This window comes from Silene latifolia, chromosome 1 (assembly GCF_048544455.1).
Source record: "Silene latifolia isolate original U9 population chromosome 1, ASM4854445v1, whole genome shotgun sequence".
Taxonomy (NCBI): Eukaryota; Viridiplantae; Streptophyta; class Magnoliopsida; order Caryophyllales; family Caryophyllaceae; genus Silene; species Silene latifolia.
In genome coordinates, this window is record NC_133526.1 from 183,312,199 (window position 1) to 183,384,287 (window position 72,089).

Genomic DNA, 72,089 nt, shown 5'->3' on the forward strand with positions numbered 1-72,089 from the left:
ATATACAATTCCATGTCTAATTCCTCTTTTAATGGTAACATATTGACAAAAGATATGAGCATAATATGTAAAATACACTAGCATAAGTAATACACAAAGAATAACAATTTGTTTGCATATTTATCAATTATGTTACCAATTTTAATATGGTAACAGTTTGTGCAAAAATGATAACATATACAATGTCATAGGTAAAATACTGATTTAAATGGTAAAATAATGAAAACAAGTTCCCTAAACATGAAACACATGTCATAGTTTTACATTAATACAACTTAATTAACAACTGTTTTAACACAACCATTAAGCATGTCAAATTAAGTGCCCAAAAACACATGTTTCTTGGCACGACCTCCACCTTTTGCAGCATCACCCACGGTCTTTTGACCTTTTTTATCGTCATGCGTGTGTAGCGTTGGTTGTACTTGGGGTCCTCAGTGGCAGGTTCAGGTTCAGCCGTGGACTTATTTGCACAAAAAATATCGAAACATACATAATGTCACCATGTCAAGAGAATAATATTACCATAATACAACTGGAAGAAATGATCACAAACATTTGATAAATGGTTACATTTTATATTACTTCACAAATTTAATAAACAGTTCATTATGTAACACCCGCGAATTTCCCATTTTGACATTTAAAATTTATTAAGCCATTTGAATTACTTTATTAAATATTTTTGAATTGTTCAATTTAATTAATTTTATGTCAAACAAGATTTTTATAAACGTATTATATAAAAGCTCATTTTTATAAAAATACGTACGATTAAATTATATTTTTAAGGCACAATTTATATAATAATATATGTATACGTATTTTTGGTCGGATAATAATAATGACTGTAATAATCTTAATCTCCGTCTTAATTTCCGTCTAAACTTTAGACCGTCACATTTCATGTTATACCTACTTTAATCTGGACCAATTAAAAACCAACAACACATTCAAAATATCTTTATTATTCTTATTATTATTAATATTATATATTATTACTAATACTATTGTATGGCTGTTGTTTATAAAGGACCCGTCCCCTGTCCCCACTCTCCCTCAATTCTTCTCCTCCTTCCTCTCGAAAGAACAGAACAACAACAGCAACAATACAGCTTCCGTACCGCCATTCCTACGCACCTCCCACCTTAGATCCCTTCTCCATTTCTCAACCAAACTTCACCATTTTTATACCTTTGGCTTCCTCTCTTCTTCCTCCTCATTTCTAGGTAAGAAAGTCTTAATTTTGTCAATCTTTCGAAATGGGCATCTTTTATAAACTCGGTTTTGTGACCCTTTCTACTCGTTTTTTTCTTCCCTTTTAGTTGAAGACTGAGGTTAGGCTCGTGTTTTGGACGTTCTTACTCTGGAATTCGCGAGGATAAGGTAACGGTGATAGGTTACTCGACAATTAGTCGATATTTCGCCCCTTTTTCTCAGTTTTCATTCTTATTTGTTGAAAAGTCTGGTTCTTTATGTCTCTAATTTACGTGGTTGTTCTTTGGTCATTGTTACATGGTCATCCGAGTGTTTTCGTAGTCGAGTTTACCGTGATGAAATCGGGTATGGGGTGGTTGTTTTGGGTATAATTTCCGTCTCAAAGGGCGGGTATGTTTAGTTTCTCATTCTGGTTTTTGGTCGAGTATGATGGTGATAAGTTTCAGTGGTCATTCAAGTTTTAATCCTGTTTATTGTCGTCTCAACCTTGCTTTAATTTCCGTCGTAATTTCGAGTCGAATAGATGGTTGTGAGACTCGGATTTTGTAGCCGAAAAAGAGACTGGTTGGGCTCTGTTTTGGGGTTACATTTTGGATTCTTTGTTGGTGGCGTTTGGGCTTTGAGTTGGGGTTTCTTGGTGGCCATTGTGGTTTGTGTTGGTGGTGTTTTAAGTAGAAGTGTCGACGTAAATCTCCGTCTCAAGTTACCCATGAACTCGTCTTGTGGTCCTCTTGGTTTGGGTATTTGGGTGAGTGTTTGTGGTTGGGTGTCGACCACGACCGGTGGCCGTCTGTGGGGATAGGTGGTGGATAAGGTCGACCGTGGACTGGTGGCTGGTGACGTGACCCCGTCCTGGCCGTGTGTATGTCGGGATGGTTATGGGATAGTATTTGCCTCATACTCCTTTTTCCCCTTGAGTCGTTGCATTAGTTTGCCATTGGCGCAAAGTTTGGCCTTTTGAAATTATTTGATTTCCGTCTCGTATTTTACATATATAGTAACCCGTTAATATCGCCTCACATCTAATTTGTGGGCTCACTTGATTTAGTTGATGGGTTCATTTAGTTTGGTTACTTGGACTCGTTTGGCTCTAATTGTTGGATACATTAAGTTTTGTTTGTTGGGCTTCTATGGCCTCTCTTATTGGGCTTGCGGTATTTACCCAATTGGGTTGTCATGTTAAATTAGTCGTGCTAGCTATGTTGAATAAATTGGGTTCGTGTGGTTATTTGTTTAGGTTTGGCATGTTTGAACTGGTTAATTTCCGTCTCATATTTTATATAACGTAATTAGTTAATATCGTTCATTTACTTATTTATTCTGTTGGACTTGTCACATGATTTATTTATTGGGCTTATCCTAGTTCATTCATTGGATTTCACATGATTTAATTATTGGGCTCATAAATGGGTCACTTGGACTTGGTCACATTTTATCCCGTATATTTCATATAACGTAAATTATTCATTGTCACTCATTATATTTTATTTAACCGGCATGATAAATTATAAAATGAAATATTTATTTGCATAAGACAAGTATGAGACATTTATTGTTAATGAGTTATTTGTGACTCAAGTGTGACATTTTACATTGTGTGACTACTTGACATTCCTCATTTATTTGCCCTCGGACATTGGGTCACGGTTAGGTGCCATTGTTTCCGAGTTGGGCTATTTTTCCTTCCGCCTCTTCGGACCGGGGGTCACGGTTAGGTGACAAGGTTCCGCTTGAGGTTACTCGACTGTCGGACACGGTTAGGTGTACCACATTTCGAGTCTTGGATACGATTTGGTATCGTTTGTCGAATCGGGTGTCGTCCATCCCGAGAGTCTGGCCAGGTTTAGACTAGGACCGTATTATGATCGTCGTCCTACCAAGAGGTTGGAGTCTAGGGGGTTGTCTTGTTTGAGTTCATACTAAGTATATGTCTTACACTTGTTGAGTCGTGTCCACATGAGTGGGTTGACTTGGTGATTCTATTCCTTGATTGTACATTCATCCTCATATACCATGCCTATTCTATTAAGAAAGTATTATGCCTGTTTCACCATGATTGTTCATCATATCTCCTTATTCTTTATTGATCGTATATGTTGCATGATTAACATGTTTGATTATATGTTGTTTGTTACCTGCATTTCGACATATTGTGGCTGGGAGAACCTTGAGTTACTCCCCACTGACTGTGGCGTTCATGTTTACATGAATGACAGGTTTGAAGATGCTTACGTGGGGAAGACGTGTGGGCTAGCGAGAACTAAACCCTTGGACCTTAGTTTCTAATTTAGAAACCCTTTATTTGTTTATTCGTGGGATATCTTTTCCCCGCTTTCTAGACTTGGGTTGTAATAACCTAATTTTGTCTATTTTAGTTTTTGTTTCTTTTAGTTTTCGGCACCCGCGTTTTAATCTTTAACTAGTAACTTAAAAGTTTTTAAAATCTCACAAAATTCCGCTTTAATTTATTAGTTATATTTCCGCGTTATCGCGGGGTGTCACAGTTGGTATCAGAGCATATGTTGCTCCCGACGCACACACGTGTACCCCAAACTTAAATTGAACTTGACCTTGAATAATGAATGAGAGATGGGTAGACTTAAGGACCTAAGGTGATAGTCTGTGGTGTGTTTGCTCTTTGTTAGGTTCTAACATGTTTGTTGATTGTCATTTAATAATTGTTGTGCCTTTGGATCAATTACCGTGAGCTTACCTACATGAAGATCAAGATTTAGTGCCTATTGCCGAGGATTGAAGATTCGTTCAACCTTTGAAGAGTGCTTCTACTTCCTTGAAGATGTTTCTCGTTCTTTGTGTATCTTGCCTTATTCTTTATCTCTTGGTGCTTATCCTTCTTCTAAACTCTCTTTTCTTATTCCTTTGGAATTACTCGTGTACCCTCTTAACTTGTGTCTTGTTCCTTGCTTATCCTCCCTTAACACCTTTTTAAAGTACTCTTTCCTTTGTGGAATGTTAACCATAGTGGGATAATTTGACTTTTGTGGAGTTTGTTTGTGTTTGACCCTTAACCCTGGTTTTGAGAGGTCGTGATGTTAGAAAGACTTAGGTAATGTGATGAGACATACTTAGTGATTCTTATACCTAGTTCCTTGACAAAGTGAGTATAATTGATTGGTGGATTCTTTGTGTTAGGAATGAGTTGCCTATGTGATTAAAGTTATAGAACTTGGCTTTGTTGTTTATGTTTGGGATATGAAAGCTTAGTAGGTTGAGCGTCGTCACCTTAGGAGTAAACATGAGATAAGGTTAGAATATGAATTTGGAAGAAAACCCATTTTTAGATGTTAATGATCCCGCATAGATTGGTGATGTGATTTGATGTTAGTTGTTCCTTGAGAACTTTGTTGAGAAGTCTTTGTCAATTCATTCTTTGGTTTTTAAAAAAACATTGAGGTTGTGTCGAGTGCTTGAGATAAAGAGATGCTTTTATACTTGAGTGGTAGATTTGCTTTAGGGAAATCCTAATATGTGATGAGATAGGTGGAAGAGGTATCTAACCAATTTATCAACCCTTAAGCGAGCGTTTATTTTACCTTGACCCTTGTTTTGGGATTTGGTCGTTTTGTCATGATGGTACAATATCCTAATAGGCGTGACCTCGTTAGAGAGAACCTTAAGTCTTAGAAAGCATTTGGTTTAAGCCTTAAAATCCTCTTTCGTACCATTAATCGTTTTCCTTCCCTTCGTTCATATCTTAGTTGGATTTAATTCTTAAGTATAAAAGTTTACTTGTCATTTTCTTGTCTTGAATACCTCCCCAATTCTAATATCTCTTACCGGTGTTAACTAGTTATCTTTATTATTTGACTCCTTCAATCTCACATCTCGTCATGTTCATGTACCCTTTGAAATTTCCTATCATTTCCGGACCTGGTTATTACTCTTTGTTTCCTTAGTGGAGTGATGGCATTGTTGGCTACGTTGTAGAGCGAGTGAGATGCTCTTTGAGAATTCTTTGTGAGCCTTGCTTTCGTCGAAATTGGATTAATGGAACTTGAGTTAAGTTGAGTAGGAAAAGTAGTATGAAATACCTATTTATCTTTTTGGTTGGTGGTCTTTATAATTTGGGGAATGTAATCATCTATGCTTGTGAATTCGGGTGTGAATAAGATTTTGTTTGGGATGTTAGAAAGTATAAGGAACTTGGGATTATGATCTTTGATTAAGGATTTTACCATAGTGAGAACTCATAGTGGTCGATAGTTGATTATGAGTGTAACTCTTTTAGTAGTTTGGATCTTGATCTTGTGGAAGTCGTTTGTAGATGTTTGAGGGTTTGGAGTGATGAGATCACACTTATAGTGGAGTACCTTGTTTCAGGGAATAGCTTAGGATGAAGTAACATAGGAGTTTTGAGGAAATCCTTGGGAGTGATGTAGTTATGAGTTTTGTTGTTAGGAAGTTTTCGGAACCGTTCAGGATGATGTTGTTATTTGAGGTTTGAATATCTGGCATTTCCTTGTTGTCTAATTTCCCTTTCTCCTTGATCATAAGCGTTACCATCAATACCTCCTTTCCTCGCTTCATCTTGCTCCTCCCTTAAGTTGGATGCTAGTGGCCTATAAACACTCTGTCTTTGACATCCTTGTTAAATTGACTTCAATTCTTGCTCTATGAAAATTCGTCGTAGCTCTTTTGATTAGTTAAGTTTGAGTCCCGTTAGCATACTTGTATCTATGATATCTAAGTTACTTTTCTTTTGTCCAATTTCTAAACCTTCAAGTTACCAGTTTTGATTCGTTGTTAAAAGTTGATATTACTTTAGAAAAAAACCTTACCTATTTTAAGGATTTGAAAATGAAAATTTGATTTAATCCCATAACTGTCCCTTGAGCGTGGACTTCTTTAACATGATTTTAATTGCTGAACCCGAGATTTCTTTAAATTTTATCCAATTTCTGTTAACTTTGACCTATTTATGATTTCTTTGTCAAAGTATAATGTTATATTTCAGGAACTTGATTCCTTTTTGAGTTTATAAGTGAAATTTTCATTTCTACTTGGACTTTTGCAAAGGAAAATTTGAGTGGATTGCCATTCTCTTTTGATTTTGACGTTGATCGGATGATAGAACTTGTTATTGGAGACGTTTGATAACTTGTTCTACGCTTGTCGGCGAGTGGTTCTTGGTTTAAAACTGTCTTTGACTTGGAAAGTTGGCATTCTTGTGTGCACGACAAGAGCAATTTCGTTCCATGAATGAGACTTATACTTTTGAAAACTCTTCATTAATGTTTTGAAAGTATTTTGATTTTCAATTTATACAAATGATTTGCCTTTTTACCTTATCTTTGATCTGGAATGTGATGTTCTTGAATACGTAACGAGAACACTTTCGTTCCTTTGATGAGAATATGGTTCTGTCGAAAATTTTATTTGAAACTTTTGGAAGAATTATAATTCTTACGATAAGTAACCTTTTAATGTTTTGGTTACCAACTTTAAAAGTCCAATTTTATTTTATATAACCTTTCATTTCTACTTTCAAGTTTCGAGGACGAAACTTTTTAAAAGGTGGGGTGATTGTAACACCCATGAATTTCCCATTTTGACATTTAAAATTTATTAAGCCATTTGAATTACTTTATTAAATATTTTTGAATTGTTCAATTTAATTAATTTTATGTCAAACAAGATTTTTATAAACGTATTATATAAAAGCTCATTTTTATAAAAATACGTACGATTAAATTATATTTTTAAGGCACAATTTATATAATAATATATGTATACGTATTTTTGGTCGGATAATAATAATGACTGTAATAATCTTAATCTCCGTCTTAATTTCCGTCTAAACTTTAGACCGTCACATTTCATGTTATACCTACTTTAATCTGGACCAATTAAAAACCAACAACACATTCAAAATATCTTTATTATTCTTATTATTATTAATATTATATATTATTACTAATACTATTGTATGGTCATTGTTTATAAAGGACTGATCCCTGTCCCCACTCTCCCTCAATTCTTCTCCTCCTTCCTCTCGAAAGAACAGAACAACAACAGCAACAATACAGCTTCCGTACCGCCATTCCTACGCACCTCCCACCTTAGATCCCTTCTCCATTTCTCAACCAAACTTCACCATTTTTATACCTTTGGCTTCCTCTCTTCTTCCTCCTCATTTCTAGGTAAGAAAGTCTTAATTTTGTCAATCTTTCGAAATGGGCATCTTTTATAAACTCGGTTTTGTGACCCTTTCTACTCGTTTTTTTCTTCCCTTTTAGTTGAAGACTGAGGTTAGGCTCGTGTTTTGGACGTTCTTACTCTGGAATTCGCGAGGATAAGGTAACGGTGATAGGTTACTCGACAATTAGTCGATATTTCGCCCCTTTTTCTCAGTTTTCATTCTTATTTGTTGAAAAGTCTGGTTCTTTATGTCTCTAATTTACGTGGTTGTTCTTTGGTCATTGTTACATGGTCATCCGAGTGTTTTCGTAGTCGAGTTTACCGTGATGAAATCGGGTATGGGGTGGTTGTTTTGGGTATAATTTCCGTCTCAAAGGGCGGGTATGTTTAGTTTCTCATTCTGGTTTTTGGTCGAGTATGATGGTGATAAGTTTCAGTGGTCATTCAAGTTTTAATCCTGTTTATTGTCGTCTCAACCTTGCTTTAATTTCCGTCGTAATTTCGAGTCGAATAGATGGTTGTGAGACTCAGTTTGTAGCCGAAAAAGAGACTGGTTGGGCTCTGTTTTGGGGTTCTGTTTTGGATTGCTGTTGGTGGCGTTTGGGCGGCTGAGTTGGGGGTTACTGGTGGCCATTGTGGTTTGTGTTGGTGGCTGTTTTAAGTAGAAGTGTCGACGTAAATCTCCCGTCTCAAGTTACCCATGAACTCGTCTTGTGGTCCTCTTGGTTTGGGTATTTGGGTGAGTGTTTGTGGTTGGGTGTCGACCACGACCGGTGGCCGTCTGTGGGGATAGGTGGTGGATAAGGTCGACCGTGGACTGGTGGCTGGTGACGTGACCCCGTCCTGGCCGTGTGTATGTCGGGATGGTTATGGGATAGTATTTGCCTCATACTCCTTTTTCCCCTTGAGTCGTTGCATTAGTTTGCCATTGGCGCAAAGTTTGGCCTTTTGAAATTATTTGATTTCCGTCTCGTATTTTACATATATAGTAACCCGTTAATATCGCCTCACATCTAATTTGTGGGCTCACTTGATTTAGTTGATGGGTTCATTTAGTTTGGTTACTTGGACTCGTTTGGCTCTAATTGTTGGATACATTAAGTTTTGTTTGTTGGGCTTCTATGGCCTCTCTTATTGGGCTTGCGGTATTTACCCAATTGGGTTGTCATGTTAAATTAGTCGTGCTAGCTATGTTGAATAAATTGGGTTCGTGTGGTTATTTGTTTAGGTTTGGCATGTTTGAACTGGTTAATTTCCGTCTCATATTTTATATAACGTAATTAGTTAATATCGTTCATTTACTTATTTATTCTGTTGGACTTGTCACATGATTTATTTATTGGGCTTATCCTAGTTCATTCATTGGATTTCACATGATTTAATTATTGGGCTCATAAATGGGTCACTTGGACTTGGTCACATTTTATCCCGTATATTTCATATAACGTAAATTATTCATTGTCACTCATTATATTTTATTTAACCGGCATGATAAATTATAAAATGAAATATTTATTTGCATAAGACAAGTATGAGACATTTATTGTTAATGAGTTATTTGTGACTCAAGTGTGACATTTTACATTGTGTGACTACTTGACATTCCTCATTTATTTGCCCTCGGACATTGGGTCACGGTTAGGTGCCATTGTTTCCGAGTTGGGCTATTTTTCCTTCCGCCTCTTCGGACCGGGGGTCACGGTTAGGTGACAAGGTTCCGCTTGAGGTTACTCGACTGTCGGACACGGTTAGGTGTACCACATTTCGAGTCTTGGATACGATTTGGTATCGTTTGTCGAATCGGGTGTCGTCCATCCCGAGAGTCCGGATCCAGGTTTAGACTAGGACCGTATTATGATCGTCGTCCTACCAAGAGGTTGGAGTCTAGGGGGTTGTCTTGTTTGAGTTCATACTAAGTATATGTCTTACACTTGTTGAGTCGTGTCCACATGAGTGGGTTGACTTGGTGATTCTATTCCTTGATTGTACATTCATCCTCATATACCATGCCTATTCTATTAAGAAAGTATTATGCCTGTTTCACCATGATTGTTCATCATATCTCCTTATTCTTTATTGATCGTATATGTTGCATGATTAACATGTTTGATTATATGTTGTTTGCTACCTGCATTTCGACATATTGTGGCTGGGAGAACCTTGAGTTACTCCCCACTGACTGTGGCGTTCATGTTTACATGAATGACAGGTTTGAAGATGCTTACGTGGGGAAGACGTGTGGGCTAGCGAGAACTAAACCCTTGGACCTTAGTTTCTAATTTAGAAACCCTTTATTTGTTTATTCGTGGGATATCTTTTCCCCGCTTTCTAGACTTGGGTTGTAATAACCTAATTTTGTCTATTTTAGTTTTTGTTTCTTTTAGTTTTCGGCACCCGCGTTTTAATCTTTAACTAGTAACTTAAAAGTTTTTAAAATCTCACAAAATTCCGCTTTAATTTATTAGTTATATTTCCGCGTTATCGCGGGGTGTCACACATTATGTTGACAGTTTAACTGTATATGTCACCATACTCAGTAATATGTTCATTAATAACAATCAATAAAACTAAGTTATATCCACAAGTAATAATAAATGTACCCTTTGTAACAAAATATGGAACCATCTCAGTTTAACAACATTTTCAACGAAATTGGTTACAATATATCCTTCACAAATACACTTCACAGGTATAGATTGTCACCACATCGATATAACATGTTACCATATATGTATAAGTAAAAAACGGTCACAAATAGTTGATAATTGGTTACATTTTATATTACTCAAGAACTTCTCTAAGTTGGTCACCATGTTGACAGTTTAATTCTATATGTTATCATTCTCGGTTATATGTTCATTAATCATGATCAACTAAACTAAGTTATATCCACAAGTAGTAACATAGTGTCCAAGTTTATAAACATGTTGAACCATATTAAGCTAAGTAAAAATGTAATAGGATATGGAACAAACCAAAATTAAAACACCAAAAAATCCGTAAAAATGAAAAAACCAAAATTAAAACACCAAAATATTAACAAAAATTAACAAATACTATTATGGCTCCTATGCACATTCAAGCAAAATTTTCAATTATAATCAACAAAAATTGAACAACCACCCTAAAATAGCCCCTAAACAACAACACATAAAATAGCCCTAAAACAACAATCATCAACCTAAAATAATTCCAGTGGTATATATTATCATTTTTCAATCACTACTCATCAACCTAAAACAATGTAGAAATATGTTACCATACAATCAAACAGTGTTACCATTAACAAAACAAATAAGAATTCAGATTTGATGGAACGAAGACGCCCACAAAACGGATATTTTCATACCTTTAACAAGAGTAACATTTTTGTGTATTAATCTCAATAATAATGTATGAATTTCCATAACATTTGATGAATCAAATAAATTAGGGTTTTTCATTTATAGTGTGATTTTTTTCATACTTTTAACAAATGTGATACTTTTATGTATGAATATGAATAATAATGATAATAAGTTGAAGATGAAAAGGAAGTTTGTTGTGTTATGGGAAGATTTTTTGTGTTTTTAGAGAGAAAAAGTTAAAAAAGGGAATTAGGAAGGATGATGAAGTAGGAAATTGAATATGAAAATGAGTAGAAGGAAAAAGACGGGTTGGGAAATCAAATGGGAATTTGTGTAGTTGTGTTTATTGTATTAATTTAATGGGTTGAAAAATTAAGGAAGATTAAAATAATATAAGTAAAGTACATCCTACTATAAACCATAAATCACTCAATAAATGCGCACAGTCAATTGTCCCCAGCTTGTTTCCCCGACCCGCCATTAATATGGTATGTAATTGACCCGTCGCAAGTTTGCGACGGGTATCTCCGTCATAAGCAAGAATTTGTCAATTTCAATTCAGTTCAACTCACCTCAATTCAATTAAGCATCATTCAACCCAAAACAACATAACCTTATTCTTAAGCTACGACAATTGCACAAATATAAAATGATATCGTTATACTTTAAATGCGGTTTTTCTTTATTTTATAAGTGATTGGTGTGTTTTATTTTTTTTATTAATAAGAACTGATGAACTCAGAGACCTACAATGAGTAGGGTTTCACACAAGTTTACAATGAAAGAAAGGAAAAAAAACAAACAAGCCAAGGTATCCATCATAGTAATCGTGCAACACACTAAGGGGTCGTATGGTTCACTGCTTCGTAATGGAATGGATTGAAATAAGAAACATACAAGTATGGGGTTCCAATTCTACACCTTTCAAAACATGTTTGGTTCATTATAAAAATAAATATAAAGGGATGAAGTTAGAATCCATGGAAAGGAGGTGGATATGAGATTCTAAGGGGTTGAGGACTGAGGTGGAATGAGAATCCGGATGGATTCTAACTTCATTCCAAAATGCCCCGACCAAACACTTGAATGATTAGAATCCATTCCACTTACAAAAAAATCAGACCATCGCTCTCTCTCTAAAAAAACTCTCTAAAAACCATAACCTCCAATTATATGCGGGGCTCCCATCGATTATCAATCGATCGATGGTAAGCCCCAAAATTGTTTCAAATTTCATTCAATAGTATACATATCTATCTTCTATTCAATAAAAGTCTCCCTTTTGGTGAGAATCGTTTTTCCGTCCCTTATTTTGGGGGTTTTTCATTCATTCGTGGGTTTAGTCTTATCAGTAATATAGTCAAGAGTAATTCATTGATGGTTCGTAGCGTATTCTTTCAAAGGGTACAAGTGATCTGTCAACGATCTTTGGAACGAGTCAGAGGTAAATTTTATCTCATAATAACGAAAAATCCCCTCAAAAGCTAAATGAAGCTAGCGAAAATAGGACGAGCTGAATTGTCAGATTATGTTTGAGATCCCTAGTTTATAAGAAAGTTATTTTTCTTTGGTTATCGATTATAAGTATCATTTTTAAGTGTCATATAACGTTCTATTAATTGGTTTAATTACTTTCATAAAAAAAAATCCATTGCAAATTTCCCAACCAAACACTCCCTAACAACACTAGGTTTGGAAGCCTCATTTGCCACTATCATTTTCTCCTCCCATGATTGCAATGTTGCCCAATTATTTATCCACTCTTCAAAAATGTAAATTACATTATCCTTCCATGCTTTGGACCAAAGGCCAAATAGGTACCTTGTTCTCAAATGTTAGAGTCATTTCTCAATTCAAAATAACATCGACAATCACAACGAAAAATGTTTGGAACTCGTGCAAATTTGAACGGGTATGGAAATTGAATCACTAATATAAAAAGATTAGAAAAACATGACAAATACAAGTTACAAGCACTATAAAATAGGAGGTGGCTTAACTACTTAATGAATGATTCAAATATTGACTATACAACATAACACGATTTTTAAAATCTCAAATACGCAGGTGTTCTTAGATATGAAACATGACAACAAACTCTTTATGAGCAGGTAATGCAAAACATTTACGCGGCAGTTGGCCGACTGACTACTGCATCTAAAATTCATCAAGAAAAATCGTAAAAGCTTTGGAAAAAAATATAAAACGATAGCTTGATAATTGATAAATAAATTTACAATAAATTCAAAGTATCTGGATTGAGCTGTATTGAGGTGTATCTAGGAACCTGAAACCTACAAGATAGATAGAGATTATCAATAGACAGTAATTAAAAAAATATATTTTGAGCAAATCGCAAATAATTTAGAATATTGGGTATTTATTACCTTGAGCATCTTCATCCGCTATTATAATACCAACGATTTATGAATTGGTTCTATTTTTCAAAACTCAAACTTTGGGGACGAAGTTCCTTTTAAGAGAGGAAGATTGTAATACCCAAATATTTGTATATTTTAAACTAATACTCCTTAAATATTATTTACAAATCAAACTCAACTTATTTATTCTCGTAAAGAATTTCTTGGGGATTTTAGTTTGTCTTACCTTTATTTGCTTTGACCGACTTCCTTACCTAATTATATATGATTCCTATGTTACCAATCCTTATTTAGGTCAAACCCTACTATATCTCATCTTATTCTTATACCGTCTTTACTTGTCTCATCTGGTTGGTATGTCTGCCTCAATATTAATGCCCAATTCTTAGCACGCAAATTTATCGTACACCAAATCCTTATAAATTGACTATTTGAGCTATGGAATTGATTCTTGTTCTCATATGTCGCTAACTCTCCGTATTTTCTAAAAGTATAAAAACTCAAGAAATAGTTAAGCAGTTATTTATTGGTGATTCTTGGAAGTTACAACATGTTTCTAACTTTTGTAAATGCAAGTTTTTACGACAAAGTTTTTAATAATTGTTTTATCATTGCTTAGACTTTGTATATTAATTATAATATCTCTATATTTCGGTGCGTTTTATATGTAAAAGTTAGTTCTAATTTAGTCGAAAATCAGGGGTGTTACAGCTATCCTAGTCGAAAAACAACATGCAGAATCATCATTTTTTTCAATTGTTAAAAGATCTGTCATGGCGGCCATATATGTAGATGGAAAAGAAGTAAGGATATTTGAGTCTATTTCTACAAACCCATATGTTGAAAACCTATGACTAGAACCATAATTTGAAATGTCGTTGATGATGACGACACGAAATGCGGTTCCAAAATCGGATAAAAGATACAGAATATAACTAGAATTTAGGCGTAAAACATTAGGAATAACAAAGAATAATAAATAGGTTTTTCAGGTACTTTCATTACAAAAATAAATTTGTTATGAAACGAATGTAGATGAGGAGAAGTTTTTCTTATTGATATTCTGTGTATATTGTACATGAGATAAACATACTATTTATAGGTACATGTGAAGAGTAACCTATACAATATTTAGAGTACTTATTCAATGTGTAACGTAGAATGTTTATGGCAAATGTGGTAACGGACATTCATAAATACTATATGTTATAACACTCCTCCTTGAATGTTCGTTAGGAGTAATATTGTCTTATAATGCGCATATGAAGCTGCCCCATTAAAACCTTACCAGGAAAACCCAGTGGGAAAAACCATGGTTAAGGATAAAAGAGTACAGCGCACATTACCCACTCATTAATACATCACTCAAGATATTTAAAACGGCGTAGGCCAACATGATGAACTAGCTTCTTAAAAGTAGCCGTCGGAAGTTCTTTAGTAAATATATCTGCTAAATTTTCACTTGAGCGAATTTGCATAACTTTGATATCACCTTTCTTCTGAAGTTCGTGAGTGAAAAAGAATTTTAGCGAGATGTGCTTTGTTTTGTCGCCTTTGATATACCCTTCTTTTAACTATGCAATACAAGCTCTATTATCTTCATATAAAATTGTAGGTGCATCTTTCTTGGAAGATAAACCACTATCTTGTCGTATATGTTGAATTACAGATCTTAGCCACACACATTCACGACTAGCTTCATGAATTGCTAAAATTTCCGAATGATTAAAAGATGTAGCTGTAATAGTTTGTTTCATCGAACGCCAAGAAGTAGCGGCACCATCACATGTAAAAACATATCCAGTTTGTGATCGAGCACTATGAGGATCTGATAAATAACTTGCATCTACAAAACCAATTAAACCATCTTTGTTTAGCTTAGAAAAGAACAAACTCATATCTTTCGTACCTTGAAGGTAATGAAGGACATGTTTCATCCCATTCCAATGCCTTCAAGTTGGACATGAACTAAACCTTGCTAATAAATTAATGGAAAATGATATATGTCAGGTCGTGTACGACTAGCAAGGTACATCAATGCCCCTATTGCACTTAAGTACGGTACTTCAGGACCAAGAATTTCTTCTTCATTTCCCCGAGGACGAAAAGGATCCTTATATTTATCGAGTGACCTTACCACCATTGGGCTACTCAAAGGATGTGCTTTATCCATACAAAACTTATTTAATACCTTTTCCGTGTATGTTGTTTGATGCACAAAAATTTCACTATTTAAATGTTCAATTTGTAAACCCAAACAAAATTTTGTCTTTCCAAGATCCTTCATTTCGAACTCTTTCTTTAAATATTCAACTGTTACCGGAATCTCTGCCGGAGTCCCGATTATATTTAAATCATCAAAATACACTGCAATTATAACAAATCCCAATCCAAATCTCTTAATAAAAATGCATGGGCTAATAGGATCATTCTTCTAGCCTTCTTTCAATAGTTACTCACTGAGGTGATTATATACCACATGCGTCCGGATTGTTTCAATCCATATAGAGATCTATTCAATTTGATAGAGAACTGTTCTCGAGAACCAGGCTTTGTTGCTTCGGGCAACTTAAATCCTGCTGGTAATCTCATATAATATCAGTATCCAGTGGCCCATATAAGTAAGCAGTGACTACGTCCATCAAACGTAAGTCAAGACGTTCTCTTATTGCCAGACTAATAAGAAATCTAAAAGTAGTTGCATCCACCACATGAGAATATGTCTCCTCATAATCAATACGAAGTCTTTGTGAAAATCCTTGTGCAGCTAATCGAGCTTTATATCTCAAAATTTTTCCATTTTCATTTCTTTTCCGCACAAAGACCGATTTGTATCCCACTGGCTTTACACCTTCAGGTGTTCGGACTACTTGTCGAAATACCTTTCTCTTTTCAAGAGATTTCAATTCTGATTCAATTATTTCTTTCCATTTTGGCCAAACATCTCTTTGTCTACAAATTTCAATAGACTTTGGTTCATGATCCTCTTCATTTTTCATAACATCTAGTGCAACGTTGCATGCGAAAATATCATTGACGTCGATTTCATTTCGGTTCCAAGTAATTCCAGAAATGATATAATTTATTGAGATCTTTTCATTTTCAGGTACCTGAGTTTCTTCTGAAACAATATTTCCAGTCATGTCTAAAGTCTCTTCTAGAGACTTGTATATATATATTTCATCCTCGATATGACCATCGTCATTCGTTGCGGCTTTTCTTTTTCGAGTATTTTTATCCTTGGAACCAGTTGGTCTTCCACGCTTCTGGCGTGTACTAGACTCATTAGCAATTTTGTGTGTCCTTTCGGGACCTCAATTTTAAATAGAGCATTTACAGCTGGTATACGTGGCTTAGTCACTCTTTTTGGGTCAGTAAAAGTATCTGGCAATTGATTTGATAATCTTTGTAAATGAATTATTTTTTGAACTTCTGATTCACATTGTTTTGTACGAGGATCAAGATGAGATAATGATAATTCATGCCATTTTATTTCTTTTTTCAGCTGTTTATTTTCTCCCCCGTAAGGATAGAAAAACTGACTCGTTAAATTGACAATCTGCAAAACGAGCTGTAAATAAATCACCCGTGGTTGGCTCAAGATATTTTATTATTAATGGGGATTCAAATCCTACATATATTCCCAATATTCTTTGAGGACCCATTTTGGTCCGTTGTGGTGGAGCGATAAGGACATACACTGCACATCCAAAAATTCTAAGATGTGAAATATTTGGTTCTTGACCAAAAACCAATTGAAAAGGGGGGGAACTTATGATAACTTGTTGGCCTGATGCGAATTAGTGCTGTTGCATTTAATATTGCATGTCCCCAAGCAGAGATAGGGAGTTTAGATTTCATAAGTAATAGTCTAGCAATTAGCTGAAGTCGGTTTAATTAACGATTCTGCAAGCTTTTGTGTGTGAACATGTGCTACGGGATGTTCAACATTTATTCCAATTGACATGCAGTAATCATTGAAAGCTTAAGATGTAGACTCACCAACATTATCAAGACGAATAGTCTTAATTGGATTATCTGGAAAATGTGCTCGTAATTTTATTAACTGAGCAAGTAATCTCGCAAATGCCAGGTTGCGAGTTGATAACAAAGATATGTGTGACCATCTAGGCGATGCATCGATAGAAACCATAAAATATCTAAATGGTCCACATGGGGTGTATTGGTCCACATATATCCCATTGTATACATTCTAGAAAATTGATAGATTCATAATTTATCTTAACTGGTGATGGACGAAGTATCAACTTGCCTTATGAGCAAGCAGCACAAGGAAAATTATTATATTAGGAAGAGACTGCTGGCTCTTTAGTGGATTTCCACAAGAATTTTTCATAATTCTTCGCATCATTATTGAGCCGGGATGGCCTAACCGGTCATGCCAAATTATTAAGTTATCACTAAACTTCTGGTTTAGTGTAGCACGTGTTTCAATTGTATTAATTTTCGTATAGTATAAGCCACTAGAGAATGTAGGCAATTTCTCCCGTATATGTTCCCCATTTTGGGCTTTACTTTTAATTTGAAGGAATTAAGTATCTCCTTCAGTACTTGTCTCAATATGATAGCCATTATTGCCTATATCTTTAAAACTTAATAAATTCCTTTGAGACATTGGAGAATATAATGCGTCAATAATTTCAATTTTCATTCCCCAGCGCAATAATATATTGGCTCTTCCGGAGCCTTCAATAATATTTGTACCGCCAGATATAGTACTCACGCTAGTCCTTCTCATCATTAAATGAGAAAAAAATTTCTTCTTCTTAAGTATAGGGTGAGTTGTTGCACTGTCGGCAAGACATATTTCTTCCCCATTAATTCCCAACTGAACTTGGAGGGTATTCATATTCTTCACGAAAATAAAATAAATGTCACAATATTAAAACATATTGCATAAAATAATGATATATAAATTTGATAGAAGAAAAAAAAAAACATATAACATAATGTCTTTGATAACATGTGAAATTTTATTATGCGATCATAATTATTACTCCCTCCATACCAATCCAAAGGTAACATTGATTTTTTCACACTTGCCGAGACACGTTTTGTAACGTGAATATATTTAGTTACACATTATTAAAAATTATAAAAAATTGATATTCGTGTAGCATTAATGACGATAAATCAAACAAGATCTCACAGACTATATTTTGTCTTATAGATTAAGAATAATATCGAAAATTCCCTACGACCATGAATAGTGCCATTTTAGTCAATGTTACCTTTGGATTGTTATGGAGGGAGTATAAGATAGAAAGTTTATTGGAAAAACAACCCCTATTATTTAGAGCTATTATTTTATTTGATATTAAAAGTTATTATCGCAACTTAATTACTCCCTTCAGGAATAGTGAGGAAATCATCAACTTCTAGGTGTGTCGCACTACCAAAATCAAAATCAAAATCACCATCAACATCTTCAAATAGAAGATTTGTCTCAACATTCTTTCCTTTCTGTTTCAATGATAGTTGATAAAGATCAACAAGATGTTTTGGTGTGCGACATAAGCGAGTCTAGTGACCTTTTCCTCCACAACGATTGCATATATTGATCATATTTTCATTTTTATCTTTTTCGCTTTTGCTATCTTTACGATCCCACTTCTGGTGGGAATGCGTTTTATTAAAAGAGCCTCCACGACCTTTGCCATATTTACCAATTCCACGTCCACGTCCACGGCATTGTCCACGTCCACCGTTGCTCGTATAACTTTTATCATTGGATTTATTTTCATTAAGAGATGTAACATTCGCTTTAGAACAGAGCGAGTAGGACGTGATTCATGATTTTTCATCAAAAACTCGTTGTTTTGCTCAGCCACCAAAAGACAAGATATAAGTTCAGAATACTTTTTAAAACCTTTTTCTCGGTATTGTGTCTGCAAGACAATATTATTTGCATGAAAAGCGGAGTATGTTTTTTTCTAACATGTTTTCGTCAGTTATTTTCTCTCCACATAATCTAAGTTGAGAAATGATTCTGAACATGGCCGAATTGTATTCGCTGACAGATTTAAAATCTTGCAGTCGCAAATGCAGCCAATCATATAGAGCTTTTGGTAGTATTACATTTTTCTGGTGGTCGTACCTTTCCTTTAAATCGTTCCAAAGAATTTGTGGATCTTTAACTGTTAAATACTCAGTTTTAAGTCCATCATGGAGGTGATGGTGAAGAAATATCATAGCCTTAGCTTTGTCTTAACTTGTGGACTTGTTTCCGTCCTTAAACGTTTCACCTAGATCTTTTGCATCTAGGTGGATTTCAGCATCTAAAACTCATGATAAATATTTTTTTTCCAGCAATATCAAGGGCCTCAAACTCAAGTTTTGCAATGTTCGACATAATTCACTATGGAAGATAACAAAATTATAAATTAGGTATCATATATCATCTAAAAATTAAAAATGACAATACAAAAAATAAGGGGTGTAAAACTAAATTGGATGGGAAATATAGTTATCAAGTTTCTACTTAAGAATTATAATTTGTTAGATTCATTAATCTCATTAATTTACATATTCATATATGAAAAGATTTATTTAGTCATAAAATAAAAGCTAGATCTTATGCATGCAAACATAAATAAGATAAGAGAAGAAATCATCAATCTGACTATATGATTTCGGATTAATGGGCGCCAACAAATTCACCTATTTGTTAGTTCTTGAGCTTTCCTTAAAATGGATGAACAAAGGTCCAAATTAGAACCTCTCCCAAAAGTGAATACCCAAGGAAATCTCTTAATAACTAATATTATTTTGTACTAGAAATAATATAAGTCTTACTATAAAATTGACACAAAAATAATATTTTATACTCTTGTATATTTCGGCCAAGAGAGGAGAGATTAGTGAGGTTTTTATTTCTCTAAAAATTTCTTCACAAGATAGAGAATTGATTTTCTTACTCTAGAAAATATTAGATCAAGTAATGAATAAAATGATAGAGGAAAAACTATATCATTTCACTTGGAAATACCGGTTGGAGGAGGGAAGGAGAGACCAATGCATGGTCTTGTGTTCTTCTCAAGACAAGACTAGGCATGCATGGCTAGTCATTAGGCTTTAATCATCATGTTTTCCCCTTAAATAAAAACACAATATATATTCCTTAAACTCCCTCCATTTTCGGCACATATAAATAAAATGGGTAGTCCATTTTATTTTGTCATTTGTCAATTGTGACATATGTGACATGTAACTTGACATGTGAAATTGTAATGTATTTTTAATATATTAAAAATCAACATACTCATAAAATATGTCATATACAAAATCGACTAGTAATTCGTAATTACTTGTACCAAAACAGTTTATCAATTATAAATCACAACGTCTTGTATTTATATTAAATTATTCATTCTGTTTCAATTGTTTCGTAAACAACAATTTTATCTAAGTAATAAAACAATTCGATTACTTAGAGCGTATCTAATTAAATTGAATTATAATAAGACACGTTAACTTTACTCACAAATCATCCATCAATTTTAAGCAATTTAATTAACTCGTATCGGCATACGATTAATTAAACAATCAATTAAGAGTATTTCCCTATAGGTATGACCTAAGGGGATCAACTGATCACCACCGTCGCACGATAATAATGTCAAACTCTAGTCAGCCAATCATTACCGATATGTGTGGACAAGTTGACTGTTAAATATTATATCCCATATGTATTCTTAAAATGAGATTTAAACATGTGATCATCATGATCGACAGTTGTGATCGCATTATTGTCGGAGGACACATATTCCAACAATCTCCCACTTGTCCTCGACAAGTGTGCGTCACCAATTCTCTTGTCCTATTACTATCTCCCACTCAATGCAAGGTGTCTTTCAGGTCGTACTTGCAAGTGATCATATCGAGAGTGGTTTCCTCGATCTGGAGAATAACTGATTGACCGGAGTTATCTACCATAGATATCTTCCGAGCGTGGCCACGCATTTCCAGTTCATTACTCCCTCGAGTGGCCCTGAGATATTGTTTTAACCCTGACAAGGGAGTGGACAATTCCTATCGCACTATTCCCTTCGACTAGCCACAGCCATCATAACCCAAAATATGCCCATTTGACCCCATTTACGAAGGTCGTAGTAACATAAATCAAAGTTAATCTGAAACTGTGCCACCTTAGTTGAACAGTCTTTAGTCAAAAGAATCGACTCATTAGAGTACTATAGTAGCTCTCGCCACGACCAGGCTATATAAATTTGTCAGAACTCTATAAGCGGTCATTAGCCCGGCAAAGTGTTCCTAAAAGTCTGCTTATGTGATCGACTAGTCATTCTCATATGATTCTATGGCACTTGAACTTGCCATCAATCGCATCACACTCTAGTCACTTCGAGACGTCACCTCATATAAGTGACTATGGGCAAATACCATGTTAATCCGGGTTCACTTTAACGGGGTTCAATATTGTCTCCACAACCCGTTTGGATGTAACAAAGTATAAAAGGAGTTTTCAATTTTAAAAACTCGAACGACAAATGTGATTATCACATATGAATAGTCAATACCTGATTACTACTTCATATTTTTATAATCCATTTTCATTTTATATGTAGTTGTTCATCTCAATGCAATTGAAATGACATAAGACATGACTCATCATGTTAAGCCCATGAGAAGGCTTTGGTTAGTAGGTTTTATCAACTTCTTGTACCTTACTCAACCTTACTACATTCTCGTTTTCCTTTGTAATGTATACATTTGCATTACAAAACTTTTTGAGTACGTGTCTAGATCCAATCTAGACATAAGCTCTCTAGCCTTAGAATAGCTCCCACTGTTTTCACAGTGTGCGGGATCCATCCTCTTGCACATCTCATGATTGCAAGTGTACTCATTTTCCGTTGTAAATATTTCTCATTGTTCTATATTGCCTAGAACGATTCTAGAAAATCTATTTCTTAAATAACATAGCCACAATGGTATCTTAACCATCCTGATGTGTTTTGATTATGGTTTAGTCAGAAACCATGCGCAATCTCAATTGTCAATTGTCATTTGTGTAACACCCTTACACAAAATTGCATCAAAAACACTTTGCTTTACATCCTTAATGCTTCTGCGAGCACTTAAGGGTAATCTTTATGGTTTACTTGGTAAATATTACTTAAATTCGATTTTGAAACAATTCATCATACTCAAGGTATATGAAGTGTTGTACATGATTACTTATTTAATTGATTCTGCAGCGGAAGCAAATGAAATCAATCAAATATGTTCAACTCGATTGAACTAGTCATGAATCTTATCAACATAAGACTCCTTATTTAACATTAATATCATGTAGATTTATCTCCATAAATCCGGATATTAAAGATGTACTATATTTTTCCAAAGTCTTAAATCATTCCCAATGATCAATATGTCATCCACATATAAGACTAATTAAAATTTCCGTAACTCCCACTAAACTCCATGTATAAACACAACTTCTCAACCTATTGAGAAACGTTTTATAATATGATCAAAACATTGATTTCAACTCATTGATGTCCTAGTCAAGACCATCTCTTAAGTTGCACATTATCTTAGGATTGCAAAAATCTACAAAACTCAAGACATATATTGAATACATTCCTTCTAATTGAAGAAGTGGGTTTTAGATTCACTTGCTATATGTATATCATCATAATGAAACACAATCCCTAAGAAGATCCAAATAGACTTAAGCATTTCCACTAGTGCAAAACCCTTTGCCACCAATCAAGCTTTGATATCTAACAATTCACTTGGAATTTATTTCGAATTTTCATGGCTCTAAGCCTTGTATTGAGTTGTGACTTAAACACTCTCATGTAAGTCATATGTTCATTACTTTCAAGAAATAATCAACTTGAATCAAACAATTTCTTTGTAAGTTGCAAGCTCTTTACTTTCTAAAAGTAACACTAATTCATCATCTTCAACAAGTGATGTCTTTAACCTCCTAGGTTTTGAAGAAACAACGTCTTACACAAAACGTCTCATGTAGCCAAGAAAGACCAGTTTCTTGCGACATAACATTCTTTGTGGCTCTTGAAAAATTTCTCCCACTCTTTCTTCTGGAAATAAACTTGTATTCTAGAAAGACAGCTTCACGAGCCACAAACCCGTTGTACTCGTGATTATAGTAAGGAAAAATGAGCATTTGTTTCTTTTGAAAACTTACAAACATGGTACCCTACCGTTTCATATCTCATATGATTCGTTTAGATTTAGTGGAAAAACATCTTAGACAAAATGATAATATCCCCAAAATAAGATCAAGTAACTCAAAGTAACTTGATTGAAGTCCAAACCATATCGAATAGCGTTTGAATTCTTTATCCAACCACACATTATCCCATAATGCGTGCTAAGAGAGATTAATTTGTGATACCATATCACATTTCCTTTGGCTTATATCAAAATCTTCACTTTGATAATCACATCACGACTAAATCATGATTCTTTGAACTCTTTGAACTTCTTCAAAGATTTCTCTATTACCTTATTAAGTGAACACATTAGCGTCAATTTAAATCGTAGGTAAAAGAAAATGATAAACCGATTTTGGATCAATGATTTACAACCTCGATCTCCTTTTCAACCAAAAGGCACGAGACATCTTGCTTTGAATACAAGATATGCATATACCATAAGATCTAATGGTTTCAAGAGTACTCGATAACTCTTTGCGTTTATCATTCCAGAATCTAAGGTTTAATCTTGGGTTACCAATTTGAGTCTTGCATCATCTACATGATATATCATTCTAGTTTGATTTAGAATATAATCACCTTGATAATGGGCTAGCCATACATCAAATCATGGTGTATAGGGTCACAAAAGTGAAACCTCTTTTGTATCTTAACAAGTTTATATTTTTATTTAGAGTTTATGCACTTAATAGTCACAATTAAGTACAACTCTAAACCCAAAAACTAGATTGAGTACACAATGACTCTATCTCTCAACATCATTGTTGCTAGTCGTCATATTCTAATCATCCTATGTATCAAATACAATGATGAAAATCACCACCGGTTTCTAATATTGACAAAGTAGTACTAGCAAAATTTATGTCAATCAAATAAACATTTAAAGAAGAAGGTCCCATTAGATGTCCCACAACTAACTTGTTGATTCTTCAATAATTTGGGGTAGTTTCCTTTCTAGCGTCCAACAATTAAGATAATGGAAACTTTATCGGCTGGGATTGATAGGTTTAGTATCGTTATTCTCAATAACTTTACCTTTAACATTACCTTGTATTAATTCCATTCTAATTTTACTTCTTTGAACCTCGTCCTTTTCTTAACGGTTTAAGAGAATGTTCCCACTCATTTCAATGAGTCTTTGCTTAGAGAAGCAAAATTGAATTTCATGAAGACTCCTCTTCAATTCAATTGTTTAGTCTTGAAACTTTCATTGAAGTGGTTGCGATATTTTGGTTAATTTTGATTTCAAACAAATCTAGTTAACAAAATGATGTAACGTTTCAAAGTACTTAACTCAATTAAGCATATGAGAACAATTCATTGTAAGTAGATATGTTAGTCAAGAATAAAAAACTCTTTTCATCACAAATAACTTTTATCTATACTCTTCACAAGAGATCCTTTCAATGGATAATACGAGGTTTTTTTAGAAGAAAATTCAAATTTTGTCTTTCGTTACGATGTTTTAATGGAGATTTGAACTAAAATCGAAATGATATCGTATATAAATTGAGGTAAAGAAATAGAACAATATGATAACGGAATAGTGGAAAACTTAACATTTATCGTTTTATTAATACTTGTAAATAACAAGTAAAGCATTTACATAGTGACCACTACCCAACTATGATAAATGATTCCAAGATCCAAATTCATATAAACTTGGGCATCGGTGAAGCAAAACTAGTCACCTTAGGCATGCTTGTGCCCAGTTTTGGTCCCTTATCCGAAATGGGGTCCAAATCGGAATCCGTCTAAGCACATGGGTCCTTTTCCGGCCTAGAAATCTTCCATGAGGAGTTTAGAGTATTTTTGTCCAAGAGCTTATGTCTTGGGAAGCTGATAATCATAGAGAAAGGCAAAGAACAAAACCGGTGGACCTATGGCTACACGGTTTGCAATGGCAAGTACAAGGGTCGCTTTCAAGTCCCTTTCACCCTTCCTAATTTAACCAAGACATCCACAAGGCTCCTTTTGTTGCTCTACTACTCTTGCATAGACTTGGCCGGACCCCATTGAAGCTTCCAAAAGAGTTTACTCCATGTTTAATTAATCAATGTCCTTATTAGTTTACTTTATTGCTTTTCTTTTAAGAATTTTAACTTGTGTAAGAACTTTGTGTAAGGCTTAGGGCCACCTTTTGAAACTGGTTTTCTAGGGTCTTTTGGACCGTTAGATGCTAGGTTAGATGGATGGATAGGATTGATTAGCTTGGCCTATAAAAGCAAGGCATTCCTTAGTGTAAAAATCAGATTTGATGAATGAAAAACACAATTTAGAAACATTGATTTCTACTAATCTCCTTTGCTTAGTGCTGGGAAATCCTCTATTGCTTAGTGCTTAGAGTCGGGTATTTTCTTTGCTTAGTGCTTGAAATTATCCTTAGGCTTAGTCTAGTGGCTTAGTGCTTGGATTAAGTCATATCCCAATCACGTCTTTTACTCTATTCGATTGTAGAGTTCAGGAAACCGTGGTTATAAACAGTTCTGTCGACTGTTCGATTGCAGTCCTCGACGTTTCTGTTTGGTTTTTAGTCGTTTTTATCACAATTAAACAGTTCCTTTCACTGTCCAAATCGAGTCAGTTTCAGTCATTTTCGAGTCTTGAGAGTTTTACTTCAAATTGGTTATCAGAGCAAAGGTTTAACACAATCCCATTGTTGTGTTAGTCTTGGGAAGAAGCTTTTCTTGTGAGTTCACCATAAACCTTAACCACATCCAAAAATACAAAAACAACCATGAGTGAAGAAAGACTACTTGGAATTGAGACTCAAGTAACACAACTCTCCGAGAAATGCGACCTAATGATAGACTCCTTCAATGCTATCATGGCTAACATTCCAACACCACCAAGGGACCGAGGAAGACATCCACCTTGCCGTGGTAGAGGACGTGGCCGAGGGTTTGGAGCAAGAAACTAAGAAGCCGACCATGAAGAGGAGGACTTGCACTCGGATGAAGAGGGTTCTTTTATTGAGGCCGAGCATGAAGAGCATCCTAAAGACCTAAAGGTAGAAATTCTGGACTTTCATGGTAGTTTAAATCCTGATGACTTACTAGATTGGTTTAGGTCAATTGTAAGAGTCTTTGAATTTAAATCATACTCGGATGCTAAGTCTTTCAAGGTTGTTATTTTAAAGTTTAAAGGTTATGCATCTCTTTGGTATGAAAACATGAAAAATCAAAGGAAGAGGGATGGTAAAGAACCCATAAAATCTTGGTCAAAGTTGAAAAAGAAGCTTAGTGACAAGTTTATTCCCAAAGAGTATACTCAAGACATGTTCATTAAACTTACTCAACTAAAACAAGATCAACAACCACTTGAGTCTTACATTAGGGATTTTGAATAACTCACTTTGCAATGTGAAATCAATGAGAAACCGGAACAAAAAATTGCTAGATTTGTTGAAGGGTTGGATGATAAAATTGCTAATAGAGTCCGAATGCAACCATTGTGGTCTTTTAATGAAGCCGTGAACTTGGCTTTAAGGGTAGAAAAATTGGGCAAGGGGAAACCCTCCAACTCAAAATTGCCGACCAAAACAACCACCAAGACTACCTATGCCGAGACCAAACCCAAAGAAACCCACACCTCAACCGTGAACCCCACACTTGATAAAGGAAAAGGCATTGAAACCTCACAAAGAAAGACCTTACCCCTTAAAAAATGTTTCAAATGTCAAGGCTATGGTCACTTTGCCAAAGAGTGTCCAACTCAAAGAGCCCTTAGCAACTTTGAAGTGGTTCATTGGGGAGAGGATGAAATTCTTGTGTGTGATGAGGAGGAGGAAACCGAAGAGACTAAGGATGAGGAGTTAGTATTATATTGCCGGATTCCGGGATGAGTCTAGTCACTTGGAGAGTGTTGAGTGCTCAACCATTGGAAATGGATCAAAGACAACAACTTTTTAAGTCTAGGTGTACCATTGGAGGGAAAGTTTGCAACCTAATCATTGATGGAGGTAGTTGTACTAATGTGGCCTCTAATGTCCTTGTTGAGAAGCTTTCCTTAAACACCTAAAACCATCCATGTCCTTACAAATTGAGGTGGCTTGACAAGGGGGCCGAATTGAAGGTTGACAAACAATGCCTAGTGTCCTTCTCCATTGGCAAAAATTATGTTGATAAGGTTCTTTGTGATGTTCTACCTATGGATGCTTGCCATCTCCTACTTGTTAGACCTTGGGAGTTTGATAAGAGTGCGATGCATCATGGAAAGGATAACACTTACTCCTTTGAGTTTGACAAGAGGAAGATCACTCTAGCACCTCTTCCACCACCCTCCATGCTTGAGCCTTACAAAGAAGTGATGCTAATCAAGGAGGCCGAAATGGTCCCCGAAAAGAACAATGAGAAAGGTGTTCATGTTCACCTTGCCGAGGGTGTATCCAAGGAACAAAACGAAACATTCCCTAGCATGGTTCAAAATTTGAACAAGTTCTTTCAAGATGATCCACCTAATGTCGAGCATATGTCCATGGAACAAGATGAGCCGTTCACTAATGCGGTTTGAACAAGGGTCGAGGTCCATAAAAATGTTCCTCCAATTGCTAATCTAAGAACGAAGGCCGAGGTCCCTAAAAATCCTTGGTTCGACTATGGTGTCCATAAGTTCAAAGACAAACTAGGGGAGTGTTCAAATGTACAAGAGGAACCCAAGTGGAGTAATACCAATGATCAAGTCCAAGATGAGCTCTTTGTCAAGATTGGAGCCGAAAGTACCATTGGTAGGGTGCAAGTTCATCATCCCGTCTCTCCCACCACTAGTCCAATTGGGAATGAAAGCAAGGACAAGTCAAGTGCCTACTTGAGCGATCAAGGAAATAGGGTCAAGGAACGGGTTCAAGAGGGGATCCTTAACAATGTCCAAACCATAATTGTCCATGATGGTGTGCATTGTGACTATTCCGTACACTCTACTCCAAGTTTAATTGAAGTTGAGCACAAGACCAATGGCACGGGCGGTATGATCAGAACAGTCAAGGAGAGTGTTCACCCAAGTAAGCAAGGAAATGGAGGCAAGGAACGGGTTGAACAAAGGCTCGTTCGTCATGTTCAATTCAAGGCCAACAAGGAAGGGTCCATGAACTCCAAGCAAGTCATAAAATTCAGAGTTGGGGATCGTGTTTGGATTCGTCCGTGCAAGGAGACGGTCCTCAAGAATGGGAAGAACAAGTCCATGGTCCATGAAGAAGGTCCATTCAAAATCGTCAATCAAATTGGACCCAACAAATACAAGGTTAATCTCTTTGGAACTCATGTCACATTTGATGTTGGGATTTTAAGTCCTTATTGTGAAGAGCTTAGTAATGAAGATGCCGAGGATTTGAGGACAAATCCTTTTCAAGACGGGTAGATTGAACCAAAACGAGTCACCATAGGTATGCTTGTGCCCGGTTTTGGTCCCTTATCCGAAATGGGGTCCAAATCGGAATCCGTCTAAGCACATGGGTCCTTTTCCGGCCTAGAAATCTTCCATGAGGAGTTTAGAGTATTTTTGTCCAAGAGCTTATGTCTTGGGAAGGTGATAATCATAGAGAAAGGCAAAGAACAAAACCGGTGGACCTATGGCTACACGGTTTGCAATGGCAAGTACAAGGGTCGCTTTAAAGTCCCTTTCACCCTTCCTAATTTAACCAAGACATCCACAAGGCTCCTTTTGTTGCTCTACTACTCTTGCATAGACTTGGTCGGACCCCATTGAAGCTTCCAAAAGAGTTTACTCCATGTTTAATTAATCAATGTCCTTATTAGTTTACTTTATTGCTTTTCTTTTAAGAATTTTAACTTGTGTAAGAACTTTGTGTAAGGCTTAGGGTCACCTTTTGAAACCGGTTTTCTAGGGTCTTTTAGACCTTTAGATGCTAGGTTAGATGGATGGATATGATTGCTTAGCTTGGCCTATAAAAGCAAGGCATTCCTTAGTGTAAAAATCAGATTTGATGAATGAAAAACACAAGTTAGAAACATTGATTTCTACTAATCTCCTTTGCTTAGTGCTGGGAAATCGTCTATTGCTTAGTGCTTAGAGTCGGGTATTTTCTTTGATTAGTGCTTGAAATTATCCTTAGGCTTAGTCTAGTGGCTTAGTGCTTGGATTAAGTCATATCCCAATCACGTCTTTTACTCTATTCGATTGTAGAGTTCAGGAAACCGTGGTTATAAACAGTTCTGTCGACTGTTCGATTGCAGTCCTCGGAGTTTCTGTTTGGTTTTTAGTCGTTTTTATCACAATTAAACAGTTCCTTTCACAGTCCAAATCGAGTCAGTTTCAGTCATTTTCGAGTCTTGAGAGTTTTACTTCAATCGGTAAAGCCGAATACAACCCTCATCAATATAACTCGGTGGATTAACTCTTTAATCGATTCTACTTTTAGAACTCTTGGTCGATAAAATTACATTAATATTTATCTTTAGCCCGAAACACATCCGGCAACCGTCGAGAATACTTTCGTTGAGTTCAACCCAAATTTCGAATAAATGTGTCCATGATCCAAATTTACATCAACTTGGGCATCGGTAAAGCCGAATACAACCCTTATCTTTATAAATTCGGTGGGTAGACATTTATCACCCACTTCCCCTACTTAACAAGGTTTGTACCCCGGTAGGGCCGAGTGCACTCCCTCATGAAATAGGTTTTCATGGTTTCTACTTTTTGGTAAGGCTAACTCTCAATTGTTTATTTTAGCGAGAGGTCATGTCAATTTATTATCTATCACGTTTTAAGTGAACTAAAGCGGTGAACTACGATAATTGTAATTGACACGGTCGATAAACTCGATTAAATAAAATGCATGTTTTAGTTATGGCGATTTAGCGATGCATGCAACATATAAATAAAATGCAAAGCATAAAAATAAAATCCTAGTATGGCCTTCCTAAAATAGTAAATCTAATAAACTATTACAAATTCGGAAACCAACTCCTTTGGTCCCTTGAACTTCGGTCTTGGCACGCATTTCAAGGCAACACTTTCTTTGATGGATCGCCTTCTCGAATGGCACCGTCTTCAAGGAACTCCGGAATAATTAAATTACAAAATGAATTACATAATTTCCTGTTATACATTTGTAATTAAAATAAAAATAAATCTATTAAATTACAAAACGATGATACGAGATCACAATAATTACAACCGAATCGATATTCCCATACATTTCGGGTAATATCAATTAAAACTAAGGCCATACTAAGTAAAATTACATAATTCAAAAAATACATAAAATTAAAATATGACAATCATAAATAAAATGCAGCATTATAATATGTATGAACATGCCAAATTTTATGCTAAATCGCCTTTAAGAGCCAATATCGTATATTAATCGGTTTTTACGGATTTGCGTGATTTAACTTATTAAAATCACAATAATTACATAAATTCATATTTATGTACAAGTTAATTACCCAAACCATATTAGGACTGAAAATTAGTCTACACTAATATTTGACAATAATTAAACTTGATTTCTTAATATTGTTCATAAATGGACCAAAAAAAAAAAATTTATGCTATAAACCTCAAATTAAATCATAAAAATTTCAAATTTTGAAATTTTAACTCATGAACAGTCTGGAAAAATACCATAACACTCATATGTTCAAAACTTAGGTTAAAAATTTCGAAAATTTATCGAGAAAAAAAATGTTGCGGTTTATCGATATTAACAATTATGACCATAAAAATATGAGAAAAATTGTATTCATTAACTTTTCACTTTTATATCTGAAATATATGATAAAATGCAACATGTGACATTTTTCCTTAGTCATGCAGTATGTTTTAGCATTATTACTAATTATAGTCACTATTTATGCGATTTTTCATCAAAAATTCATAAATCATGCATAAAGACTTTATTATAGCCAAATATTTTACACACATCTTGTAAAATTGCATGTGACAACATACTAAATTTACATGACCAGATTCAAAATATAACTCATATTAACCTATTTACCCATTTAAACATGATTTTAACTTGAAAAATCCATATTTCGAGCAAAACAACTCATTTTATCATGACAATTTACAGGCCATTAGTAGATAATATATGTGAAAACATATACAAAAACCACTTAAAAATTCGAAGTTTAGCTATTTTTCGTCCAAAAATGACATTTTTATCATAAAAATCACATTTTAATGCCAATATTATATAAAATGAACAATAAAATCCATAAATAAACCAAAATATCCTAAAAATCACTTAGGACCAGAAACTTTTAACATACAAGGTTATTTTTAGGTTTATCTTCATAAAACCAAATTAATTAGTTTTGTATGTTAATCATATAACTCGGAAAAACTATAAACCGATTTGCATGCAAACAACCTAAGGCTCATGATACCGCTTGTTAGATTCATTAATCTCATTAATTTACATATTCATATATGAAAAGATTTATTTAGTCATAAAATAAAAGCTAGATCTTATACATGCAAACATAAATAAGATAAGAGAAGAAATCATCAATCTTACTATATGATTTCGGATTAATGGGCACCAACAAATTCACCTATTTGTTAGTTCTTGAGCTTTCCTTAAAATGGATGAACAAAAGGTCCAAATTAGAACCTCTCCCAAAAGTGAATACCCAAGGAAATCTCTTAATAACTAATATTATTTTGTACTAGAAATAATATAAGTCTTACTATAAAATTGACACAAAAATAATATTTTGTACTCTTGTATATTTCGGCCAAGAGAGGAGAGATTAGTGAGGTTTTTATTTCTCTAAAAATTTCTTCACAAGATAGAGAATTGATTTTCTTACTCTAGAAAATATTAGATCAAGTAATGAATAAAATGATAGAGGAAAAACTCTATCATTTCACTTGGAAAATCCGGTTGGAGGAGGGAAGGAGAGACCAATGCATGGTCTTGTGTTCTTCTCAAGACAAGACTAGGCATGCATGGCTAGTCATTAGGCTTTAATCATCATGTTTTCCACTTAAATAAAAACACAATATATATTCCTTAAACTCCCTCCATTTTCGGCACATATTAATAAAATGGGTAGTCCATTTTATTTTGTCATTTGTCAATTGTGACATATGTGACATGTAACTTGACATGTGAAATTGTAATGTATTTTTAATATATTAAAAATCAACATACTCATAAAATATGTCATATACAAAATCGACTAATAATTCGTAATTACTTGTACCAAAACAGTTTATCAATTATAAATCATAACGTCTTGTATTTATAATAAATTATTCATTCTGTTTCAATTGTTTCGTAAACAACAATTTTATCTAAGTAATAAAACAATTCGATTACTTAGACCGTATCTAATTAAATCGAATTATAATAAGGCACGTTAACTTTACTCACAAATCATCCGTCAATTTTAAGCAATTTAATTAACTCGTATCGGCATACGATTAATTAAACAATCAATTAAGAGTATTTCCCTAAGGTATGACCTAAGGGGATCAACTGATCACCACCGTCGCACGACAGTAATGTCAAACTCTAGTCAGCCAATCATTACCGATATGTGTGGACCAGTTGACTGTAAAATATTACATCCCACATGTGTTCTTAAAATGAGATTTAAACATGTGATCATCATGATCGACAGTTGTGATCGCATTATTGTCGGAGGACACATATTCCAACATAATTTTCTATGCATGACAAAAATTAAACTAGATAATAGATTTCCATAACTTATTTCATTATAATGTTATCTTATTAATGAACTTAAATGAGAAAATACACAAAGTTTGATAACTCTTTGTATTAAACTTTTCTTAATTGTTTTAATCCATATATTAGACAATATATATTAACTCATAAGCAAAACTATTTTAGGATAGATTAAATTTTATATTAGAATATCAGATATACTCTTAGGTGTATGTCTAATGCAATGTCTAATTCACGCAACTAATCAACTTTATGCATAAATTATCTTACAAAAATAAAAATAGATAAAAGAGCTCAATAATAAATTCGTTAGTAATTATAAAATCAATAAGAGAAAATAAGAACTTGCAGAGGTAAGAATCCTATCAAACCAAGTTATTGATGATAGTATTTCATCATTTTTTTTCTATTGTTGACTCAATTACCTGAGTTGATTAGAGATACGTGCTGATAACGTGTTATGAAACGAATGTAGATGAGGAGAAGTTTTTCTTATTGATATTGTGTGTATATTATACATGAGATAAACATACTATTTATAGGTACATGTGAAGAGTAACCTATACAATATTTAGAGTACTTACTAGTTTTACACCCGTGCAAAAAATGCACGGGTCATAACAACGGACGTTAAGTGTTCAATGTCGTGAGAATATAAATTATATATCCACAGTGACGTATTGATTTAAATTAGGCCTCTTATTTATTATTGTAACTATATATGATGAATCAATAAGTCTTCCTTAGACAGGTCAAGTATATATCATATTGTATGATATGGGTAAAGTAGATACATGCCCCATCTATTTGTAGGCTGCAAAAAAAAGATGTGGGGTAAAAGAGGATGTGACTATATAGTACAATGAGTGGACATTTAGTATTAAATAAATAGAGACTTATTAATTTCATCAACTATTTATTTCATTTTCAACATAGAAACACCATCTTTAATTCCTTATCCTCTTTATTTTTTTTTCATTCCTCCATTCCTAAAAACCAAAAAAAAAATTCACATTTTATAGTTCCTTTTCAGTTTCTTTTGTCCATTAAATTTTACTGGTGTATTTATCACGATATTTTAGTAAATGTTGCCATTTACTAACTTTTTATAACCATATTTACTAACTGAAATGGTTACTGCTATTATTTAAATGGCCACATATTATAAATTTGTTAAACAAGTTTCAAAAACTAATATATGACCAGTTTAAGGCTAATTGTTTAGGGGTTTTTATAATTTGTTTGCATGTAACAGATGGGAACATATTGCATAAATAACTCAACATATCAAACAAGTATATGAACATGTACTAATGTGTAATATGTTCCCATTATGCAGATGTTTGTTTACATTAATTACTGAATGTAAGTTATTTGATAGGTAACATACTAATAACCTAAACTAGTGACATATCGGATAATTTACTTAATATTTTATAATGTGTAATATGTCAGTATTACGCAACTATATGTTTATACGTTTCTACAAAATATAACAGTTGTTAAATTGGTAACATATAATACCAGTTAGTAGATTATACCTCTAGTGGTATAGTGTTATTATACAACCAAGGGTAGTTTAGTCAATTTCTCACTGTTTTTTGTTTCCCTAATTTTTTTTTCCCTAATTCCAATATTCAGTAACTGATTATTCAACGTAGTCAAGAATTTTCTCCCCCTATCTCTCTTTTTCTCCTAATTTCTCTAACTGATTAACAATTATACAGTTACTCAATTTGCTACTCCTTCAATTTTATTTTTGCATCTTCAGTAAACCACAATCTGTAATTAGAATCAAAATTCTATATAAGAAGTACAATCTATGGATGATGAAGCTTCTACGGCGAATGTTACAAATTTATCATCAGCAATGAGCGATGGAGTTTCTAAGGGAATTGGGACGTCAATGGAAATTGTTGTATTTAATCCAGTATCAATGAGTTTGGAAAGACAACCAGATGAAAAATCTACTTGTCAAGGTAATTATCGTTAATTTTATGTATTACATGACTACTTCACTGTATTCGTACTGGAGCATATAATTTTCGTCTTTAAAGTCATCAACTTTGGCAATGTTTTGTAATATAAGATATGGTTTTCGTCTATGTTACAAGGGTTGTTGTTTTCTGACTTTGAATATATGTGGCTCGATAAGTCTGTTGAATAGCTCGTGAAGTTTATGAGTTTTGCTCCATTTCTTTGTTTAACAGTGAAATTCAATTTTGCTCGGAAAATTTTAATGACAGCTCAATAAGTTAGTAGGTGTGCTCTGATTGTTTGATATACAGGTTCATTTTACGTTTGCTCGGTAAATTTAGACGGAAGCTCAATAAGTTACTAGTTGTGCTCCTGTTTTTTTTATATACATGACGATTTTATTGTTGCTCGGAAAATATACATGATAGCTCGATAAGTTACTAGCTGTGCTCCTTTTTTTTATATATACATGACTATAAGATATGCTTTTCGTCTATGTTATAAGGGTTGCTGTTTTCTGACTTTGAATATATGTGACTCGATAAGTCTGTTGAATAGCTAGTGAAGTTTATGAGTTTTGCTCCATTTCTTTGTTTATCAGTGAAATTCAATTTTGCTCGGAAAATTTTAATGACAGCTCAATAAGTTAGTGACAGCTCAATTTTGAAGAGAGTGGGTTTTTATTTCGTCACATTCTAAGGATATATCATTGTAACTGTGTCGATGAGATACCCAATGTTTATGTTCTCAAGCGTTGGACGAACGATGCAAAGCCTAAAGATGATGTAATTGAAGTGTCAAAAGGGAAGGTTGTAGGGCCCGTGTGGAGATTGGATATGCAGCGCCAGTTTCATAAGCTTATTATTGCTAGTTGTGAAAATGACATCACAAAAGGTATTGTTAATGATTGTTTTGAGAAAGCAAAGTCCGAGATTGAGGCTGTAGTGGGGGGCATCCAATGCTCGGATGTTGAAGGGGACGATGTTGATGTAATACAAAATCCAAAGCGGAAGACAAAGAAGGAGGAGAGGTTTACTAGGAAGCGGAGTTTGATAGATATTCAAACTAGCCGAACTCGTGGGAAATTCAAAGCTGCTAATACTCGTGCACTTAAAAAGGCAGCGAATAATGCAGAGAAAGAGGGAAGTAGAGTTGGAGTTGTGCCTTCAACTAATAATCATGCTAATAGCCACGTCGGTCTTCGCGATATTCTGATGTCTTCGTAGGATTATCATTTATTGGTTTTTAAACTTGTAATTTAGCTTTGTTGAAACTTATTTAGTAGTAGTTGTAGTCATTTAATTCCGTGTATTTGTTTCATATGGACAAAATTCTATTAGTTCATGGTTGAAGTTATAATGAAATTTTAAAGATGTGTCATAGACTCATAGTCATGGTTTATTGCAATTTAGCGTAAAAACTTACCGAGCTCGAAACCTTTATTACGCAGCTCAAGTTATTTCTAGCGGAGCTCGAAACATAGTCATGCTTTATACAATTTGGCGTATAAAATTAAACAACTCGTTTTCTTTCTTAAGTAGCTCTAATAGTTACATACGTAGCTCGAAACCTTTGATATAAAAATTTGTATGTAGTCATGTTTATTTTAATTTAGTGTAAAATTTCAGAGCTCGAAACCTTTCTTGCGTAGCTCTAATAGTTACATATGGAGCTCGAAAATTTTTTTTGCAAAAAATTGTGCATAGCCATGGTTTATTGCAATTTTTAGCGTATGAAATTACGGAGTTCGGAACCTTACTTACGAAGCTCGTTACCTTTCTTACGAAGCTCAAGTTATTTCTTGCGGAGCTCAGATCGTAGTCATGGTTTATACAATTTGGCGTATAAAATTAAACAACTCGACATCCTTCTTAAGTAGCTCTAATAGTTACTTACGAAGCTCAAACCTTTGTTACAGAGCTCGAAAAGATAGCTCAAATTGTATCATACAAAACTTGAAATCTTAGAATATGCTCAAAAAATACTGTCATGTTATTCCAAGCTTGTACCTCGAACATGAAATAGTTATTGTCTTTAAAAACAACCTACATAGTTTGCAATCTGTAAAAAAGTTTCATATAATAAATCACTTGGAAGCTTTACAATTTACAAAATGTCTGAAAGGCGTGGCCTTTAAACTTTCTATTTGAATTGGAGATAAGTTGCTAATGAGCTTCACCACCTTCGCTGGAGACATCCTTGTATCCAGTTTAGGAAAATTTTCCAAATCATCGTCATCATCGGTGTCTTCTTCATCATCATGTTTTTGTCTTTTCGAAGGCCTAAGGGAGGAAATAGCCAAAAAGTTAGTATTGTAGCTCCTCCTAAAACAACCCAATTCACTTGACATAATTTTATTGATTCAAATAACTACTAATAAATGGATTATATTCATGTGTGTAGCAACCTGATTTTCAATAATACTAGAAAAACCTTCGTTTTTTTTCTTGAAGATATTCACGGTCTTTTATCGAAACAGATACAGAGCAACAAATTGATGGCAATGCTGCTCATGGAAACGTTCTGAGCATGTGTGAAATATCAAATGTGAGTTTCACAATAATAGTACTTATTTATGAACATCAAATTTTGTTATTTCCCACTTCAGCTATAGGAGATGAGTTAAGCATTACGTTGTATCGTCTGCATCTATCACTTTGGTACGAACTTAGCCGCCAATTAAGCAAGAACAGGAATATCGTAATCGCGCAAGCAAGCATAACCCAGAAGCAAGGCAAAAGTCGAAACATAGCCAAAAGTCATTAGAAACCTCAACCCCCTTTTCACCGCCGACCAAAACCGATGTGGAAATATAATGACTGGATTAAAATAAATGACGATGAAAGAAAAGAAAGGCAAAATTACTCCATAAACCTCATTAATGGTAAGAGCAAACATAAGAATTACCAATTGTAATTTCGTGATTAATGAACGAAAATTAGGGTTATCGTGGTTTACCTAAAAATATAAAATACATATAAATAAACAAAGTGATAGACAAAATTACCTCGGAATGTTGTTAGATGCACTCGAGATGTTGTTTGATGCGTTCTTTCGTCTTGCTGGTATTGTTGATTGATGTTTTTCCATAATGAGAGCAATGGAGTTTTGAAGAGAAGTGTGGAAATGAGAGGTGAGCGTCTGAGCGATTGTGTATTTTTAGGGTTTTAGGTTTTTTTTTTGTTTTTTTTTTTAAATATTGGGATGGATATTGGGCCAGTTGTATAATTCTTATATACAACTGGTTGTAGGATACAATTTGTGCATATAATACAATGAAGCTAACATCTTGTAAATTATTTCACGGTCATCCAATATATAGTTTTTACATCATTAAATGGAAAATGGGAATTGTGAGAATAATGAAAATATGATAAATAATAGAAAGAGCAGTAGAAAACGTTTAGGTGATGACTGATGCATTGGTTTCTCAGTTAAAAATAAATAAGTACACTATTAAATAATGACTAGGTTGTACCTTCATGCTACGTACAGTATTATATACCAAATGCCACATCACACCCCCACATGTTACATAGTACATAACCCAGCCCATTTACACATAAAATGGTACATATTCGACCCGTCTTATACTTAAGATGGATACCCTCCGTCTGAAATAAGAATTTGTGATGATGAATTGGGCTCGTTATTCAAATGTTGAATTCAAAATTGAAATTATAAATATGATATTGTTGATGCCTCATTACCAAATAAATGTTTTTGTCTCATAATATTTCTTTTGTAGACTTTTGTTTTTTTCTTAAAAAAAGAAGAAAATTAGTACTGGTACTTTTTTTTATAATCGTTAAAATCTTTACCATGTGTATGTTTTTTAATGCAGCCGTAAATACACGGGCAAGACTTCCTGGAACACTTGATTTGTTTGTCAATTACCTATTTTGCCCTCCAATTTTACAACCAGTCAAAAATTGTGTACTACTCGTACTGTGGGGGCTTGTGGACTGACTATGGTCCGTTCATTTCTTGACTTTTTTTCACATCTAATTCTGTTTCATTTTTCCAATTACCGTCCATTTCCCCTTCTTTATAAACAGTATTCCACAATTATTACTATATGTGAGACGTTTTACATTGTAAGACGGTATTTGTATAAATCACTTTATATTGATAGCTAGGGTTGTAAATCAGAACTGAATTGATTTCAAGCCGACTATAACCAAATCCGATCCGATTTCGAGCCTTAATAAAGCTCAAATCGAAAGCTCTTTTAGACTCGTTTTATACTTTGAATATTTAGTTTTAGAATTTTGCAACTATTTTTGTTCATATTGAAATGTTATTTTAACATTTATGAATATATTTTTATTTAATTATTAAAATTTTTATATTTGTTTCGAAGTATTTATCCTCTAACATATTTTTTTTAAAGTAAAAAATAAACGAAAATAATGATTAAATTGAGTTCAAGCCAATTCCAAACTTTAAATGTTTAAGCTCGGAGAGTTCCTAGCCTAGACTGAGCTCAATCTTAAACTTCCGAGTCCACCCAAGCTTGCATACACCAATAGAGTTTTCCTCCGATTTGTAACTCCCCCAAAAAGCAGACAAGCAGCTCAAAATAGCTCTTTTTATTAATAATAGACAGCAGCGGAATTACAAGGGCGTCACCGCCGTATTCCCCATTCGGAAAATACAAGGCTTTGACAAATATAAAGATAAATACACTTTTTAAAGCTAAAAAGATAACAACTTTATATACTATAATTATTCATCCTAAGTCATTGATCATATCTGAAATTCCTCACACTTGACCTTCCCCGATACTTGTACCTGAAAAAGAATGAAAGTAACGGAATCAGCCAACCACAGGCTGAGTATGACTCCAGTCATCTCCACCGGCCTTACTTTCCTCATTTTAATATTTTAATAATGTCTCACAAGGCTGTGTGATAGGTCACATGGGTGCAATTGAATAATAAAATAGACATGCACAACCTGTCATTTCAATATGGAACATTTCATTTTACTCTTATACTGGTCTACCAATATTAAAAAGAGAAACATTACGGAGCCGAAACTCCTCCGGGCCAAGCCCACCTCCATGTACATAAGATAAGAAATCCGGGTCTGAGACCCATCTCGGCCATTGCCGCCGGATAACATAATTATCATTCATATGGGGCCATACTTTCCCCTCCCCTCATTCCATCATATGGGTCATACTCCCCCATCCCCTCCTTCCATGTACACAGGACAGAATAATGTCGTTTCTATCCAATAATCGTATCCCAAATTGGCCAATAGTACATTATAACGACTGCACTATTATCACAGCAAACATTCATAAGACGGTAATTAATATAACATTTGAGCAATATAACAATTATAAGATGAAATTAACAATAAAACTAATATAACATGTTATTTCTACTATCTTATTTCAAATGTAAACAATTCCTTATATCGACGAAGGGTCCCGAAATCATACCTTATTTTTAGAGAGAATTAGTGGTATAAATGAAATTTTATAACCCACTTATCGCTTTCTTATTGGTATTCGTATTCGAGTAAGATGATATATAAACCCGTAAAATGTTATCAAAAAAAAGTGTTGCGCAGCTTTCTATTTATAGTAAAGGAAACTTAGCTTAAAAGAAAACTAATTGGATAACACTTTCCAATTGACTTCCACGTAATTTTACAAAGAATACATGGCATTCAAATATTTCAAAACTACATGTTGGAGGCCATATTGATTTAGTACCAAATTATAGTTCCGTCTTGTTATCTTATGTACCCGTCTTTTCGATATTAACTATATTTTCGTATAAGCGGATAATATAAAAAAATATCATAAGGGTTAATTAATAATATATATTCTCACCATTAATCTTTGTGCCCATATCAAAGGGGAAGAAAATAGCAAATTGGAGGGAGTATTATTTTATTATTATTATTTTTTTTGGGATATTACATTCTACCCTCCTTAAAATAAGTTTCGTCCCGAAACTTGAAAATATAGAAAATGAAAAAGTTTAAACTTCACTTTCTCAAAATTCAAGAAAGTTATAAAAACTTAACTTAATAAAAATCTTTCAATAATATTTATGAAATGATTGAAGAAAAGATACACCTTATATAATGGAAGACATGAATTCTCGTCGCGAACAAGAATTCGAGTAATCCAATTCAAAGATAAACTCAAATGCGTTTGTAGGAGCTGAACTAGTTATTAGACATCATTAATAACAAGTCCTAGCATCCCAACAACTGCACAAGGCCAACCAAAAACAAAATTGAAAATTTCATTTTCAAATTTTAATAAAGATAACCATTTATTTTCTGAATGTACAACATTAAATTATTAAAATGCACCAAAGACAAACTTGAACTAATTAAAAATTTTCGTTATACGTGAAACTGTTTTTTTTTTTTTTTTTGGAACAAAGGAACAATAATATAAAAGAGGTCAAAGAGTTACGAGTACATCACGGGGGCGGGTCAGGGGAAAGAGGCGCACATGCCAAAACAGAGTCCGACATACAAAGATCTACAACAAAAGGAGGGGGCAAGTCCCACTCAAAACATCCTAACAAATCACTAGAGTCACTAATGGAGTGATGGGCAATGGCATCCGCAACACGATTAGCCGATCTCTTCTCAAAAACCAGCTTCAAATGCGGGGAGTCCTGCAAGAGGGTCCTACACTCAAGAATGATGTTAGTAAAAGGTCCACAAGGGGCAGAGGGGCATAAAATAGAGGTAACCGCATCAAGACAGTCAGAGGCAATCAAGACATTGCTCACAAGGACTCTAGTGCGTAAAATCCCATCCCGAATGGCAAGGACCTCACAAAGGAAGGGGTTAGGACCAAGAAAGCGGGTGGACCAACCTAAAACCCAGTTACCAAAACCGTCTCTGATGACACACCCCAGGCTAGCTAAGGAAGAAGAGGGGGAGAAGGCCGCGTCAACGTTGGTTTTAAACCAACCAAGCGGCGGAGGGGCCCAGCTCAAAGGATAGCAAAAGGCATCAAGGTGGGTGGAACTCGTGACAGGGGCAGAGGGGAGACAGTCAGAGGCGCGGGACCAGGCAAAGGATTGGGAAACAACAGAGGCACAGAAAGAGGAAGGGGAGGAGGAGGAAGGGGAAGGGGGAGGGGAAAAGGTCAAATCACACCGGCGAAGCCAGAGGCGCCAGAGGACAAAAGTAAAGAGGGTAGCCCAGCTAGGGGGGTGAGAGGTGCAGTTATCATAAATCCAGTGGTGGAGATCAGCATCAAAAAAGGAACTAGAGACATTGAGGATGGACCAAGAATGGGAGGCGAAGCTACAGTCTCGAAGGGCATGAAGAGAGGTCTCAGATATAGAGGGGTTTGGACAAAGGGAGCAGGATGAAGAGGGCAGGATTTTCCTACCAAAGAGAGAGGCCTTGTGCGGTAACTTGTTCCACCACACAAGCCAGAGGAAAACTTTGATACGAGGTTGAGTGGGGATATCCCAAAGCCAGCTCAAGTCATCAGGGAAGGTGAGAAGGGCAGGGGTCGGATTAGGGTGGCACAGGGAGGAGTAGGCAGCGCTGATAGAGAATTTGCCTTTTGGGGCAAGAGAAGTGGAAAGGACATCAGGTCTGGATGTGGTCGGGATGGGGGTGGAGAGAATGGCGCTGGTGATGAGGTCGGGGAGGACAAAATCAAGAGAGTCAAGGGCCCAAACTCCATTGGAAATAATAGAGTTTAATTTAGCAGCGGAGGAGGGAAGACTAAGGGGGCCAAGAACGAGGGTTCTGAGAGGTCCTAGATCAAGCCAAGGATCATCCCAAAGGCTGATGGTGGAGCCATCACCAATGGACCAGAGGAGGTGGTCTTTCAGAATGTTCCACCCCCTTCCAATGTTCTTCCAGATATGGGATCCCCGAGAGAAGGAGTGCCGAGAGGGGGTACAGTATTTACTATGGATGGTCTTAGCAGCGGAGGAGGAGTTGTTGAGGAGGACTTTAGAACACAGCTTGGTTGAGAGAGCATCATTGAGGGGTTCAGCGGCCTTAATTCCAAGGCCGCCGAGAGAAAGGGGGAGGGTGACAAGGTCCCAGTTAGCAAGATGGAGTTTGTTGGCGGACTGACTGGACCAAAGGAAGCTCCTAGTGGTCTTGTCAATGTCGCGAAGAATGGAGGAAGGAAGGCGAATGCATTGCATCGCATGATTGGGAATGGTGTTGATAGTAGATTTAATAAGACAGATCCTACCAGCTCTAGACAGGAACTTAGATTTCCAAGAAGCAAGTTTGGACTTTATGTTGTCTAAAATAAAGATCAAGTCAGAGCGCTTAGGTTTTTTACTGAGGAGAGGGAAACCGAGATAAGAACCCAAGGTGTTGGTTTTCTTGATGCCAAGAGCGTCCTCAAAGAGAGTGGCCTCACTAGGGGGGGTAAGCTTAGAGAAGGTGATCTTGCTTTTTGTGCAATTAATCTTTTGACCCGAGTCGGAGCAGAAGGAGAGAATGGTATCTTGAAGGGCACACAAATTTCTCTCAGAGGTTCTACCAAAGACAAGGATGTCATCGGCAAAGAGAAGGTGGGAGAAAGAGACACCACCTTTACCAAGGGGAAAGGGGATCCAATCACTATTGTTGCAGGCCTGGTGAATGAGGCGGGAGAGGGCCTCCATACAAATGATGAACAGGTAGGGGGAGAGGGGGTCACCTTGTCTGATTCCACGGGAGGGGGTGAAAGTATCAAGAGGTGTGCCATTGAAGGTCACAAAGGCAGAAGTTGTAGAGATGCAGCTCATAATGAGAGAGATGGTTTCGGGGTCAATGTTCACTGCTATAAGGCAAGTCCGGACAAAGTCCCACTCAAGTCTGTCAAACGCCTTCTCAAGATCAAGTTTAAGAGCAAACCAGCCAAGTTTGCTCTTGGAGGTGTGCATGGAGTGGAGAATCTCGGAGGCAATGATGAAATTGGCATCCGTTCCTCGACCCGGGATGGAGCTACCTTGGTTAGGGGAGATGAGAGAGTGCATAAAAGGCTTAAGACGGTTAACAAGGATCTTTGTGACGGTCTTGTAAGTGGTGTTACACAGGCTGATGGGTCTGAAGTTAGTGATGGATTGAGGAGATGGGATTTTGGGGATGAGAGAGATGGAAGTCAAATTAATGGCCGCAGGGATGGTTTTTGAGTGGAAGATGTTTTGGATGAAGGGTATAAAATCGGCTTTGATGATCTCCCAGCATTTCTTGAAGAACCCAGCATGGAACCCGTCAGGCCCAGGAGCTTTGCCAGAGCCAAGGGAGAAAATGGCGGTGCGGATTTCCTCAGAAGAAGGGATCAGGAAGGTGGAGGTGAAAGGGGGCCCAGGGGAGGGAAGGTTAACAGGAGGGACAAGGTAGGCAATCTCTTTTCCAGAGGTGAAAAGGTCAGTAAAATAGGTGGTGATGTGTTTATTTAGGTCGTCATGGCCAGAGATGGTAAGGCCCGCGTTGTTGGTAAGAGAGAGGATCCGATTGAAGCTTCTCCTAATGGTAACAGATTTTTGAAAGAACGTGGTATTCCGGTCGCCATCAGTAAGCCAACTAATGCGGGACCGGTCTTTCCAATAAAAGTGTTCAAGGTCAAGAACGCAATTTAGTTCCTGGGTAAGGGAGTCATTTAGGGTCAAGAGGGAATCCGAGTTAGGGTGGGTACACAAGCTTCGCTGGACCCCAAGAAGCCGAGCAGAGAGCCTACGTTTTCGAGAGGGCAGGTCGCCAAAGATCACTTTGGCCCAGTCGGTGATAGTCAGGCTAAGGTTAGAAAGTTTGGAGGGAATACCATCCGTGAGGGAAGGCCACGTGTGGGCAACAAGCGGGTAAAAAGACGGGTCACAAGTCCAAAAGGTCTCAAATTTAAAGGCCTTAACAGAAGGGTGGTGAGGGAGGGAAGTCTTTAACATGATGGGGCAGTGGTCAGAGGAGAGACGGGTCAAATGGTAATTGTGGGAGTTCGGGTATTGATCCATCCAAGCCTGATTAACCCAAACCCGGTCAAGCCTTTCTAAAATGGGATTTATACGCCGTCTATTAGTCCAAGTGAACTTGGGTCCAGAGAACCCGATGTCTATTAAATTGCAAGAGTCAAGGGATGACTTGAAAAGGTTAACTCTATTCAGCTTAATACCCCGGCCCCCAATCTTGTCAGTACTACAAGTCACCTCGTTGAAATCCCCTAAGCAGACCCAGGGAAGGTCGTGGGAGGCGGCAACATTAATGAGATCCGACCATAAAATTTTTCTAAGTCTAAACTTTGGGCTCGCGTAAACAGCAGACAAAAGGAAAAGGAAGGAGATATTAGGTACCTGGACCACCACATTGATCAATTGGTCAGTTTTGTTTAGAAGGGAAACAGTTGCCTTTCCAGCATTCCAAAGAATGATGATGCCGCCTGTGAATCCCACCGGGTCCAAGATCTCGAAGGAGTCAAAGGGGAGCCTACGCACAATGGCCAAAGAGTTTGGGGAGCGGACTCTGGTTTCGGAAAGGATCACAATGGTCGGGTTATGAGCATTAATTAGGTAGGACAAGTGAGTCCGGAACGAAGGTCTAGCAATGCCTCGGCAATTCCAATACAAAATATTCATGTTGGTAGGAAGGAGGAAGGGACTGGGAAGGTCATCCGGGTCGATCAAGACCCCGGCCTCGCCACACGGGAACGAGGTTTTGGCACCCTAAGAGTGGGTTGCGGTTCAACCCCGTAATGCTCAGTAGAAGTTTTCGATGATTCATTTTCAAGGCCCGGTCCCAACTGACCCAAATGTCCAGAGCACACAATCTGGTTGCAGTCCGAAAGATCACTACTGAGTTTGAGAAGCTCGCGGTTCGGAGGTCCTTGCAAGTCAAACTCAATAGAAAAATTCTCCTCAATCGAGGCAAGATGGGTGTAGGATCCAAAAGGAACTGGAGCTCCGGCGGAACCACCGAAGATGGGTAAAGGACGTGCCATTCCCGAAGGAACCATCTCAGGAAGCACATCAGAACCGGAGGAAGAGCAGGTAGATCCGAGAGATCCGGCAGGTGGGCTGGTTGAAGACAGCCCGACATCGACTGGGTGTTGATAAGACAAATGTTGAGGCAAGACTGGGGAGGATTGAAGGGGTTTGCGAGTATGGCCCGCAGGTTGGAGACGGTTGCCTGAGGCGAGACGAGGCGATGTTCTTGGGTGAAGGTGTTGTCGTTGATTGGAATTTCTGGTAGAGTGAGAGTTGGGGGTTGGAAGTAGGCCACGGGAACTGCAACCAGGGGAAAAAGCAGGACTCGAAGGGGTGTTCGGGTTGGGCAGGGGTGCGGGTTGAAAAGGGGATTTGGCGGGAGATAAGAGGATGGGATGGTTAGGGTCAGGTACTCGTTTTGAGGAGAAGGGGAGGACGGGGGAGAGTGAGGGTTCATTTTCTTGTGGGGGATTTTTTGTGGTCTTTTTTTTGAAAAGGGAGGAGGGTAAAAGGGGGTTGGCAGGGGAGTGGGAAAATAAAGAGGAGAGTGGGGGTAATCTAAAAAGCTGGTCTAGAAAAATTTTTGGATTGGGAAAAGAGGGGTTGGAGCTCAAGTCAGGTAGAGAAGTTTCACAAATGGGGGAATTAATTAAAGTAGTGGGGATAAAGGGAGGCAGAGGTGGGGTAGAGGGAAGCATACCTTGGACTTTGAAGGGAACTATACTCCAATTTTCAGAGGAGGACAAAGCAATGTCACTGTCAGAGGTAGGACCATCAGAAGATTTCACATGGGTATTGACATTGTCAACAGATGTCGAAGTCGTCTTTTCCGCAACCCCAGTACACAAGCCTTTGCAAAACCCGTGACATATTTGACAGTAAATTTGTTTCTCCGCCAATTTAATCTCCTGCCGGAAGTTGCCAAGCCAAACAGAATCTGGGATAGGTTTTGATTTGGTCTAAGTGAACGGAAATACGGGCAAATCTTGCGTTGTTTCTGTAAAGACCATTTGGATCATGCTTGATAAAAATCCCAATAGAATTTCCAATAGCCTTAAGAACATCGACACGGTGATACTCGATTGGTAATTCAGGTAGAATAAGCCACGTGGGAATAGAGGTGATAGATGCAGTAGATGGTTGAAAATTCGGTGTCCATGGCTGAACATGCAAATAGTTACCTTGGACGAACCACGGCCCGTTCTCCTTAATACGGGCAAGATCCGAAGCCGACTCGATTCTACACGAGTAGAAGCCTTTTCCCAGTCCAATTAAATGAACGTTGCTCTTGCAGCTCCACAAGCTTTTTACAGAAGTAGCGAGATGACCGGAATCGATTGATTTCCCGGTTAACTTTATAATTAGGGAATTTTCCCATTTTGATCGGATGGATAAGAGAACCTGAGCTGGTAAATCGATGGCGGGCTCTCGCCTGGTGGTAGATTTGCCAGGAGCCGGCGAAAAGATCGGGAATTTTGAGGTGGTAGCGGTTTTTAATTGGGGATTCTGGTTGCTGGTAGTATTTTGAGGGTTGAGAATGGAGTTAGTAAGGGCGGATTTGTAGGAGGTTGGGAAGGTGGGGGTTGGATTATGGATCAGGTTAGGTGATTGAGTGATAGGTGGGGAGATCGACGGTGCGGTGTTAGGGATCGGTTCTGGTTGAAGCTGGCGGCCAGAGTGCGTGAGGCATCCCAGAGAACGGCTCGAGCTGGTGGCACCAGAGGGGAAGGCGGCAAGGGCAGGGGTAGGTGGTTGGTGGTGGTGGTCCGGTGAAGAAGGGGGTTTTTTATTGGGATCACTCATTTTTGCTTTATGTGTTTATTTCTCTAGAAACCTCTCATTCTCTCTCTGTATGTCTAGCTCCGTTACGTGAAACTGTTTGAGTATCAAAATTTCGAAACCATGGAAACAACACCAATTTGAAATAAGCGGAAAGACACAGAGTAGAAATTTGAAAGGTAGAGTGTCTCCAAACTTGACAAAAGCTATGTCTTATTCTAATAAATTAAACATGACTCACCTATTTTCTTAATATATATGACTAACAATATGAGATAAGTAACTCATGCAATTTACATCCACAAAGAAAACAAAACACGCAAACTATAATTAAATCAACGTACTTATTAACTGCATTAAGACCAGTGTCCCAGGTATTTCCACCCGCGTATATATGCGTAAATCAGTACAAATAATTTGTAGTTTTATTCAATTTATAATTTTTTGTAATTGTTTTGGTTCATATTTATTCCTAATATTTGTATAATGTAATTGTCGAAAATGTTGAAATTAATAATAAAATTTCTTAAACTCAATAGTTTGAAAAGGAGAAAAAGAAATGCAAATCAAGTGAAATTTAGGAGAGAGAATAATTAAATGTGTACAATGAACATGGGGTCCTACCTTAAATTTTTTCTTTTCAATCCTTAAAACCATGGAGCAATATGAGGGCTTTAATTGTTTCATCTTTTATAGTAAAAGGATTAAATGTCTAACGTAGAATGTTTATGGCAAATGTGGTAATGGACATTCATAAACACTATATGTTATAACAACATTATATTATTTCAATATACTAAAATAAAATCAAGTATCCTAAATTTAATAACAAAACAACATAACAAATAACAGTAGTTCAACTTAATAAACGTCTATAAACACCAAATCAAATTTGAATTCTTCCATCTTATCGTGTTAAGGGTTATATCAACCGCAATTCCTCACCTCAATCACTACATTTCAACTTGGGTTGAAATTTAATAGGATTAGATCGCCATTGATTTGGATTTTGGGTTGAAATTTAATAGGATTAGATCACACTTGATTTGGATTTGAATTTGGAGTGCATTTATGATATTTATATGTGGATCCTAGTAGTTATGTATTATGCTCATTTATTCAATTTTTAATAATTATAATTATTTTAAAAAAGTTCCTTGTACTTTTTGCACGGGTTTAAAACTAGTAGATTAGATAGATCATGTTGAATAATTAATAATTACTATTTCTATTACTCGTGAAATTCATGAGAATAACTATGTTGTCACTTTTGTGGTATAATGTAAGCCTGAATTTGCGATCGTACTGGTCCTGAGGACGAATGAGTCTCGTAAGAATTTTTTTTATTAAACAATACGTATATTGACATAATATATCGTCGAAATATATTTATTTTATCTATGTAGCCATAATTACTAAACATTTGTCACGGATTACTAGTATTTTGCAATGAATATAGCTACGTTTATTAGTGTTTTGCCACGATTATTGTTATTATTGTTGTGTTGTTTTCTTCGATTTTTTTCTTCTTTTTTATTATACTCCATCTGTCGTGGTCCTTTATTTACCTTTTACTACTTTTAAACCCGTGCAAATTGCACGGGTATGCTATTTGGTTATATCCTCACAAAATTACAATATCAAATTGTTATATGTCAAATGTTTATAAGAAGATTCATTATAGCTAATACTCTAAACTTAAATTGTGATTTGGAAAGACTTTTAACATTTAGTAGTGTTAAACTTACGTATACGTCTACTTGTTTGTTATATTGGAGTACATAACCCGTGTCAGTTTCAAAATAACAAATTATATAACATGGATTCGTAGACATAAAATAGGTAAATTATTACCGTATTATATATCTATGCTTTTAAGATTGTTTGAATTAGTGCATCAGTAGCTTTGTTGTTTGAGTTATTCCATGTTTAGTTTGTTAATTAATTCTCATGTTTGTAGGAGTTTGTTTTAGACTAGCTTGTTCGACAAAATTATTGAGTGAAAATGGTGGTCTGTGGAAAGAAAGCAACATATGAACAGTTAAATACCATGGATAAATTATATCTTGGAAGTTTTAAATTAGATTGATTGGTCTCATTTGTTAGAGAAAAGTTATGACTAATTATATAGCAAATGAAATGATTCATATTTTTAGAGAAATCTGATTCATGTAAGATTTGCGATCCTTCTGTCAATGAATACACTGTACACGTAAACTTGACATACTACTATGCAGCATTTGTTAGCATATCATTTCTTTTCTGGGTACCGAAGATGCGTGTCGAACAACCATTTTGTCGAAAAGATGGGCTCGTATTTGGTGCATTGGCTTAATTCTCGATTTTAATTCTCGATTTTTTGTTGTTAAGAAAGATGTAGAGTTTGTGGATTGGTATGTGAGTCTTCACCATCTCTGCCTTCTTTGTTCATCAGCAACCATGGAAGGACCAGTTATCCGTGTGAATGGCGTGGATGGTGGTGGGATGGGTAGCTGATGGTGGTTGCGGTTGGTCAGTGATTGATTGTGGTCGATAGCAGCTGTGGTGGTGGTAAATCTGGTGATATGGTGAGGGAGGAGGGAGGAGGGAGGAGGGTTTGAGTTAATGGTATTGGGAGGGTAAATAATTAAGAACGCAAGGGGAGGGGTTGGGTTAGTTAAATGAAAAAACAAAACAAAAGGTGGCTTGTTAACCTGTTAAACAGGTAGCCGGTTGCTTAGTTTGTTATGAGAAGAGGGGGGTGATAGTTCGGGTTATTGTGAGTTAAAATAAAGTTTAGATTATTATGAGAAGACGGTCAATAATTTGGATTACTCTTATTAAATAACCCTATGCTATATCATAACTTTATTTGAAATTTTTAAGCAAAAAAAAATAATAATTTTTAGAATTTATCATTATTTTTAGTTTCAAAATTATTACGTATATTTTTAGTTTTGTCAAATTTGATGCTTTAGTTGTAATTATTTTTGTATAGATTTGTAGTTTGTTAGTTGATTTGTTGATTTTAAAAGTGTAAAATGAGAGATAACATAAGTTTTTAAATTAGCGGCAAAGTTGAAGAAGTGTCGACAATAAGTAATCATTTGTCGATAATTATAACGATTAGGTATTTTAAATAAATTAAAGCATTTAACCCGATGTTTTAATAAAATATCCTACTACCAAACTAATACTTCAAATTAGAGTCTCACCAAATAATGAATCCAATCTAATATAACACCTGGTACATATAAACACAAAAATCGGCCTTTGCATTTACCTATTACCTGTAACTCGGTTCACTCATTCAACAATTGATATCGCTTGATCCCTAATACCTCCCTCAACCTCTCTTCTTCTTCTATAAAAAACGCCGCCTCCATACTCCTCCACCCACTCTATAAGACTTGACTCTAATGCAATCGGTCGGAAAAATATTGTACTTCTGCTATTTTGACCCAAAATTTGTAGATATAGTGGGTAATTGTATTTAAGTCTACATAATTTTTTAAAAGGTAATATTAATTTTTTTTCATATGTTTCTTTTCAAACAAAATCCACTCTTTATTAATCATTAATTGTACATCTTTTCGTTTTGAAATATATTTTCACTAGTTAATCACTATTTATGTCGTTATACTCTTTAACTCTGTAAATCAGATTCTTTTATTAGTGTTGAAGTCGTCGCTGGAATATTTTCCAAGCAAATATTCTTATTTTCAATAAATTTCTCTTTGAATCAATTTTTTTCATTACTTATTAAGACTCGAAAAACATGGCAAATACGAGTAACAAACACTATAAAATAGGAGGTGGCTTAATTACCTAATGAATGATTCAAATATTGACTATACAACATAACACGATTTTTGAAATCTCAAATACGCGAGTGTTTTTAGATATGAAACATGACAACAAACTCTTTACGAGCAGGTAATGCCAATCGTTCACGCGGCGGTTAGCTGACTGACTATTGCATCTAAAATTCATCAAGAGAAATTATAAAAGCCTTGAAAAAAAAATATAAAAAGATAGCTTGATAAATGATAAATAAATTACAATAAATTAAAAGTATCCGGATTGAGGTGTATCTAGGAATTTGAAACCTACAAGATAGATAGAGATTATCAATAGACAGTAACTAAAAAAAAATATTTTGAGCAAATCGCAAATAATTTAGAATTTGGGGTATTTATTACCTTGAGCATCTTCATCCGTTATCCTAATCGAAAAACAACATGCAAAATCATCTTCTTTTTCAATTGCTAAAACATCGGTCATCGCGGCCATATATGTAGATGGAAAAGAAGTAAGGATATTTGTATCTATTTCCACAAACCCATATGTTGAAAATCTATGACTAGAACTGTAATTTGAAATGTCGTTGATGATGACGACACAATATGCGGTTGCAGAATCGGATAAAGATACAAGATATAACCAGAATTTAGCCGTACAACATTAGGAATAACAAAGAATAATAAATAGGTTTTTCATGTACTTTCATTACAAAAATACATTATGTTATTTCAAATACTAATATAAAGTCAGGTATCCTAATAAGGCTCTTTTTGTAAAACGAACTGAAAAGTTAGCTGAAAGCTGAAAAGGTACCTCGAAACTGAAAAGCTAACTGAAACCTGAAAATGTAGCTGATAAGGTACCTGAAAATTAGGAGCTGATAAGGTGACTGATTATATAAAAGACTCGGTAGTATCCTGCGCTTCGCGCGGCCTGTTTGGAAATTTTATTACTATAATTGAAGAAAAATAATATAATTCATATATGACATTTAATATCTTTACTTATAAATAAAAATTAATTTAACTTTCTCAACTCTTATTTTCTTAGTTTTAACCCAATGTTTTAAAATAAAATACATACAGTTTTATAACTAATACTCCGAGTGATAGTTCTATTCATGATAAACGTTATTATATAAACAAATTTGTGACTTATCAAATATCATACCTTATTAATTAAAATAAATGTATTCGAATAATGCAACAATCAACATTAAGTTCTTAAGTTGGATAATTTTACGATACGTGATGATCCAAATCAATTAATATTGGTTCAACACGCTGTGGTATTTATGTATCAATGTAGATACCTCATTTCTACACCTTCCGCCAACCACCCAGTCATGATTGGGCCGCATGTTTGGTACGCGGAACGATTTATGACACTCCATAAGTTTATCATCAAGTGATAGCTCAAATACTTGTGTCTACACCTTGGTCGTCATCTACGCGCCGATACGGTCATTTTGACAGTAATTAGAGTTCATTTGAAGTCCGGGTCAAAAATCGCTTTATTTTCTAAGAAACCGTTTAAAATGCCGAGTCGGAATGTCCTAGAATATTCCAGATATTTATTCCATAAATTAATTTTATATCTTTTGCTAAAATATATCCCGTAAATCTTATTTTAGGAAATAAGGAAGTAGAAATCCACCGCAATTCCCTAAAAGAAACGCGGAATTCTTTCTTCCGCAGGAGGAAACCTCTGGGGAAATGACCCGGCGAGATGTCGCCTCTTGAAGGATCGCGCAGAATCGCGCGCCCTTTCCCCAGCTCTCTTCTGCCTGTTTTCAGATTTTTCCGTGATTTCTTTCCAAAGTTTGAGTCATTCCATAACTCTTCATATTTTTTAGTATAAATAGAGACCTTCGTTCCACATATTTTTCACGCGAGTGTCCACCCTTCTCTTCTCCCTTTGCATTCTAAGACCATGCTCTAAGATTTTGATGCCTACGTGCTTGATCAATCGACCACGTAAGCTCAGATCATTCTGAGTTCCAGTCACGTTGCATGACCGACCAATTTGACCACTACACATCAATCAATTTAATCTAAATCCTCTAACGAGGGCACTTTCTACATACATTCGAGTCGAGCAATCACTAAACGTTAACTTAGTCAATCTCGTTTCGTCAAACATGTAAGTTTGAGGGTGTAAATCCCATCTTTTATTGTATTTTATTCTTTCGTACTCATTAATGTAAGATTTACTTCAAAAGTATGTTTAAAACTGACTTCTAAAACCCTTTAATCAAACCGTTTTTATGGATCAGCAGCAAACAGACGTCGAGAAGAAACGCAGCAACAGCTGCGCCTCTTCGAAGAGTCGCAGCATCTGCTGCGCCTCTTCCGGAGGCTGCAGCTGTTTCTGCTCTTCTTCTTCTTCCTCGGTTTTTCTGTTGTTTTCGTCCCTTTTATTCTACTCTCTTATTTTCTTTTCTTTATTCATACATAAATAAATTTTAATACATTCTTTTTAATGATCATGCTTATATCTCGACTTAAATCCCTTATAATCAATATTTACGGGTTTTCGTCATTAAATTAAACCCGGATTTTAGAAGCTCGATTCGTTCATATCATGTTTCTGGAATTCGTCCTCTGTACATGTTTCCATTGCTTATTTCCAGTTCTTTCAAATTCGTTTCCGTCTTCGTATATAAACCTAATTAGTTTTAACTCGTTATAATTCGTCCTTAACTCGTTTTGATCCGTTTTAATTCGTGTTTATCGCTTTTATAACGGCTTCATATGTAATTAACATGTTAAATCACCTTCACTTCAGTCAAATATCGATAATCAATTATTAAACATACCAATGAATATTAACTACCCGCAGTTCTGACTTCACAACCAGAGCTCAATCCAGGAACAGACGCAGTGATAGCTGCGCCTCTTCCAAGGGACGCATCAATGCTGCGCCTGTTCCGGGATGAGTTCTGTCTCTGAATTTCCGTTCTCGCTTTGACTTAATCTTTTAATTACGTAATTAATTGACTATTAGCCGTAATATCACCCTTAATCTGTCCATATTTTCCAACCTTATTTATTTTTCTTTCTTTTCTTCAAATCGTCCGTCTTAAGTGTATTTTTGACGTAAATCAATTAAATCATTGTAATTTATTGTAATTATCATTATCGTTATTATATTTATTATGGATGTTTATTTGTTTTTCACATATAATCAATTCTAAACCCTAGTTCGACATTAATAAGTGCTAATTACTTGTTCACCGACTTAGTTAATTTTCACATGTTAGGATCAAAACGTTGGATGTTGCATTGCATGCATATAATCGACAACATATCAAATACGAAGATTTTCCTAATCATTAGTAGAGGCCGCTATCGAGGCGGGCGGGATTAGGTGTTAAATAAAAGGACTTCCTAATACGTACCCTCACCCCTTACTCCAGATCTCTGTGAACATCCGTGTTCATTGGCATCCACGAGAGTCATTCTAGACATAGAATGCTAAGGGCAACGAGCTCTTAGTGTTCATGTCACTACTTTGTGTCTTTACATGACAAGAGGTATTCGAACGGTTCCAATTTCCCATAAAAATTGGTGGTGACTCCACAAATGCAAACTCCGTGGCCCATGTCCACAGTTTGGCGACTCCGCTGGGGATCATACACTTACGTGTTACCCAGGGTGAAACTTGAACGAGCTTAGGGAATAGTTTATATGAGACAGTTGTCAGTTTTCATTACTCGACCTTCTTAGGTCATTTTATTCGGCCTCTTAGGCCCAACCCAACCCATTCGACCAATCGTCCCGTCTGGACGGTCCAAATTCTTATCTGGGCCTAAGGATAGATAGCGATTGATGTCAACCATACCGTGACGCATACTCATGTTTGTATCAAGGGCTTTTACCACTCGAGGAAATGGACTAGGAACCGGCCTTACTCATGTTTGGCACAGACATCTCCACAGACCAGGGTTTGATTGTTTGGTATGGCAACCCACCTTTTAAGCCTAAACCCTTATAAATGCACTCAACATACCGTTATATTGCCTGTATGAATGCTTGTATCATACGTGATCATCATTTTGTAAACAAAATCATGACGAAATTTTGTAAAGTAAAATCCATTTCAAAATGTAAACATTTTCAAAGATGGCCTAAATTAGCGCAAAATGAGTCGAAAGTCTGTACAAATCTCCAGTCAAAATTCGGGCCTCAAAACCCTTTTCAAAACCTCACTTCAAGTCAACACTCCTACAACCACACTACAGTTGTTTGGGACAAACATTTCAAAACTTTGTCACTTTCAAACCTCACTTAACACAGTGGCACACTCCCACTTCACAAGTTGAGTCTTTTTGAGTAGGTATGCTAAAATGGTCGATCGTGTTTTGATTCGTCGTCGATCTCTTATCCAGTTTCCAAGATGCCTGGAACTAGTCACGAAAGTGTCAATGGACAACCCCAAAACGGTAATGATCTAATCCTAGCTGCGCTCGTCTGTCTCCAAACAAGCCAAGACCAAGCTTATGCTCGCCTCAACGCTATTGAAGGCCGAATTGTTGCTATAGAAACTAGGCTTCCTCATGCAGAGAATGATATTCCTAATGCAAGCGTGCATGATAACCTTCCACCCTTTGTCGGACAACCAGAAGTCAACCCCCATTAGGTCCTACTGAAGCTGAAAAGCGACTCCAATACATGGAGGAGCAACTAATGTACCTTAAGGGAGATGACATCTACAGGGAGAATAATCGCAAGTATAAAGCGGTAAATGCTCAATTACCAAGCAACTTTAACATGGCTGACATCCCAAAGTTCAAGGGGCATGAAAACCCGTTGAACCACATTCGTGCCTTCAAAGATTACATGTCTATCAAAGGCATCAAACCTGAGATGTTCCTAAGGATCTTTCCTTCATCTCTCGACACCATTCCCAAGTAATGGTTTTACTCTTGGGAGCACAAGAAAATTGCCACTTCGGATGATGCCGCAATTGAATTCACTAAACAATACGCGGATAATGCTGAGATCCAAGTCAACATGCACACTTTAGAGGTTCTTACCTAAAATGAAAAAGAAGGCTTCACCGACTTCCTAAGTAGGTGGAGGAAGACTAGCACACAACTTGTTGAACGTCCAGACGAAGCCACTCTTGTGGAAACGTTCGTGGATAACCTGAGACCCATTTACGCAAACCACTTCAGGTACCAAAACATAAAGTCTTTCAAAGATCTGACTGTGCTAGGGACAAGAATTGAAGAAGACATCTGTTAGGCCTGGAAATCCGCAAACCACCCTGATCAGCATCTCATCTAAACCTGACTGCCAGGCTCTCAGGGTGCCAGGCTCTCAGGGCACATGAAGTTAAGCGCCAGGCCATGGAGAGGACAACGGTCCAAATATCAGGACAATATTTGACCATATCCGCGTATATTAATGGAAATAAATACGCAGCATTAAGTATGAAGATTGTGCAGTAAATACGGTAATTAAGAGGGAAATATTCAGCAATTATTATCAGCAATTATGGAGAATATTCAGCCTTCAATGCTTGATCATGCAGCCGTTCAAGATAGGAAGCTATATAAAGAACACTTGAGGGATCTGAAGAAGAACATCATTCATACGCAAGAAGACATACACATATTATATAGAAATACAAGCATTGTTGTTATCATAAGAATATTCTCTCAATTCATATAGTGAAATCCTCTCCTGGCTTGGTGCCCGTGGTTTTTTCCCATTCAAGGGTTTTCCACGTACAAAATTGTTTGTCTTGATTTTTATTATCTTATTTACAGCTTAATATCGTACCATGTCGACCTGACCAGAAATCTAATTAGAGCTAGTTAACCCTGCACAATATCACCCTGACCTGATTTCGCCTTGCGCAAAATCCACACAAAATAATTGGCGCCCACCGTGGGGCATCTAGCTCTTTAAATCCTTTTTTCTTATCTTACAAAAACTTAAAAACCTACAAAAATGGCCCAACCCACCGTTGAAGATCAATTGAATGCAGCTCTCCAAAAAATCACTGAGTTGGAAAGCCTGAAAGAAAAAGTGGCCCAAACTGAAGCAGAAATCCTGCAACTGAAAGAATCTGAGTCAACTCTGAAGCAAAGATTGGAAAAAACCCAAGGAGTAGGCTCTAGATTCCAACCAGGAACCCCATTTTCATCAATCATCAAAAACATTGATTTTTCCAGTTTTGGGAGCCCAAATACTCCTAAAATCACTAACGTAGATGGTGATGAAGAGCCGAAAAATGATGATAAACCTGATGAATCTGCAGCGGCTATCATGATGGCAGTAGTTCAGGAGATCAAGAAACTCAATGAAAAATTTGACAAGATACCAGGAGTACCTGCCAGTATGGAAGAAGCTGCCCCTGACAGCTTTGCTGATTCACCCTTCATAGACGAAATAGACAAAGTAGACCTACCGAAGAAGTTCACAATTCCATCCATGAGGGTCTATGATGGAACCACGGATCCACAAAATCACGTGGCTCTTTATAAGCAGAAGATGTTGGCTGCATCCATTCCTAGTGAGTTCAGACAAGTTTGCATGTGCAAGGGGTTTGGAACGACCCTGACTGGCCCTGCCCTGCAATGGTACATCAACCTGCCTACTGGCAGTATCCATTCCTTTGCCAACCTGATTAACATTTTCAATCAGCAATTCGCAAGTAGCAGGGAGTTGGAGAAACGATCCAGTGACCTTTACCGAGTTACACAGAAGCCTGATGAAACTCTCAGGACATTCCTTGCAAGGTTCAACAAAGAAAAAGTATCTATACCCAGATGTGACGTTGGAACAGCAGTGGAGGCATTTAGACAGGGGTTACTACCACATAGTGACTTATACAATGAACTCACTAAGTATCCCTGCCACACCTTCGAAGATGTTCAAGCCAAGACCCTTGCCTTCATCAGGCTGGAAGAAGATAAAAGCTACAAGCTTGGATCACCCAGTGGACCAAGGGATCATGAAAAAAGCAATAGGAAAAGCAACAGAGGGAACAATTACAGACCTACTCCATATTCCAGGCCGGATCAGTCAGAAGTCAACCTGACTCATGAGTATCAAGGTAAGGCTAAGGTTTATCCACCGATCTCCGAACATAACTTTTGTGTTGATACTGCAGGATTGATCCAGAGGCTTGACAACATAGGAACAGCTGTTAGATGGTCCAGGAAGGTAGAAAATCCAAATCCCAGAAGAGACAATTCAAAATGGCGCGAATTCCACATGGATATTGGACACACCACAGATGATTGTTTCACTTTAAAGAAGGAAGTGGCCTACCTGCTGAAATCAGGATACTTAAAAGACCTGATCAAGTCAAAAGGCAGGAATGCAAACCAGGATAAAGAAAATCAGGAGCACAAGCAGGATCGCAGTCTCCCTCCACCACCACCACCACCACTCTATGAAGTAAAATTCATATCAGGCGGTTCAGAGATTTGTGGCCTGACAAGCTCAGCGGCAAAAAAGATAGCCAGGACACCAAGGACCGTGTCACCCTGCAAGCTGGATCCTGTTCCAACAATCACTTTCAATGATTGCGACCTGGTGGGCATCCCTGATGTTCATCACGATGGCCTGGTCATTTCTATGCAGATTGGAACACCCACAGTAAGAAGGATCCTGGTAGATGGAGGCAGCTCAGTAAACCTGATCATGCTTGACGTACTGAAAGCCATAAAGATAAACGAGGATCAAATCACCAAAAAAATCCAGCGTCCTAGTAGGTTTCAGTGGTGAAACCAGGAGCACTCTAGGAGAGATCCACCTCCCAACCTATGTGGAGGGAGTCTCATCCTATGAAAAGTTTGGGGTCCTTGACTGCTTGTCATCCTACAACGCCATCCTAGGCAGACCCTGGATTCACAATGTCAAGGCCGTACCATCAACCTATCACCAGTGCATCAAGATACCAACAGACTGGGGCATAGCCACAATCAAAGGGGACCACAAGACAGCCTAGGAGTGCTACACAGCAGCCTTGAAGCCTTCTAAGGCAGGTATGTTTTAATAGGATCTGACGCGCCAGATAATGTCAGGCCTGAACTGCAGAAAAGGCGCAAATTTGCAGCTGAAAGAAACACCATAATAAATGAAGAAGTAGAAAAACTCTTGGATATGGGGATGATCAGGGAAGTAATGTACCCTGAGTGACTGGCTAACGTAGTTGTTATACAGAAAAAGAATGGAAAGTGGAGAGTCTGTGTAGACTACACTGACCTGAACAAAGCTTGCCCTAAAGATCCATTCCCCCGCCTCATATTGATGCCATGGTAGACGCAACAAAGAGGTCACGAAATGTTGACATTCATGGATGCTTCAGCGGATTCAATTAAATAAAGATGCAACCTGCCGACCAGAGAGTATCGCATTCATTACGGATCGAGGCATATCTTGTTACACTGCCATGCCTTTTGGCCTAAAGAATGCAGGGGCAACGTACCAGCGCCTGGTCAACATGATGTTTAAAGACCAGATAGGTGACATCATGGAAGTATACATAGACGACATGGTGGTGAAATCCAAGAATGCAGAAGATCATGTGAAGAACCTAGAAATAGCATTCGAGATATTAGAAAAATATAACATGAAGCTGAACCCTGCAAAGTGCCACTTTGGGGTCTCGGCAGGCTAATTTCTTGGATATATGGTCACAAAGAGAGGCATAGAAGCAAGCCCTGAACAGATAAAGGCCATCCTGGAACTACAGTCACCCAAGTCTGTCAAGGATATCCAAAAATTGACAGGCCTGGTAGCTGCCTTGAACCGCTTTATATCAAGATCTTCCGAAAGATGCAAAAAATTCTATAACTTACTCAGGAAAAATAAACAATTCCAGTGGACGGACGAGCATGAGGCAGCTTTCCAGGATCTAAAATCCTATTTATCATCTCCACCCTTACTGGCTAAACCAGAAAAGGGAGAACCTTTGTCAGTATACCTATCTGTCACCAACACATCAATCAGTGCAGTCCTGGTGAAAGAACAGGACGGGCAGCAACATCCAGTCTACTATGTAAGTAAAAGCCTGCTAGATGCTGAGTTGAGGTATGGACTACTTGAAAAATATGTTTTAGCATTGATAATGTCATGTACCAAGCTGAGACCTTATTTTGAAAGTCACCCAATTATAGTCAGGACCAATTTACCAATAAAATCTGTCCTGCGTAAACCTGAACTTTCAGACAGGATGGCCAAATGGTCAGTACAGATTAGCACATATGACATCTCCTTTGAACCCAGGGCAGCGATCAAATCGCAGGCCCTAGCAGACTTTGATTTCAGCCCTAACCTGGAACCAGACCTAATAAAAGAGGTCAACCAACTAGAAAATAAAACCCTAGACCAAGAATGGACCTTGTTCATAGATGGGGCATCCAATGCCAGGGGGACAGGGTTAGGATTAGTACTTAAATCACCCCAGGGAGATGTAATAGCTCAGGCTGTAAGCTGTGAGTTCAAAGCTACCAACAACGAAGCAGAATATGAAGCCCTGATAGCAGGCTTAAAGGTATGTTTAGACCTCGGTGTTCAAAACCTAAAGGTAAAAACTAATTCACTCTTAATTGCCAATCAAATAAAGGGAATTTATACGGCTAAGGATGCAAAAATGATTTCGTATTTAGAATATGCAAAAAACCTTACCGCTAAATTTCCTTCATTTGATATCGATAAAATACCTAGAGACTTGAATACCCAGGCTGATGCTCTGGCCAACCTAGGTTCAAACTTTACCCCCGCTGTTTTTGATAAAATACTAATTGTGCACTTATTAGAGCCGACCATCAACAAACCTGAAAAGGTCAACCCTGTCAATCAGGACAGTAATTCTTGGACTAAACCTTATTATGATTGGTTTCTCCGAGGAATACTACCTCAGGGAAGACATGAGGCAAGGGCCTTTAGAATTAGAGCTTCATCTTATGCTATCATCAATAACACCTTGTTCAAGAGATCGCAGGCTGGACCCTACCTGAGATGCTTGGAGCCCGATGAAGCCTAGCTAGTACTTCAAGAAATACATGATGGACACTGTGGCAATCATAAAGGAGGAAAGAGCCTGGCAAGCAAAGTTCTCAGGACAAAGCTACTCGGCCTACGCTCTGAGGGCCGATCGCTCGGAATACTCTTCGAAATGCGAAGCTTGCCAAATCCATGCACCAATCATACATCGACCATCGAACTCCTTCATTCAATTTCGCGCCCTGGCCATTTATAAAGTGGGGCATGGACATTATGGGAAAACTGCCTGTAGCTCCAGGGCAAAAAGTCTTCATGTTAGCCATGACTGATTACTTCTCTAAGTGGATCGAGGCTGACTCCTACAGGAAAGTAACCGAAAAAGAAGTAATATCCTTCATCAGGACAAACATTATTTGCAGATATGGAGTCCCATCAGAAATAGTATGTGATAACGGAACTCAGTTCGTGGGGAAGAGGACCCAAGCATTCTGCCAAGAATGGAATATCAACCTGGTAACATCAACCCCTGGATACCCAAAAGCTAATGGCCAGGCATAGTCAAGCAACAAGGTAGTCATAAGCTGCCTAAAAAAGAAGCTGAAAAGAAGACGAGGCAGATGGGCTGAAGAACTTCCATTAGTACTATGGGCAGACAAGACTACTCCAAAAAATGCGACAGGCCAAACACCTTACTCCCTGGTGTATGGCTGCGAAGCTGTCATCCCTGCAGAAGTACGAGTACCAACATCCAGTTGCTTTGAACAACGCGTTGAAACAAACAAAGACCTGATGCAAGATAACTTAGTCCTGACAGAAGAACTAAGAGACGCTGCCAAAATCAGAATGGCATCATATCAACAAGCATTTGCCAGGACTTACAATAAAAACGTCAGGGTCAGGGTCTTCAAAGAAGGAGACCTTGTCCTACGCAAAGTATTTCCAAATAAAAAGGAAAAGTCAGCGGGCAAGCTAGCTCCAACATGGGAAGACCCTTACTTAATTGATTCAATTGTTGGACAAGGAGCATACAGGCTCCAAACACTAGAAGGGTAAATTATCCCAAGATCCTGGAATGTAACTCATTTAAAACTATTCCATATGTAAAGATCAGATCGAGTCTGATCGGTACAAATTCAATCACTACTCAACCCGATGTGCTATATGATGAACTACATGCTTTATATGACTTATCGTATTTTATACCGCTCAACTAACCCATCTATTTAATTTTTGAATCACGAACAATTATACATAATAAAAGATTATACGCATAAATATTCAGGATTGAGGGCTACTCTACTATATATTCCTGAAACAAAAATTTTTGCACTTAACTGTGCCTAACGAGTTGGTAACCATCACCGGATACAGTAAAAAGTCAGGACCAATCAGGCATGAAATAATTTCCTGACCTGACTAGGTTTAATGCCACGGATAACAACCGACTAGACGCAGCAAGACGGTGCAAGGGTGTTTTATCCCGACCATCAGTCTAAAATGCCCTCTCGACAGGCCGAATACCAAGCCCTCCAGACATGCAGGGGACATAAGCCCTCCTGACAGGCCGGATTTCCCACCCTTTCAACCATTATAGCAAAAAACTATACTTGGTTGAAATACTTATGACAATAATTGAAACAAAAATGTGCAGGTTATTTAACCAGAATAATGTGCAAATCATGCAAACAAAATATTTGACACGACCAACAGGATGAAATTCACAAATCAAGACAAAAGTGAAATCAGCCAAAAGAAGGCCATCATCTCTATATTAATAAACCCTTACCCCCTGGGGCAAAGGTGCCAAAATATTCATAAAGGCCAGGGAGAGCCCCCCTGACCCAAAACAGGAAAATAAAAATAATGTCTGTCCAGGGACATCCCCCCTGGATGGGCCAAGATACCAATCAAGAATTAAAAAGTACTACTGCTTCTCCTCAGAAGCAGCAGCATCAACAACCTGCTCCCCACTCTTAGCCAGCTCAGCCTCAACGTTCTGCTCCCCTGGAGAGTCGACCTCCTGTTCAGCTTCCAAATTATGCGGTCGGGATATTTCGAAAGCGACAAAAGCCATCTCATTCTTTGGGTCCCATTTTGCCCCTGGCCTCGACAGCTCCGACATGGCAGCCGCCCTTCCCTTGATGTAGAAATAGAGGGAGGCATCATCTAACTTGAACTCCAAGTCATCCCTCTCCTGGGTAAGCTCTTCATTCCTGTCCAGGGCCTCCTGCAATAGCCGCGTGCTTGAAGCCGCCTCAGTCTTAGCAGCATCCCTCTCAGCCTGCACTCTTGTCAAATCAGCAGTCTTGGCAGCCAAGTCAGCCCTTGCAAATTCCAGCTCAGACTTCAACCTATCATAATTTGATCTCATCAGATCGATCCTGGCTACCAAAGAAGTAGCCTGATAGGCATTATGGAGACAGGTCGCGGCACCCTGACCAAAAACAAGAAAAGTATGAGTAACTTGTACCAACAATAGAAGACTACCAAAAACAAAATACATGGAAATGATTCCAACATACCTCCCTCACAGCAGCCAGGGCACCAGCCAAGAGGCTGACTGAATGATCCACTGAAGCAACTGCCTGAGTAGCAGTCTCAACAGGGTCAAGGGTGAGCATGACATCTAATTTAGAAGCTGCATAGTCCCTGATTTTCACCCTAGCAGCCTCCATATTATCCAACCTGGCTCTCACCTCCCTGACCGGGGCAGAAACATCAACATCCTCAATCCTCCTTTTCTGGGCTGCTGAACTTGTTCCAGAGGGACAAGCAGTGCAGAGTGACCTTGGCAAAGATCGGTTTGCTCGGTCAAATCGATGACAGTTCAGTATCCCCGCTTCCCTGAGGACCTTCCTCCTTAATCTTAGCCAGCCTGGCTGAGAGATCAGCCATACCAAACCTGGCAAGACGAATAGACGACCTGGTAGCTGCAGCACGAAATACTGTATCAGCAACACAAACCAAACATTATCAGGAAGCTCAGGTAAAAAGAAGGGAAAAATGAAAATAGACTTACAGCCTGAGGTACTGGCACCAGCAGCCCCTGACGCTTTAGCCCTGGGAGCACCGTCAGCTTTCAAACAACGAGGAAGGTGACCAACCCCACAACAAAGAGGCCAGGACCTCTCCAAAGGAGGAATAGCAAGGAAAGCAGAGACATTGGGAGTAGGGTACTCGGTTTGTAACCAGATCATCAATCGCACACATAAGAGGTATGATTTATTATTTTCATTTCATTTTCTCACTAACAAGAAAGAAATGCAGGTCAAAGAAAGAAACCAAAAGACTCACCAGCCACACATGCCTCATGATTCAATTACACCAGGTCAGAACCCACAGAATTGGTCCTGACAAACATATAGCCAGCAGCCCAGCCCTTATCATGGCCACTGTCTAAATTGCTCAGGAGGGGAGTAGTTGACGGTCTGACCTTAAAACTTATACGGCCAGGACTGTTTGTTTTAATAGCATAACAGGTCTTCAAATCATCAAGAGAAAAAGAGATATTGTGTTTTTTACAGAGGTTCTCAATAGAACATACAACTTTCCACACTATCGGCATTAATTGATAAGAGGGAACACCAATCTCCTTAATAACCTCAACCATAAGAGGGGAAAAAGGAAGCTTACAACCTGCCCTAAAGGCCCAGTCGTGGATACAAAACCAACCAGGACAAGCCCAGTCGGCCCTGATAGGAGAATTCTCAGGAATCCAGACTTCAGCATCAGTAGGGATAATTCCCTTATCCTTCAAAATCTTCTCGAACTCAGGCTTCAAGAGGTTTGCAGGAGACTGATCCTCATTTAAAGCCTTGGTAGGCTTGAATTGAAAAGCGCCATGAGATATTAAAATCATCTCCAGTGGAGGATCACTTGACTTATCCACTACGGGAGATGGAGCAGCAGAAGAAGCAGGAAGAGTTTAAGAAGAAACTTCCTCAGGATTCTGAGGAGGAGGAGTAGCAGGAACCGCTGCCCTGGTAGATTTTTTGTTTGCAGCCATTGATTGAAGAATTATGAAAGATTGATTAAGAGATTTGGGAAGTTGAGAATTAAGAAAACTGAAGAAAGTTAAGAGAAAGAAGACGAAGAAATTATGTTGATGAGTTCAAATCAATGAAGCACCCAAGTATTTATAGTAAAGAAGATTAGGGTTTCAGCCGCAAAATAATTAAGGAAGTTGCAGTAAATAGACCACGCGTCAGCAGTTGCAGTAAAAAGAGCCGTTACAGGAAACTGATCAGGGAAAATTAACCGTTGGGTGATCTTATCAAAATTAAAGTTATCTCCTCATTTTTTCGTCCTGGCACTACCAATGAGGAGATAAGGGGCAATTGTTAGGCCTGGAAATCCGCAGACCACCCTGATCAGCATCTCATCTAAACCTGACTGCCAGGCTCTCAGGGTGCCAGGCTCTCAGGGCACATGAAGTTAGACGCCAGGCCATGGAGAGGACAACGGTCCAAATATCAGGACAATATTTGACCATATCCGCGTATATTAATGGAAATAAATACGCAGCATTAAGTATGAAGATTGTGCAGTAAATACGGTAATTAAGAGGGAAATATTCAGCAATTATTATCAGCAATTATGGAGAATATTCAGCCTTCAATGCTTGATCATGCAGCCGTTCAAGATAGGAAGCTATATAAAGAACACTTGAGGGATCTGAAGAAGAACATCATTCATACGCAAGAAGACATACACATATTATATAGAAATACAAGCATTGTTGTTATCATAAGAATATTCTCTCAATTCATATAGTGAAATCCTCTCCTGGCTTGGTGCCCGTGGTTTTTTCCCATTCAAGGGTTTTCCACGTACAAAATTGTTTGTCTTGATTTTTATTATCTTATTTACAGCTTAATATCGTACCCTGTCGACCTGACCAGAAATCTAATTAGAGCTAGTTAACCCTGCACAATATCACCCTGACCTGATTTAGCCTTGCGCAAAATCCACACAAAACAACATCCGTAAAGGACTCTTGTCCAAGACGGTAGGTCGTGGATTCAAGGTTCGATGCGTCATTCTTATGGCTCTACTAGCAAGACTGATGAGGTTAACCTTGTCGAATCATCTAAGAAGAATAGCCCGCAAAGGAAATTCACAAACATTGGTGATTCATACTCCAACGCTCTAAAAAGATTGATGAAACAGGGTAAGCTCCAACCCATAGGACCTACACCTGACCCAGAAAAGAGGTCTAAGTTCTGGGATGAGAATGCATACTGCAAATATCATAGAGGCAAGGGACACGATACAGAGAAATGTTTTAAACTAAAACACGTTCTTCAGGATATGATCGAAGATGGTCGTTTACCCATACCTCCCGGGGATAAGCCTAACAATACTCAGAATCCTCTTGGAGTTCTGATGATCACAAATGAAGAATCCACCTTGGATTGTTCAGACCTCATTTCTCCAATCGAGGATGAGATTCATGCACTAGAAGAGGAAGGGGGCTATTCCACCATTTCTCCTACCATTGCTGATTTCATCGCATGGGCAAAGAGTGTGAGTAGGAAAGTTTCAGAGTTGGATGCTGTAGTAGCATCTCTACGCAATCCCGACACCATACCTAGGGAAAACATGTCACTAACCCCAAGTCTATCTCAGGAGTCTACGATGCAAGAGGTAATCGCAGTAGTCGACAATCTAGTCGAGCAAATAATCAGTCTAGAAGCTCAGATCATCAGATTGAGATAGCTTAGTATCGTCAATGGAATATGGGCCGATGACGATGAAGATGAATACCTCACAGAACATTATCTAGTCAAGGTTAGTGAGGATATAGTCAAAACTAGAGAAGATTAAGATATAGACCACCTTACTCGCTCAGGGCGTCCATATGAAAATGTCTCTCAGAACAGTCCTACGACTAATGGTCCAGTTACTAACACCAATACCAGCACGCCAAATAATGGCGGAGATACATCTACTGACCACTTGCTAAAACAACTGCAGAAGACAAAGGCTGAACTTTCAGTCTGGTAACTAGTTGCGAGTTCATTTCCCCATCGCCAAGCTTTACTGCAAGCATTAACTAAATTGAACGTAGCACACAACTCTACGCCCGACGACGTAGTCAACTTGGTCTTCCAAGATTCAGTTAAACTAAGTAACCCAGTTACTTTCTCAGACGACGATTTACCTCCCTTCGGCGCCAGTCATAACCTAGCTCTATACATTACAGTCATATGCTTAAATAAGAACGTACCAATGACTTTGGTGGATGATGGCTCTGCAGTAAACGTCATACCCCTAAAGACAGCATACAAATTGGGCATGAAAGAATCAGATTGGACTTCTACCAACCAAGGTGTTCGAGCATACGATGGAACATGACGTAAAGTGGTAGGACTAATCAACCTCACTATAGCCACATGGTCAATCGAGCGAAAGGCTAATTTTCAAATAGTGGATATCGAAGCATCATTCAATATACTTCTGGGAAGGCCTTGGATTCACGCTTCCAAAGCGGTAACATCTACCTTGCACCAGAAGATTAAGATTCCTCTAGATGGCAAAACAGTGACGATCACTTCGTCACCTATCAAGGCAGTAATAGAGAAAATGTCAAGTAACCAAGTAGTCACAAACCCGGTATATGAGCTTGGGGGCTTTCAGAGCATAAATATTGTGGAGAGCGAACTAGTGTAGATACTCATTTCTGAACCTCCAGCAAACCACCCGGTGATGATTGGGCCGCATATTTGGTACGCTGAACGATTTGTGACAATTCGTAAGTTTATCGTCAAGTGATTGCTCAAACATTAATGTCTACCTCTTAATTGTCATCTACGCGCCGATACGGTCGTTTTGACAGTAATTAGAGTACATTTGGAGTCTGGGCCTAATACCGTCTTCATTTTCTGATAACTGCCACATCCCGAGTCAGAATGTTCTGGAATGTTCCGGATATTTCTATTCCATATTTTATAAATCTTTCACAATCTTTTATTCTTTGGTAAAGAATTTCCCGTAATATTCATACAAAATATTAAGGAAAATAAGATTAATCCGTTATTCCATAAACCAAACACGGAAATCTTTCTTCCGCAGGAGGAAACCACCTGGGAACAGACGCAGCAGGTGCTGCGCCTCTTCCAAGAGACGCAATGACTACTGCGCCTCTTCCCAGGTCCCTTTTCTGCGTATTTTTCGTATCTTTTCATATATTTTCGAGATTCACTTCCAAAATTTCTCCGAAAACCCTATTCCTTCACATGATTAGTATAAATAGGAGCCTTCGCTCCTCATATTCTCACGCGAGTGTCCGCCCTTCTCTTCTCCCTTTGCATTCTAGACCACGTTCTTACTTTTTTGCGTCTACGTGCTTGAACATTCGACCACGTAAGCTCGCATCCTTCTGAGTACCAGCCTCGTTTGCATGACCGACCAATTTGACCAACTCCACATCAATCAACTTAATTAATCTTAATCGTTTTCCTCTTACGAGGGCACTTTCGTTACATTCGAGTCGAGCATCACTAATCATAAACTTAGTTCATCTCGTTTCGTCAAACATGTAAGTCTGAGGGTGTAAATCCTTCTTTATTTATTGTTATTTACTTTTTGTATCATTAATGTAAGGTTTATGTCGAAAATACTTCTTAAAACCGATTTATAAAACCACGCTTTGAAACCCTTTTTAGGGATTACGAGGAAGATGACCGTCGAGAAAGGACGCAAAGAATCGCTGCGCCTCTTGAAGGGATGCAGACACCGCCGCGCCTCTTCGTGAGGCCGCGCAGATTCTCGCTTCCTTTCTTCTTCCTTCGTCCTCTGTCAATTCGTCGTTCGTTATTTGTTTTCGTTTGTTCTTCAATTCTTTGACGTAATAGCACAATAATTTCACATGTATTTTATTTATCATCATTAATACGTATAATTCATCGTTAATTCCCGACTTAAATCCCAAGTAATCCAATATTTGCGGGTTTTCGTCATTAAAATCAATCCGGGTTGTAGAGATTCAATTATTTCATATTGAGTTTCCGGAATTCTACCTTTGATATATTTACATCAGTCTATTCGTCATTAATTCGTCATTAATTTGTCATATTTAGCCTATTTAGTTCACCTATGTCACTAATCAATCTTTCATTCATGTAATTAATTCGTTTACGTCCGTCTCATCCATGTTTTATTGCTTTTATGACTCATTTTCATGTAATTAATCTTTTAAATCACTTCCATCCGAGTCGAATATCATAATTAATCCTTAAATTCACCAATTAACATTAATGATTTGCAGTTCCGGCTTCACAGCCAGAACTCACCCTTGGAACAGACGCAGCAACTGCTGCGCCTCTTCCAGAGGGCGCGGCTCTGCTGCGCCTGTTCTAGGTTGATTTCTGTCTCTGACCTTCCGTTCTGCCTTGACCTAGTTTAATTAGCTTACGTATTTTATTAACTATTAATCGTATTATCGCCTAATTCTTGTTCGCTTATTTGTTTATTTTGTTCTTTCTCAAATTATCCGTTTTGGAAGTATTTTTGACATAAATCAATTTAATCCATTGTAATTATTGTAATTTTCTTTATTATATTTGATTGTATTTCTTTGATTGTATCATTTGTATGCCTTCACATATAATTGAGCTTAAATCCCTACTTTGACATTAATTGTATGTTAAATTAATTCTTCACCGACTTAGTTAATTCTCACATGTTAGGATCAAAACTTGGATGTTGCATTGCATGCATATAACCGACAATATATCGAGTATAGATAACTTCCCTAATCATTAGTAGAGGCCGCTATCGAGGCGGGCGGGATTAGGTGTTCGATCAAAAGAGCGTACCGTCACCCCTTACTCCAGATCTCTGTGAACATCCGTGTTCATTGGCATCCACGAGAGTCATTCTAGACATAGAATGCTAAGGGTAACAAGTTCTTGGTGTTCATGTCATTACTTTGTGTCTTGACATGGTACGAGGTATTCGAACGGTTTCCAATTTTCCACAATAAATTGGTGGCGACTCCACAAATGGAAACGCTTGTTTCCCAAGCGCCCCCGTGGCCCCATGTCCACAGTTTGGCGACTCCGCTGGGGATAATACACTTACGTGTAGCCAAAAGGGTGAAATTTGAACAAGGTTAGGGAATAGTTTGTACAAGACAATTGTCGGTTTTCATAACTCGGTCTTCCTAGACCGTTTTATTCGGCCTTCCTAGGCCCAACCCAACCCATTCGACCATTCGTCCCGTCTAAACGGTCCTAATTCTTATTTGGGCCTATGGATGGATAGCGATTGACGTCATCCATACCATGGTACTTACTCTTGTTTGTATCAAGGACTTTTACTACTTGAGGAAATGGACTAGGAATCAGCCTTACTCTTGTTTGGTACGAGCCTCTCCATAGACTTCGGGTTTGATTGTTCGGTATGGCAACCCACCCTTTAAACCAAAACCCTTTTAAATGCACTCAGCATCCCGTTATAATGCTTGTTTAAATGTCTGTACCTTACGTGATCACAATTTCTAAACGAAACCATGACGATTTTTGTAAAATCAAAATCCCTTTTAAAATGTAAATTTCGAAAAAGGCCAATGATTAGCGCAAAACCGAGTCAAAACTCTGTCCATTTGTCGAGTCAAATTTCGGGCCCAAGCCCATTTCAAAACCTCACTTTGAACGCCCGGATGAGGCTACCCTCGTGGAGAAATTCGTGGACAACTTAAAGCCCATCTATGCCAATCATTTGAGGTACCAAAATATTAGAACTTTCAAGGACTTAACTGTACTAGGAACAAGGATCGAAGATGACATCCGTAAAGGGCTCTTGTCCAAAACGGTAGGTCGAGGATATTAAGACTCAACAATTCATTCTTACGGCTCCACTAGCAAGACCGATGAAGTTAACCTCCTCGAGCCATCCAAGAAGAGTGCCCCACCAAGGAAATTTACAAATCTTGGGGACACTTACTCCAATGCTCTAAAAAGGCTAATGAAACAAGGCAAACTCCAACCCATAGGACCTACGCCCGAACCTGAAAAGAAGTCCAAGTTCTGGGACGAGAACTCATACTGCGAATATCATAGGGGTAAGGGGCATGACACAGAAAAATGCTACAAATTGAAAATGTGCTTCAAGACATGATCGAGGATGGTCGACTACCAATACCGCCGGGAGGTAAGCCCAACAACACTCAGAATCCTCTTAGAATTCTAGTGATCACAAGTGAACAATCTACCTTAGATTGTTCACACCTCATTTCTCCAGTCGAAGACAAGATCCACGCGATCGAGAATGAAGGGTTCTACTCTACCATTTCCCCTACCATTGCCGACTTCATCGCATGGGCAAGAAGTGTGGATAAGCAAGTTTGGGAATTGGAAAATGTGGTGACAACTTTACATGACCCCAAAGCGACACCTAAAGAACATGCGCCACTAATCGTTTCTCAAAATGCCACTATGCAAGAAATAGTCGCCGTGATTGATAAACTAGTCGACCAAATCATACAATTAGAGGACGAGATCATGAGAATGAGGGAACTAGCTACAGTCAATGGAGTATGGGACGATGAGGATGAAGACGAATATCTCATTGAACACTCCCTAGTCAAGGAAATAGTCCAAAATGGTGAAGACCAAGATGTGGACCACCTAACTCGTTCGGGGCGTCCATATCAAA

General features: G+C 37.3%; 1 protein-coding gene and 3 long non-coding RNA genes across 4 annotated transcripts; 2 read left to right on the forward strand and 2 right to left on the reverse strand.

Moving 5' to 3' along the window:
- The first annotated feature begins 1,151 nt into the window (after window positions 1–1,151).
- On the forward strand, window positions 1,152–3,550 carry LOC141613956 (uncharacterized). Its single transcript, XR_012529298.1, has 3 exons — window positions 1,152–1,229; window positions 1,326–1,386; window positions 3,435–3,550. It is a non-coding gene; the product is annotated as an uncharacterized LOC141613956 (long non-coding RNA).
- Window positions 3,551–7,301: 3,751 nt separating this feature from the next.
- LOC141613984 (uncharacterized) lies at window positions 7,302–9,702 on the forward strand. Its single transcript, XR_012529299.1, has 3 exons — window positions 7,302–7,379; window positions 7,476–7,536; window positions 9,587–9,702. It is a non-coding gene; the product is annotated as an uncharacterized LOC141613984 (long non-coding RNA).
- Window positions 9,703–36,946: 27,244 nt separating this feature from the next.
- LOC141614021 (uncharacterized) lies at window positions 36,947–38,138 on the reverse strand. The gene is made up of 2 exons (XR_012529304.1): window positions 37,983–38,138; window positions 36,947–37,257 (listed from the first exon to the last, which is right to left on the reverse strand). It is a non-coding gene; the product is annotated as an uncharacterized LOC141614021 (long non-coding RNA).
- Window positions 38,139–41,427: 3,289 nt separating this feature from the next.
- Window positions 41,428–45,552, reverse strand: LOC141588541 (uncharacterized). The gene has a single exon (XM_074409980.1). The coding sequence runs from the start codon at window positions 45,550–45,552 to the stop codon at window positions 41,428–41,430; it is 4,125 nt and encodes a 1,374-aa protein (XP_074266081.1).
- Window positions 45,553–72,089: the final 26,537 nt, after the last annotated feature.

Coding starts and splice junctions, on each gene's coding strand:
- LOC141588541 (XM_074409980.1), bottom strand. CDS start 45,552: ATGAATATTTTGTATTGGAATTGCCGAGGCATTGCTAGACCTTCGTTC.